The sequence below is a fragment of the Rhinatrema bivittatum genome, chromosome 3 (assembly GCF_901001135.1).
Source record: "Rhinatrema bivittatum chromosome 3, aRhiBiv1.1, whole genome shotgun sequence".
Classification (NCBI taxonomy): domain Eukaryota; kingdom Metazoa; phylum Chordata; class Amphibia; order Gymnophiona; family Rhinatrematidae; genus Rhinatrema; species Rhinatrema bivittatum.
In genome coordinates, this window is record NC_042617.1 from 138,845,776 (window position 1) to 138,917,864 (window position 72,089).

General features: G+C 42.3%; 1 protein-coding gene across 1 annotated transcript; it reads right to left on the reverse strand.

Annotated features, from left to right (window-relative positions):
- Positions 1-6,960: 6,960 nt before the first annotated feature.
- Positions 6,961-44,568, reverse strand: PAX1 (paired box 1). Its single transcript, XM_029596785.1, has 5 exons — positions 44,490-44,568; positions 16,133-16,798; positions 14,391-14,533; positions 13,565-13,784; positions 6,961-7,555 (listed from the first exon to the last, which is right to left on the reverse strand). Exons 1-5 carry the CDS (start codon positions 44,566-44,568, stop codon positions 7,464-7,466), a joined length of 1,200 nt encoding a protein of 399 aa, XP_029452645.1. The 3' UTR covers positions 6,961-7,463.
- Between the last annotated feature and the right edge of the window lie 27,521 nt (positions 44,569-72,089).

The following is a 72,089-nucleotide window of genomic DNA, read 5'->3' on the forward strand; positions in this document are numbered from 1 at the left end:
CCCGGCACGTTCAAATCCGGGCAGATAAACATGTGGTCAGGCCGAACACACCGAGCACATTTTCTAAACGGCCCAGACTCAAGCATATCTGCCGGTATATGCGGAAGAGATGGGGTTTAGAAAGAGGATGGGCCAGGGGCTGGGGCTGGGTCTGGGCGGGGAAAGGGGTAGGCCGGGAGTCGGCCTGTCAGCACCATTTTACGCTGTCCCAGGAAAGCATGCACCGGCAGCTGGCCAGCGCATGGAACTTACCACTGCTCCAAAGGAGCAGGTAAGTTCTTTAACAAGAAAAATGAGGCAGGATAGGTAGGGTTTAGGGGTTGGGGAGGAAAGGGCAGGGGAGAAGGGAGGAAGATTAGGTAGGGGGTTAGGGAACTGGGGATGACCCAATTTTAAGAAAATCCCCCCTTATGTGCCACCCGCTTGCACATGTGTGCACTGAAATAAAATCAGGTGCACATGTGCTCACGGGTATAGGGCTCAGGCTCATCTTGCTCCAGTGACCAGACCTGATCCCCTGGCATGGCAATCGCAGTGCATACATATCATTATCTTCTACCCTCCCGGTAAATCAATCAGTTGCTAAAGTTAGCATCTCAGTGCTGCATGGTATGATTTCACGGCTAACTTTGTAAACGCCTTTGAGCCTTCTAACATATATATATACCCTGCAAACTACTCTATATATACAACCTACAAAGACTATAAAAGTCTCTCATATGAATGGTTTTGTAAGGCAACGGTCAAACTCAGAAAAAAAAAAGACTTTTTCAAAATCTAGAAATGTTTGCAAATGTTGCAAGCAAGGTTTCCCCTGCTTTTCCCTGTCAGGGTCTAAGCAGAACGACTAGGCAGGTGCCCTTTTTGCACTCAGTCTGCACGTGCAGCCTGCCTGCCAGCTACCCCATGATTTCAGTTTCAGAATGGGGGTGCACTGCTAAGAGATGTTATCGGGTCACCAACCGGGACCTCTTCTAAATAAAACTTGACTACCAGCACCAACAATGTTAGCACTGGGTTGCAAATCCCTGTGCTATGGCTGTGGGACCAGTGCCAACGAGTTGTAAAGTTCTCATTTATCCAACCTGAGTACTGTCTGTGGTCCACAGTGAGATTGTGTTAGCAGTGACATTGCCCAGTTCAACACTGAATGATAAATTCATTCCTCCAGCACAGGGAAGGTAATTTTCAAAGTGACTTCTATGAATAAAGCAGGGTTTTATGCTCAAAAATGAATTTTTACACAATTTTTCTCCTGCTCTGTGAGTAAAGGTATGCTCATATGTCATGTTACTTGGATTAAGGGCAGATATTTCTGTGAAGAGGCATGACAGGGGGCAACGCTGGGAAGGGATGTGGACTTACGTGTACGCGTCTTGATATTTTAAAAGTCTGCATGTAAATTTTCAGGAAAAATGTTGGGTTCACATTTTAACAAGTGCATCTTGCACAGGTAGATTTGGTGGGATAATTTTCAAAGTAGACTTGTGCGGGTAAGCTCGGTTTGAAAGCAGGAGTAACTTGTACCCGTTTCTGCTTATTTTCTTACATGGGCTGTTTGAGATTTGTCCCCAAAATGGTTTCCTGCGGGCACAGTGCTGGATTCCTTTTTCCCCAAACGCTAGTATTCTGAAACCCTGGCCATGTCAGGCAAGCGAGGAGCGGAAACACTTCACAGGAGAGATATGTTTTGACAATTGAGTTTTCCATAAGTATATTTTTTATCTATAAGTTTTTTGATAATTTTCTGACACGTTTTTGAGCTGTCTTTTGTTAACTTATTCCAGAGATAATAAAATTAAAAGTTAAGTTAAGTGAGATAATTAATAGAACTGCTAAATGATCTGATCTTTTGTGTTCCTTTATGATTCTGTCTGCAGCCAATCGGGAGCAAGAGACAGTGGATCATCATGCAGAGCACCAATTGATACCAAGCTCCTATTAATTTCTGATTTTGCACCTTTTGTCTTGGATTTTGGTTTGAAATTGAAGGTGTCTGCTTTTTAGTATTTTGGGGTGTTTTTATAAAACTGAGACTATCATAATGCCTCTGTATCCATCCATGGCACAACCACATCTTAGGTACTGTGCGCAGTTCTGGTCGCTTCATTTCAAAATAGATGAAATAGCAGCGGAACTTGAAAAGTACAGAAGAGGGCAACGAAAATAATAAAAGGGATAGAGCAATGCTTTTATTAAAAAAAAAAAAAAAAGGCAAAATAGGTTAAGGCTTTTAAGCTGGGAGAAGAGGCAACTGAGAGTAGATATAATTATAGGTTTATGAAACATATGAGTGAGATGGAACAGGGAATGGCTCTTTCTTGACCCTTTCAAATATGTCTAAAACTATTCGACATGCCATCAAAATAGGTCGCAGATTTTTTTTTGTTTTAAATGGAATTTGTTGGCAAAGAACATGGTCAAAGCATATAGCATACTTGGGTTTAAAAGGGATTTTTCAAGGTCCTGGAGGAAAAGTCCATAAACCATTATTAGCCAGGTAGACTTGGTAGAACCATTACTCATCCCAGGGAATCAGCAACATGGAATGGATCTGTTCCCTGGGATCTGCTGGGTTCTTGTAATCCGGATTGACCACTGTCAAGGACAGAATGATGGGCTCCACAATCTTTGGTTTCTCGGCATGCCATGTCTTATGTTTTTATGTTCTTATGCTCTTAAGCCTTTAAAGAAAGTTTAATTTAGAGTAGGCTAGAAACAGAAACCAAAATGCCTGTCCTAAATGAGTGCCTTGATTTACTATTCAAATTAGAGGTTCTGCTTTTCTGATTTAACTGATAAACACCAATACAACTCCACCACTGCAAAAACAAAGAAAAAATGAAAGCGGTATTTATCAGTTAATTGCCCAATGGGAATAATTTACAAAGTCAGACGCTTAATTTGTGGGGGAGCGAGGTGGAGCCCAGTTCCAGCATGACTTTTCATGCTTAAGATGCAGAGCAGAAGGCGCGCTCTCCTCCAGGCTGTCCCAACTGGAAGACAGCCTGCAGGAAAGAGAAGAAGAGGGAGTGAACATGGAGTAAACAGAGCAGAGAACAGGCCACTCTGCTCCCTAATCCAGACCCTCTCCTCCTGTCGTCCCCCACCTTCACCCCCTTCTCCTCCTGTATTGCAGGGAACAGGAGACTGGGAGAGGTGAGGGGGGGGGGGAATTCATGGGGGTCTGAAGATGGAGTTCAGAATTACCAGGGTAGAGAGGAGGAGGAGGAGATTACAGAAAAAGCGGCCAATTCTTTCTACACGCCTTCTCCTCCTTACCCCAGTGAATCCTCCAGTCCCAGTTCCCACGTGCAGATCCCCAAGCTGTCCTTCACCCACCAGTGCTCATCAAGCATGCGAAGTGTGCATTTAGGTATGTGTGCATGATTGAGAGAGACTGCCTGTGTTTTGGAGACAGTTTTCACATCCAGCCCTGGTCCTGCCCCTTTGCATCAGTCAAATCTAGACTCACTCCACCTCTCTCCCGCCCACCACCACCATCACCACCACCACCACAGTTCCACTTCCTTTTTGTCTACAAATTAAGCCCTGGATGTAAATTGAGGTGCTAAATTTGGCATTCAAGCAATTTACTAGGAGGCTAAAAATGAAATAGAGCGCAATGAAGGTGGAAATTACAAGGCCGATGCAATGCAGTGCGCTCAGCCGAGTTCACTGTTTAACCCATGGTTGGACGCAGGTTTTGGATGCGTGTCCACAACCCCTTATTCTCTAAGGGGATTAGCGTGTCCAACATGTGCGTCCAACCCCCTTGTCCAGTTAACGAGCATCCATTTTCCTAACCCCTGACTGTGCACAGGTTAAGAAAATGGATGCTTGTAAAATTGAGCGTCTGCTGTCCAAACCCGCTGACAGCCACCTCTCCTGGGTGCCCACTGCCAGGGAGGCACTAGGGGCGCACATTTGTCCCTAAAGCCTCCTTGGCAGCGCAATCCCTCTTTTAAGTATGCAGTGGTGTGCCCAGGAGAGATGTCTGGGTGCCCACTGCCCATTAGGAAAGCGGGTGCTCAACACTGAGTACCCAGATTCCACGCAGATTTATTGGATCGGCCCCATTTTGGCACCAGCATCGGCTTCAGCTTCGGTCATTTCAGATCAGTGGAAAAATCGTTTTTATTTTCAATTTCTGAAAAAATAATAATAATAAGCTTGCAAAGCTGTTCCAAATGATGGATTTTGTAGGGCAAACCTCACACTTTGGACAATTTTTTTTATTCAAAAGATGAGAATTTAAAACAAAAATCTTTTACCTGCTAGTTTGCCCCTACTTTTCTCCCTAGAGTGGGTGAGTAAAGAAGGCTAGACCAGTACGTTGGGCAGGAGGGAGAGTGGGTGTGGATGTAGGTGCTGTGGGGGGTGGTCGTAAATCATGGAGCACGTCAAAGCGCACCAGGAAGATTAATTATTAGGTAGAAAATTACAACCTCTGCCTAATTCTCTTTTGCTCCTAGTTCTAACAGCAATAAGGTTAGGCTATAAATTGTGCCTTTTCATTATAACTTACAGATTCACAGGCTTACAAGCTATTAAGTGAGCGCCACTGGGTATTTTTTAATTCAACAATTTTGAAATTATGTTTTGTTTTTTTAAGTTAAAGACTTATTAAAACTGTTTGCATTGGGAGAGTTTTGTACACTTCCTAGCTAGTGGAGCTATTTTCTTATCGATCTCTTTCTACTGGATTGAGACTTTATATCATAAGCATGGGACTCGACTCTTTTCAAACAGTGCCTGCCTAAAATGATGTTTTGGGTTTTGTTTTTTGGTTTTTAAATATCCCCAGGCTAATGTCAGACCTCAGTACACACTCTGTACTGCCATTGGGTGTATCTGCACACAGAGTTGTAGATGAAACCCATCTTTTTTGTAGTAATCCCCGCTCTTTACACTGAGCAGAGTTAAAACGAATATGCAATTCTATATTAGATGCCTAAGTGATATATTTAATTTAAACAACTATGCTTGTTTAAAATAATAATAAGGCAAAAACCTAAGATGTAGCATCCTCTCAAATATCAAAGCATTGTTAATAATGGTCCTTTATTCAGGACAACAGTTGTACTGCAAAGAGCGCAAATGCTCTCTACCCAATAGCAGGATCTTTTCCTGCTTTGTCACGGTTGCGTAAACATGGTCGCGATTACATCATAGCACCCCTAATTACTAAAGTAGTAGCGCTGAGGAGAAAAACATTCCTTAGAATGCTTAGCTATGCTAGGGTCAGAGAGGTCCAGCTCTTTAGAAAGAATGTATAAAACTAAGAAATTCGCCCATCTTGGGTTTGTTTGTTTGTTTTTTTGGTTTTGTTTTTTTTGTTTTGTGGATGGCGACATCCTCTTGAGAAGACCACATACGGCTAAATGTAGCCATGTCAAGGGAAACATAATTTCATATGCTTGATGGCTATAGCGATGTTTCATGAATAAGAATATAGAGAAGAGCAGTACAATTGTATATTGAATATTATATTGTTTTCTAATGTAAAAGATACTAAATTTAATATTGGTTGTAGAAATTCTGATGTTTATTTTATATTGTAAGTGTGTTTTCTTCACAGTAAAATTAGTATTAAATTTGTTTACTATTGTATTAGATGTAGTATAATATATCTGATTAGTATAGATAAACATATTTGGTTGTTAACAATAGTAAGGTACGTTTTTTTCCTGATTGCTATTCCTTTGTGATTCCAATATTTTGGTTCGGTATCCTTTTTTTCTCATGTACCCACTAATTATTACCATGGTCTAAACGTCATGATAATACTTCCAGGAATTACAGCAGGCGTCTGAAAACTGTTTTTCTTCTAGTGGATAAACGTTCATAATAAGAGTTCGTCAGGAAGAAGGGGGAAATTCTGCAAGAAAACTCACGGTAACTGAAGTGTATTACATTGGAAAAATATAAAAGCTGTAGTATTACTACTCGATATCTCTCTTTGGATTACTGTTAATTTGAAATGACGCTTAACAAATTCACCTCTTTAATTGTGACTCTTAAAGCCTTTTTCTTTTTCTTTTTTTCTTTTACTGTTCCCCTCTTGAAAACTGGCTTTGCTTTTTTATCATACATTTTAACTTTTTTTTTTACATTTATCTGGTAAGAAGGAAACAGCAACCGCATATTCCACTGCAGCATAGTGTAAATGAAAGCTCAGTAAGGAAAAGTGAAATCAAAACTCGTTTGCCGATAAATTCCGCACACAACTAAATAGGACGTAAACATTTGGCACAAAGAGTCTAAAACATCTTTTCACTATTCAAAGATTTTTCCCACGGAGGATGAAAAATACTCTTTTGAAAATAGAACCCAGTGGCACTGTACTTTTTTTTCTCTTATGCTTGGGGAAATCCTTGGAACAAACCACGGTGTGAATCGGTCACGGATCCTAAGTGGAATAAAACCATTTTGGACCGGATTCGGGGTTCACTACCAATCCGTGCCTAAAGGAAAATCCACTCCTTACTCAGGAAAATCAACTCCTTATTCAGGAAAGCTTGTATATTGTCTACTCTAGAAGTTTAATTTCTGACATAAAATAATAAAAAAAAAAAAAAACAAAACTGTTTTCATTTTGAAAGTTCTCACATTAAAACCTGCTGCGCCTCTCTGAGAGATACAGCCTTGAATAGTTTGTGAGCACTTTTGAGACTCAACAGGATAGTGGCTACAGTGCTATAATTTAGAACATCATCTTAAGTATCTGCCAAATGAAAACACGGATACAGAAAATAATTTTTTTAAAAACTTAATAGATGTTATATCTTTTTATTTAGGATATTTGTGCTTATAAAAATATAAAGTAAAATGTTGCTTATTTGAACATTTACAATCTCGGCTGTATTTTACACTCTCGGAGACTGTTTCACATGACGGATTTTTGTGCCTTAGTATAAATTTTCTGACTTGCCAAAAAAAAAAAAAAAGCTCTCGAATTCCCTACAAAGCCCTTAAAGAGCAACTGTACACACACTGTAGGAGAATAAAGACTCCTATTTACTATATAAGCAATATATGCGAAATTAAACCGTTGCCCATATGTCCCGAGTCCTGTTTAGTGTGTAGATTGTTTCTAAAGAGAAAAAGAAAGAAAAAAAAATAAAGAGAGCGAGAGAATTCCTGTCACCACCTTCAGAACGACTGGCGGATACTTTAATCAAGGAACTGGGAGAAGGAATTCCTAGATAGGTTTTTCCATGTATTCTCTTCTCTGCTAATCTACCGTGAAAGAATGTTTCTTATTGCATGGACTTGTTTCAAATGCAGTCTTCCTTCCTCCCCACCTCGTCCAACCCCAAGGAAGACCCACCATGAGTTTGAGTGCTTGAATGAACTGTTAACTTTCTGAACAGGAAGTGTTGTATCAGCTTTTTTAATTTAAAAAAAATTGTTTTTTTGATCTGTTTTGAACGACATTCATTAGGTCTGTTTGTGAAGTTTTAGGAAGACGAAGCTGGAATCGAAAGTCCGTGCACACTATTTAGAACTTCTTGGGGCTTGTCAACTGGACTGGCAGCTTTTCTGTTCACCACTATAAAAAAAAAACAAAAAAAAACGAGAGAGAAATTAAATTTTTCGATTACGTGTTTTTAACAGATCAAACGGAATCTGGAATGTAACGCTTTCATAGTTTGATTGCGAAATAATTAGGACATATTTAGTTGGGGCTTTATTTCCAAAGGTTTTTCCCCATTCTTTGTCCATAGATAAACCTTAGGGAACGATGGAAGGCCCTAAGAATTTCCTTCCGTGTGTGATTATGGGAAATATTATTTGGACTTTACTCCCCAAAGTCTTCTCCCGTGGGAGACAGTCTTTAAAAGGTAAGGTTCACGGGGCAGCTAATACTTGATTCTCATACAGGAAATCTTTATTTTCCAAGGATTTTTCACCTATAGACAAAGCAATGGTCTTTGGGAAAATAGCGCCTTTTCTAAATAGATCCCTTATCCTTACAGTTTATACTTGTAGATTATAAACTGACGAAGACTGAATGATTGCATTTATTCATCAAAACCAATATACAGGAGAAAGGAAGATCGTTTTCTCTGCATACCTGGTATTCCCCCAGCTTGAAAAAAGCATTTATACTCCCACCCCCTTTTTAAATGGACATAATTGGATACACTAAAGGTTACACACGATCACTTTTGCATTGACCAAAGAGAAATATAAATGACTTATAAAGCAAATCCTGAATTCCAGTAGGTAGATATATAGATCGATACTAACAAGGGATTCAACTGTAATTGTAGTACAAATAATGACAGATGTAATTCCTGGGTTTTGAAACATGCCAAATGACCGTCACTTATCGCCTGTCAATCCCACAGGCAGAATATCAGACTGGCTGACCTAGGAAAAGCCTCCTAGAGTGCAGGTGAAATGAAGAGATCTCCGTCAGAAGTCGAATACTGCAGCTTTTGCCAGAATCTCTGGTGAAGGCAGGAAGCCTAGACGCCAATTGCACATAATCTCAAAACAAAATATAACAGACCGCTGAAAAGAATTGCATAGGGGTTCCAGTGCCTATGGACATTAAACAGTAGATCCTAGTTATCTTGGGGGGGGGGGGGGGGGAATGGTAAATGCTGTTAGCCCTTTTACAATTCGTGCTTTGCCTGTGAATGCGTGCGGCCTTTTGCTATTGTTCCTCGCTATTCTTTTACGTAAGAGTTACCTTCTTCGTCTATACAATGGTTTATGGTATTGATGAAAGGGTTTTCAAAGTGTATTGAGGAATGAGGCACAAACTGTTGCAATTTTCGGTGAGCCGGCGGCAGCTACGCGCTTACCTGCGTTCCACCGCCAGGGCTGCTTTCTTTGAAGAGGCCCTTGCGGTATTTCACACAGATCTGGGGCGCAGGCGCACAGAGCACAGCAGCTCCTTTATTGATAGAGCACGGAGTCTTTTCTTATCTGTCCTGCTCAACCGGAGGGGAAGCCCCAGACAGGATTGTTTGCTAACTTCAGGTCGGAATGTTTATCTTCCGGTGTCTCCCTCTCCATGAAAAGTATTGCCAGCAGAAAAGTGCTTTGCCTTTTTTTTAAACATTGACACCTGGCTGGGTCTCCTAGGTAATTGTTCAAGCTTTCCTTTGGTAGAATTTATTTTTTATCATCGTTATTTATTTATTTAGATTTGTGTTCCGGCTTTCAGCCACTTCAAAGCAGCTTACATTCAGGTAACTGTAGGTATTTTTTGGGAAACAGGTTTGGTTTGTTTCCTAATTTTCAGCTCACTGTGCTCACAGATCTGTGAACACATACATTTCGATGTTTAGGTATGAGTTTAGCTTTGCTGAAAACTCGGACACAGCTTATGCTTCGGTTAAGGATTAAAAAAAAAAAAAGTCCGAGCATTTCAGATGTACATCAACTTTCCTTGCACTTTAAATGATACCAGACGGCTTAGTACATTTTACTTCCGTGCAAATTTTGTTCCATATTCATGAAAATACGCCAATATGTTCAATGGAAAAAATGACAAAGCAAAACAGGGGCAGAACATTTATCTATATCTGCAGCTGTCTATCTGCCTATCTATGTGTGTATATGTGTGTGTGTGTGAGAGAGAGAGAGAGAATTCCCTCAGAATTTTCTGCATCTCGGTTACCGCATTTTTTATTATTTTAAACTTCCAATCTTCCCATTGAGCATACTGGAACATTTTTCATTGATACAACAGAAAACATGTTTGCACTGCGGTACAACCAGAGAAAAGCATAGCTCGATCATTGCTAGTTGTGCTTCTTGTTGTCATTCTTGCTGCAGCCAGCAGTAATTTCCAGATTCCGAAAATATTTCCCATTATGATCTGCCCCCTTCCCCTCCCCCAGACAGACACAAAGTGACAAACTTACATGCACTTACTGTGTTACAGGAGTAGACTATAGGAATAACTTTTAATGTGTTATTTGCTCAGGAATTTAATATTATCATGAGCAAGGGTGTTACGACTTCCCTGATTTCGTTCCCAGATGCTGCTTTTAAAACCAGCTTACCACAGACTTTATTTTCCAAAGACCGTGTTCACAGCAGCAGAATAAAAGATAAACTTTGGAATATTAGGTCTTTCTTTTCCCCATAGGTACAGAACAGTTGTAAACCCATAATAGCCCTTTGCCTTGTCACTTTCAAATCGGTTATTTTATTTTTAAAGGACCATTGTCTTAGAAAATATGGTTTAACTTGGCACACAAGTCTCTCAAGTGGTAGAGAAATGTGTAATTACCGTTATGGGAAGCAAGACGCTTTGATGCAATTCAGATGGATATGAAAAAGAAAAATATATCATTCAAAAGATCACTTTTAGAAAGTATAATCATGATGGGGAACTGTTTAGAAATTTCTGAAGATTTTTCCAGTTCAACATGACCCCAGCTGAAACATGAGAAGCCATTTTCCTTTTACTAAACAAAAAGTTTAAAAGTAAATTAACCATAGCACCCAGTTTTCCAGAGACATTCTCCCAATCGGTTCTTACAGAAATAAACTTTGTAAAACAGGGTTCAATCAAATCCTAGCAAATTAATGTGTCATTGAAACCTTACTCATAAATATTTCACGGACTATATCCCATGAAACATTGTTGTGTTATTTGTTTAACTGTTTTTGTATATCAAACTTCAATGAAGAAACTGACACAAAAAGAAAATAAACAGCTATAGATATAGGAGTATATTTTTCTGACTTCCTTATAGAGTCTTTTTACTCATATTTTATATTTGCATTTTGGTTTAATTGTAATACTGAATAGCCTGTTTATTGGTATCTTCTATGCTATGCTTATGGTTATTGTGTATTTTAGGCTTAGCTGTTGTATATTCTGCTGTTGTACATGCTTGGCACCTGTCCGGGCAGGAGATAAATTAATTTAAAATGAAATAAATAAATAGATAGATATCATTTTTGCATGTTAAACATTATAGCATAATGTTTGAAAATATTGTTAACTAATGTGAGGGCCCAACAAAAAATGAAGGAATAAAGAGACACATACACCTGTACATTCACGCCTCTGACATTCCCCTTCCTCTACAATATCAATTGATAGATCTGTGCCAAGTTAGTGCACCCACTTCTCCCAGTGAATAAAAGTCCCTACCTTGTTACACATCATGGACACTTTTATCTGCACAGAGGTTGGACAATGACTAGAACACCATTTGACATGGGTAAACACTTTTTTTACAGCCTGAAATTCATAGAAAATTGCTCTCTGCTTCCCACAAGAAAATCGTCTTTATTGTATTTCATCTTCAATTTATATTATTAAGGCACGATATTTAATGGGACACTTGAAAAGTTCTCCCTAAGGAAATGAAATCAATCATTAAGCGTCCAAAAAGGCAGTGCAAATATGTTTTTTTGGGGAGTGTGACTGGGAAAATGACAGCTTACAAAGTTAGCAAATTATATAGAGATTACAGGAATGTATGAACCAATATTGCAATTCTCATAGAAGATAGTCTTTACAATCTTTTATTTAGAGAGACTGTAATCTCTCTCTCTCTCTCTCTCTCATCAGTTTACAGCATGAGAGGAAGGGGTGCACAGTAAATATTTGTATATAGACCTAAGGTGAATGTAGTAATAGACATGTACTAGATGACAAAATGTATGACATCATTTATATGTCTAGTGCTTAACATATAGGGTTAGAGAAAAAAAAAAGTAGGAGAGCAGGGAACCATACAGTCTTTGTAAGTGAGTGTCCATTACTAACAGTTCCCAGTAAAAACAACTAAAACGTTAAAAAAATGGAAATTGTTAAGAGATGTGTCCAGAACAGGAAGATGAGCTTACAATATTATTATACTTCCAAGATTCTGTTGTATGATCTCTAATTCTCTGACAAGAAAAGTCTAGTTTACACAAAAGAACATTTAGGAACAGCAGGTGCTAAGGATTATTTTATTAATTTTGATTTTCTGTTTGGTATTTTGATTAAAATATAAACAGAATTGTATTGGTAATTGACTTAGCAAGTTTTTCTTATTGTTCTGACAAGAATCGTTTCTCTGTCGAGAGCTTTTCACCCATTTTAAATCACTGTATAATCGTCTGTGCAGGACAGTGATTGCTTAAACGGGAAACTTTTGTACGAAAAATCAAAGTTCAAAGCAAGCCCCTGGAAGTCAATCCTTTTATTTGAGATTTATGCCTAGCGGGTATTTAAAGAGGCCTTTCTACATTTAAGAAAGATTTAATCGCAATTAACTAAACAATATAGAAAGAAATTTTCAGAACCAATTTATTGCAATTCGTATGTTTGTACTAGGAAAAAGATTTGACTACACTCAGATCACTGTTTCTTTTCTATAGCTCAGACCCTGAAATCATGTCATCCTGTTGTCTTACTTCATATTTTGTCTACTTATATTTTGCAAATGTATTCGATATTTTTTGTATATTATAGTCGCATACTTTCTACACCAGGCCTAGGTAAACTTGGCGTTGCTTTCCTTGCTTTTTCTACAATTGACTAGCGAACTTTTATAGCGTTTCCTGTCCATCCATTAGATGTGCCCTGCTTTACTACCAGGGATACCGTTTACAATCAGAATTCCGAATAGAAATTTTAAAGCCTCATAAAATGTCCATTATATCCTTTATATTCACGGTATGTGCGATCATAACCGTTGCCAAAGAAAACAGAGAACAAAATAAGTGCAAAAATTATTTAAAAAAAAACAACCTACATCTGCAATCGTGACAAATATTCGTCTGTAGCAATTTAAAAGTAGCTTTTTTAGTAATAAGTAATGCATAGATATCGGAAGCTAGGAAAGCACATTTTTGTAATGAACAGGTTAATTCTAACAGTTGTTCAAAAGAGAAATCATTTTAGTGTAGTGTGTAAGGGAATTCCAAGAACTACAGGATTACTGCTTGTTTTAAGTACACCACTTAATGTTCTTTTTCCAGCAGTACCTTTAAGGAAAAAAATAAAGGATTCTTAGTGTTGCTGCACCTGTAAGTACTGGGAAAAAAAAAGTACACAAAACTTGAAGGAAAAATAAATGGCTTTGTTCATTCTAAAGGAGCTGCAACTTAATTTATACTTTAAACAGACAAGTGAAGAAGACGTCATATTAACAATATACACATCCGGACAAATCTGCTGAAAAGTCCATTTTTTACAGTCTAGAGCGATCTGAACCAAGCCAGGTTAACACTTTCATTAAAGTTATACATTTTTCTGCTCATTAAAACAACGTATGCAAAAAGTGTCCTGTTTAACAGATGTCCTCTTTTCTGATGGATTTGTCTCATGTTGTGCCGGGGCACAAAATCTGCACAAATTCCCAAGACTGTTAATTTTTACCCAGGCAGAGAAATCAAATAAGAAAACCCTGGATGGGTGCAGTACAACAACGAGTCTTCCTTTTTATTCCCTCTCTCTACCTCCTGCTTCTTCAAATTCAATTACGTTTGTGCTAGGAAAAAAAAAAAAAGATGTACTAACTACACCCAAATCACAGTTTCTTTTCTATAGCTCAGACCCTGAAAACCATTCGTCATCCTGTTGCCATACCTTCTCTGGAGGGATGCTTGAATGTCATGGGGGCAGCTATGTCTCCCCCACGCACCGTCACGCTAGGCCCGTGATGAGCAAGGGGGCCGCCTTGTGTCTGCCAGTGATGTCCGGGGGTTACGTACGCGCCTCCTGGACCCCCATAAACTCCATATTGGTTGGAAGAGGGATAGGCACAAGCTGGAACAAAACCACTCACCGATGACAGGCTTGAAGCAGGCTGCAAGGATCGAGGGAGATATTTCAAAACACTCAGTGGCTTGTCACCTGTCTCCCAGGTGAATTTGCTTAAAATCAGAGCAGATAAGAAGGTTTACTCTGCAGAGAACTTTATAGCTGTGCCTGTGTGCGTTAGAGCTGCTTTGTCTAAACAAATCCGGAGCCATACAATTTAAGGAGAGCTAATTTTAAAAAGTATACAGTTTCAGGACTTCATTTTCTTCCATTGAGTTTATGGCAATCTGTGTGCTTAGATTGTATTTTTCAATTATTGTTTCAAAGTCTTAAACAATATATATATATTTTTTTTTTGGTTAACAAAATAAAACATCCCGCATATTTTCAAAGCTTTGGCTCATGCGCCAATATAAAAATAATGATTGGAAATCGAGCCTTTCAGTTATTATTATTATTATTATTATTATTATTATTAATGTTAATCATCGGTTGTATAGTATCTGTAGGGCACCATACTTGCCTGTGCACTATATTTGTGATACCTAAGGTGCCCCATCCACTCTTATCAACCTGCGCTCCCCCCCCCCCCCCTCACAATCTGTGTATTAATGTTCAGTCTTAAATATAATTGAATGCCTGTACAATTTACCTGCGAATACTTAATGTCCGGATCCACGGTAGCTTTTTCGATTCCATTCATGTTCTGTGTGGCAGAGAAACCAGCCCTATTAACATTTGCCCAATCTTCCATTTTGGGGGCATAGGCAGAGCTATCGTTTCCAGCTATTGCGCCTGTATTAAAATTGTCACAGGTGTTAAGAGAGAGCATGGATGATGTACATCCTGAAGTAGTCAGGTTAAATGCTTTCCGACGCTACTTTTCTGCATGCGAACATCGCTATGTTATGTTGTAACTTTATAAAAATTCATTTGTACTATTGCTGTAAAGCAAAGTTCTGCTGTACCGCCAAAGTCAGTGAATTCATGCCGACACATTCAGTACTTATAATACCTAACTGGTAATCTGCCTCTTAATGTGTAACATTATTCAGGGTATGAAGCATATACCACAAAAGCAGAAAGAAGGGCTTTCATGAGCAAATTCAAATCAACCTGCTCTGATTGTCCGCATAATTCTGAAAAGGCCTACACAAGACAGGTAAGGCCTTATTTCCCGAAGATTTTGTCCATGAACAAAATCTCTGCAAAACAGAACCTTTAGCCCACCCACATCTCTTTCCAAAATATCACATATTTCTATCATAATTTTTTATAAACATTCTTCATCATTTAAGTAACATACTCTGTCTAATTAGTGACTGCGCTATATAACAATAATACTTTAAAAAAAAAACCCATAAAATCCCCTTAATTCTTCCCCCAAATGGCCCTACTGCCGTTATAGCAGAGCATAGCTAAAAACCGAAGAGCGATTACAGAACTAAAGCACGTTTTCTAAATGTATTTAATAACAGGAATGTACAAGGCGCATTTTCTAAAATTATGTCCTCCGGGAAAATTTTGCTGAAGAGTATCGGGATCTCTGACAAGATTTCATTACCTGGATTTTGCATGTACATTAAATAATATAATCATAGGCTGTCCCAAGCCAACCTTCCTATGACAGGTGAAACTCTCCTCAAGTAGTTGTGCCTTTAAACACAAATTGTACCTGTTATGTTTACAGGGATCACGAAAATGGCATCAGAACTGAAAAGATAGTCAAAGTAATGTAGAAAAAAAAATAATACCCAAAGTAGATTAACAGACTTAACAAGTAATTTTTGAAATGTGTCACCTAACCTGTAAAGGTTAACTAAATGAATATATTTTAAATTGTGGGAATGTTTACATGAAAATATATATATATATACACTGAAAAAAACTGAATTGGCAAGGAACTGAGTTTGCGGGTAAATACTTATTCTCCATAGTTTACAAAACATTATTTTTAGCCTTAAAAGCTGCGTGTCTTGAATCTACATCGCTAACACGCCATTGTATTATTAATGCAATTTATTGTGCTGCTTTTCTAAATCCTAAATGGATAGCTTCTATATTGGAAGAAAATAAAGTCTTGGGAGGAGAACCCTAAATAGATATTTTACAAACGTAGATTTTAAATTGAGCGAAAAATGAAATCCAGTGCGCCGTGAGACTGATTGAACGGCAAATATAAAAGAAAGATACTCCGTATCCGCTAGGCTGGGGGTGGAAGATTTCCCATCCATAATGTAAGCATTTTAATAGTTTTTTTTCTGAATAGCTACTAAGGTGCCCAGGTAAGCTACAAATGCATCTGAACTGCATTATATATATATATCCACCGACACTTACAAGGCCGGTTTTGTGCTGTGCAGCCTGGAGCCGGCCCTGCTGCAGCTCACTAACCTGTCTGCTCCATGAAAGTGCGGATGCCCAGGATGTTGCTGACGGAGTGGGCCGACGGCCAGGACCTGGAGATGCTGACGTGCCCCGCCGGGACCGCCACCCCGCCCGGGTGGTGGTGGTGGTGGTGGTGGTGATGGTGGTGGCCGCCGCCCATTTTGGTGCCGCTCGGTGACACGGCCCCCGGGTACGGGTACTGGTAGATGTGATTGCAGGGCAGGGCGGGCTGCGGCGGCTGCTGCTTGCTGCCTTCGTACGGGTGCGGCTGGGAGAGGCTGCCGATCTTGTTCCTCAGGATGCGGCTGATGGAGCTGACGGAGGGCACGTTGTACTTGTCGCAGACGCTGTCGGCCAGCAGCCGGTCCCGGATCTCCCAGGCGAAGATGCCCGGGTCGCCGCTCTTGTAGTCCCTGATGTGCTTGACGACGTTGGGGGTGGTGACCCTGGGCTTGCTGCCGCCGATGGCTCCCGGTAAGATGGAGCCCGTCTCGTTGTAGCGCGCCAGGATCTTGCTCACGCAGCCGTGCGACACCCTCAGCTGCCTGCTGATGTCACAGGGTCTAATCCCCAGCTGGGCCAGTTCCACGATCCGGAGCCTGATGGCATTGGGAAGGGGTCTTCCGTTAACGAAAACGCCCCCCAGCTGGTTCACTTCCCCGTAGGCTTGCTCTATGTCAGGAAGAAGGAAAAAAAATAAATTACAAAGCATTAAAAAAAAACAAAAACACCCCACTGGAGGGCTTAAGAAGAGGGAAAAGAGCTGTCAAACGTGTATGTTTCAGAAAGTTGTTGCACTTCTAGGCATGGTGAATAGCTGTTCTGAAACATCGTATGTATTATATTATATAACATATATATCGTATGCCTTATATTATATTATATATATATAATGACAAGCAAGATACACAGCGACCTAAGCGGGAAGAAACAGGGCAGGACAAGCATCTGTCATTAAAATGGACGGCGAAGAATTCGTCTGCATCCTTCTCTGGATACTTTTGTGATGCGTTTCCTAACTTTCCACGTTTCCGCGCGGCTCTGCCGAAGAAGCTGCTCCCCGGCTCCGGAGCTCCCACCAACCCGAAGCCATTTCTCCCATTAAACCACCCAACTCCGTTTCCCGCTGAAACCGTCACTTCATACACATGCAGGGGTGGTCGTGCGCTCTCTTAGACTTTTATCTTACCCATTGGCCGAGGAACTGCTTTCTTTTCAAACAGCTGCGATCCCTCCTTCTCCAAGGCAGCCAGAGATACATAGGAGAGGGATAGCCGAGTGCACCGGCGCAAACTGAACCCGAGGAGCCCAAGGCATAAGAAAAAAAAAAAAAAAACAGGAAAGTACTTCCTTTTCCGATCTCCCTCGCTGTTTGTAGAACAATTTCAAATGAAGGCAACAAAAGCCCAAGGTGATCTTCCTCCGATGAGAGTAAATTAGTCTAAGCAGGAGGGTGCAGTTTGCTCAGATCAATCTGACGTGTCTCCCACGTCAATCTCGGCGCTCAGGCTGCAGAAGCCTTCCTTGCCCTCTCATTGGTTCCCGTCACTTGTAACAGGACGGCGGCTGCTTCTTCTGCACGACTTCTCCATTCCTCGCTGTTGTAATCTTACCTTCCTCTCCTCTTTTTTTCTTTTTTTTTTTTAAATAAAATCCAGTAAATTAACTCTACGCCGACGCAAATAGCGGCTGAAGATTGCAAAAAAACCCAAACCAAAACCAAAAAACAACCTAGGAGAATGTTATGCAAAATCCTAGCCTACCCTGTTTTTCTGCCTGAGCTTTCCCCCTCCCTCCCTCCCCCCCCACATGCACACTTTTTGTATTCCTTTTTGTATTCATTAATAGTTGATGGGGGGGGGGGGGTATTGCAATCTAATGTGACGAGAATGCCATTATTGGGGCTCACCGATTCGTTCTTAGTGCCACAAAAAATAAATAAATAAATAAAAACAAAAAATCGCGGATGTCCTTTGGAAACTCAAATGTTAGTGCAGTCTGTTTGCATGGCTGATTCGTTTTAGAAATTAAACTACACCGATTTTCAGATTTTACCTGAAAATCTTTGCTGATAATGTGTCTGTGTTGTGATACAGATAAATGCAGCAGTAATTTAACTACGTCCGACGGCAGGTGACAATATCTATTGATAAAATTAAAATTTTGAAAACTACCTACAGTAATCTAGAAAAATCATCTCCAGTTTAAAGCATAATTTGAGGATAAAGCAATGACATGTAAATGTTTTTTTTTTTCTCTGTAACTGGAAACTAGTAAGATTTACAAAACTAATAAGCGTTCTCTGCAGATTCTTTCTTATTTTCTTCCTTACACTGACATTCAATTTTGAACAATTTATTTTATAAACTAGACCTGGAAGTGTCAGAGGAACACCTTTTCTTCAGGAATGATTGCGACAGTACCATAACACAAAAGGATCAGATACCGAGGGAGAGGAGAGAGGGATTTCCCTAGTATCTAGCAAATCGTCAAATGTGCAAGCCCATTTCTGTAAAGGGAATATGAAAAGGATAAACCTTGTGTTAGCATAAACCAAATTTAAATCAAAAAGTTGCTTTAACCTATCAGGACAATTTAATTTAAAACACAACAGTAAGCGAGGCAATAAGGACACAATATAGGTTATTTTAAAAAAGTGATATTTCAAGAATTCAAAATGAAATCTTTTTATAAGATATGCCATCACGATGTAAAATACGCCTATAACTACTCTTCTCGCCTGTACATTTAATAATTCTTCAATAAGACCCTTCAATAAAAACAAAATGTCATTTGTCATGAACTGGTAATGGATGCCAATGCCGTCTCAGTTATTCCTCCTGCAAAGGCACACAGATGGAAAAGATCAACACGGGGCGAGATAACAGCCTTTGCCTGACCTTTTACCTTGACTGGATGACCAAAAGAATCGTTAGCTACTCTACAACATATAACATGTCAATTAGGGCGAGCAAAATAATAACTTTACAGCAGTCTCGGCTAATTCGAATTGATGTGTGCAATCATTCTATATAAGTAGAAAAAATTGTAGGAAAGAAATGAAGTTAAGGATAACGCACTCGCTACAGCAATGAAACACAATCAACTGTCTATACAATGCTAAACATATTATTTAGACTAGAAAAGAGGAAGCAGTAAAAATAACATTTTTGAGACTATGCCGCATTACAATATTCTTGTATTTGAGAAAAAATACAAACTTTCGTATGTATATTATTTAAGATTATAACACTTACTGTCGAAATGGCTTGGGGATAACTGTACGGAGCGGCAGTTGCTTACCCTTAAGAGAAACATGAGGGTAACCTGACCGGCGCGGCAATTACTACCATTTAAAAGCTTGCTGGGCAGACTAGATGGACCTTTCCTGCCGTCATTTCTACCTTATCTTATATATATACTAATACTACGGTGATGTAATGCCTTGGAATCAGGGAATCGAAACCTACAAAGTAAAATTGTGAAATAATTTACTGCTACTGGCCTTTGTACATATAAAGTTCTTTTCTAGATACATTAATTTCAGGGCATTAAGCTGAAACACCTCCTGTTTGGGCTTCCTTCTTTGATTCGTATTCTTCACTCTTTTGCGATTCTTGCTTGGGTTCCTTCGTTTTCCAATATACGAGTGCTTTTCAGACTCATAGCCTCAACCAGAATTCACCGCAACCACTACTGAAAGGTTTTGAGTAAAAATTGTGAAATGCTTTTAAACAAATCGGCCAGATGAAATGTGGCCATTTTCTCTCTCGCTCTCTACAGCGCCCCTCCTTTACAGATATATAGATAATAGAGAGAGATGTAAAATACGTGTTTGTAATGTGTCACTATCAAAATATTTTAAACAAGATCAAGTTGAAATGTGGAAATAATTTTTTTTTCATTAACAATGACATTACGCTTTCTAAAAGCTAATGTTGAAAAGGAAGTAGCTTACACTTATGGTGATATTTTGTTTGCAGAATATTCGTGGCATGTAATATATATGCTGAAGACACCGACACCAAACAACCACCAAAGATTTGCAGATTCGGTTGTAGTGCTGCTGGTCTGGAAGGATAGATATGACAACGGCTTGTCGCCCTCTGTTGGAAATCCAACAGCTCAGCATACTGAAGGGTTATTCTGCCTCCAGTTAACGTTACATTGCGTCTTTCAAGAACACCTAGGTATAGGTAAATCAGAAATGAGCAGCTGAAGTTAACATCCAAATAAAGGATCTTACGGAGATGAAATCACCGGAGGACAAACTGGAGTAAAGGAGCATCCAGGTAACCTCTGTTTGTATGGCTGCTCATGTTTACTGCAAAGAACAATTCGTGTTCTCCCTCCGTCATGCCTTTGGTGAATGATCGGAAAATGGATACCTTTTTTATTTAATTGACACTTAAAAAAAATACGGGGTGCAATGTCGAGCCGTTCTTACAAAAGATAAGCGTTCAAAACTGGAATCACTTCACGCGAACATTCACGGAAGATTAAGACGATTTGAATCGTTCTATCAAGCTCTTTTGATGTGGACTGTGCAGAGGATGACTCCTGGAGTTAACCTTAGAAACGGGGTGATGTTAGCTTAACCACTGTCCAGAGAACAGCAGGGATGCTTTTTGCATGTTATAAGATCCAGTCTCAGATAACATTTTACAGCTGTAAATTTCGAAGGGATACCCGGCTATAGAAATAAGAGCACGTCTATGTAAAAATGCAAAAAAAGATGCCAAGAAATCTTTATTATTGTTTTGCTTTCTCATTGCCGATAATTATCACTTTCATATAGGAAGACAATTTTCATCAGCATCAGGGGAAGAAATGGTACCGCGCTGTCGGTATCGTTCATCGCAGCGAGTGAGATTGCCGAAAACGCGACAACCCGCAGGTTTTTGTCTGCTTTTCATTCGGGATCATTGCGGACTCGAGAACCTGAACTTAAGGCGAAGAAGCACTTGCTCCCCGCGAGCCTTTCCACGGGGACCAAACGAGACCGTGGAGTGGAATGGGACCCGAAGCGAGGCCCTAGTCAATAACTCAGGCAGGGGCAGTTACCGCTGCGGCTGCCCCCGACCCCGAGTCTCTCGCGCAGGACTTTCCAACAGGTCTTCCCGCTGAGCTCAGCCATCGGAGGGGGGGGGGGGGGGGGAAGCAGCAGCCCTGTTTGTCTTCTGCTTAGCCAAAGACAATGGGGGCCCTTGGAGCGTCGCCCTGGGTCAACCGATCTCCCCCACCCCAAGGGGGGGATGAGAAAGCGCGTGAGAGGCATAATCCCCTATGCAAACTGCGGAGGAGGCTGCACCTCCAGCCATGCATGCGCTTTACCTCTGCAGACTCGGCCTGATTTCGCTCCCATCTCGAATATCGTGGCTTATGTTAAGCAAGAACAACAACAACAACAAAAAAGAATTCAAGGAGGAGACGTTTTTCTTCTTTTACATTTCTCATCTGGAGGTTGTCATATTATGCGAAATTGTGTTTTTATATAAACCTAAAAAGAAGGCTTCCCTTAAGGGATTTTTTTTTTTTTTGACAGCTGCTGAAGTGGAGGACCCCGGATTTATCCCATTCTGCACCTTCCGACCTTAATCTTACGAAACTAGAAAAGGTCCTTCCTATAACTTATCTAGTGGGATTTGTACAAGAGCTCCAATGGCGGCTTGGAGCTAATTATCCGTTTCCTCACTATCGGTGGACGTTTCATTGTTACCTGATGGACGGTCAAAGCTGGGACTGGGGATCACAGATAGCAATACAATCTCTAAAAAAGGGACGTGGCTAGCCAGCCATCTCCGGGAAAGAAGGTCTGTACTTAAAGCTAAAAGTATCAACGCTTCCTGACCATAATGGGAGAAATGGAAATCAGATGCAACTGTTCTAAGAACAGGAAGGCTACACATTATTTTGTGATAAACTGGAATTACAGATATCGATACTGCGCGCTTAGCAGCACAAATAGCATTCGCGGGGTATAAGAATGATCTATGGGTTGCAATACTCTGTGTGTGTGTGTGTGTGTGTCAGACGTTGGTTGTCCTTTGTAGACTTTTTGTTTCTCTTATAATTATAAAGAAGGTGCCTCAGAGTGGCACCTGCTAATGAGAAGTTAAACTGAAAGGCGAAGCATCCTATTCTGAAGATAAGCAAAGTTTCAACAACGTTCTTAGAAATATTTCTACTGTACAATGGATACTGTAGACGGCCACCCAGATTATTTTGTTAGGCCTACTGTGAACTGTTTGTTTTTTTTTTTACCTAATACATGGCCGTCATTCTGTAGTCTAAAGAGCTCTCCTTAAAACCGTCTAGTCTTTTCTTTGTCTAAAGGCACAGCCTCTGCCTGCCTTGCTGTTTTACAAAGGCTATTTGCCAAGAAGGTAAAGCGATAATAAGGATAAGGAAGACACAAAATGAACCATGCACGCTATTCCAAGCATTTTCTCAGCAGCTGAGGCAGGTTTACTAAAGGTTCGCGCCAGTTTCCCATCAGTGTTTACTCCCTCTGAAAATGGTCTTTTTATATAAATTCGGCGCGAGGCTTGCACCAGAACAATACTGACGCAAGCCTTTAAGAAATCAGCTCCCCCCCAAAATGTAACTGCCGTGTTGATGGTTGACAAGTACAGGCTGGAGTCCCGAACAAATGCAGGGACTCGTTGCAAACTTCACAGGGCAGCGTTGGCTGGTGTGGGCCTCGGGGATACATAGGCGCCTAGCATCGTCAGAGCGGAGGCAGGGAATATTTAGGGGGCACCAGAAGGAGCTGTCAGATCCCGGAGCTGTTTGTGAGCTAACACAAGCCTCGGCACTGCAGCTTAGAGATCGAGGGAAGAGCATGTTTTATCCCATCAATTAACAAAACAATAGGGGGGCCTGCAAAACCGTCTACGTTTTCAGAATGGAGGACATTTTTTAAAAATTTGGAAGCAAATTTGCCTCTGCTTTTTCAGCAGTGAACTTGGCGCACCAGAAGAAAGCCAGAGGAGGGGGATGCAGTATCTTGTCGGGAATGCCATTGTGCAATGTGCAGCCTGTCTGCTTAGTTTATGGGGACACCAGTTAGAGGCTACTAGGTCTCAATTTGCCAAATAACCTTTTAAACCAGGCGCAAAGTGCGCTGTCCTAAATGCTATTTAACTTTCTGTGCTTGCCTTATCCATCACACATGCACAAAATCTATTGGGCATGAGCCGCTCAGGGACACTGTCAACAGTTTCTCCATAGGTACCTCCTAAAACCATTAAAAATACTACAAAATGCCTCAGCAAGGCTCTTGTTAGGATCCAGGAAATTCCATCACATTACACCCTGGCTGATTTCACTACACTGCCTCCCAGTATAATCCTGAATCTATTTCAAAGTATTAATGCTAATATTCAAAATCATTCTGTCTAGTAACTGGGGTATGATAGGTGTGACTTTACAACCATACCCACAGCAGAGAACACTAAGATCCCAAAATAAAGGACTACCTGATCCAGGTAAGAGATGGGGTGTTTTCCATTACAAAACTTTGGAATTCTCTACCTGAAATGCTAGGTTTGATACCAGATAGAAAGAGGTTTAAATTGCGAATTAAAAACATGGCTATTCAAAAATGCATACAACCTAACTTAAAACATCAGAATGTAGAGATCTACAATAACAAGAAGGAAAAGGGATACTAATGATGCATGAGAAACAAATTTAGGAGAGATTGTAAGAATCTCCATTCAACCTACAGAATAATGTGACATTTATTTTATTTTATTTTTGTAGTTCACATCTTATATGTCCTTGATATTTGAACAGTGCATTTGATAGTTGTGTTAATGCCTTTTTATGAATCTTCCTACCTATGGTCCTTATTCACTGATTTATAACTATGAATGTCATTATTGTAAACTGTTGTGATCTTTTCTTGGAGCCATGGCACATAAAATGTCTAAATAAATAAATATAGAATTGGGGGGTTGGGGATAGGGATACATACATGGGTAAAAGTATTATTATCACCGATCCTCTTACAAAACAAATTATTTTAAAATTGCATTAGGCAACTTTAATTCTAATGCAGTTGATTAGTCTTCATTAACTCCTAATACAAGATTGTCTCCACATATACCTAGCAAAACTTTGATCTCTTTCTTATTTAAAACAACAGAGCAGATTAGTAAAAAGTAAGCACAGGTACTATATGTAAGTAGAAACCCATCATATTTTGATGCATAATCAATTCCATAATTTAATGGCATTGAGTATTATTACTAGTCCTTTGTCTATGGGAAATGTTTGCAGTGAATCAGGTCCTTGAAAGGATTTATTATCATCCTCTTATCAAAAGAGCAACCTCTGAGCAAACAAAAACCCTAGGTATTATGATAGTTTTACATTTTGTCGAGAATAAGATTGTGTCAAAAAATAAAGAAAAGAAAAGCAGACATTGTTTCAGTTACTGAATCTTTCCAGTATCTCAGAAAAGATATTTAGGAGAAAAGTGAAATGGAATGTGGAATGTGTGGATTAATGCAATATCTTATTGGAAATTCGTCATCATTTTCTATACTGAAAGTTTGCTGATAAATGGTAACTAGAAACTCTTTAAATATTTATTGCAATTGCCTTATACCCAATTCTTTTAGATTCTTGTTTGGAGAGAGTGAGAAGTAAAAGCTGAGAGGAATTAATTCAGTTACATTACTCCTCCCCTCCCTCTCCCAGTAACCTAATATTCAATAGGAACATTGATTACAACTTTATAACCTACAGAAGTATAATAGAGAGTCAAATCATTTCCAGTGCATTCAGGCATTTAACTGGCATAGGCAGCCTGTTCGATTTACCGAAAGGTTTAGCACCTATTTGTAATTTTATGGTTAATAAACATGTATTGAACAGCCAAATGATGGGTCAGGGTTAAATAGTCCATGCCTGCATAAAATATCAAAATTCTGCTTGTGAACTCATTTTCACAATATAAATGTGATGTCTGTGGTTATAAAACAACTCCCTCAGGTTTCCACAGAAAGATGGATTTAATCTAGCTATCGTATTATGGTAACTAGGTTACTTTTTGATTCACATGCTATGCTTTGTTTTATTGGGTGGGGGCGAGTGCTGTCAATGATCCCATCATGACCATTATGGCATGTTGTTGTTGGCTCACTATTGTCCTGCCAAAATGGATTTACAATTGGCACGTTGATGTGATACTTGGAGCAATAAAACACTCATTATCTCTAACCTTTCGCTATCTGCATTCACCTAATGTTCTTTCTCTTTCTTTCTTCTCTGTCCCCCTTCTCTCTCTGGTTTTAATTTCCATTTTTTCTCTCTATGATCCTGGTGCTGTTTTACTGAGCACCAATTGTGCCACGGTTTTGATTTAGTCTTTGTGATCTCATTGCCCAGTATGGAAAATATTAGACAGGGTTTAAATTGCGAGCATTTAAGAGGCCAGTTTTGGGTGGGGGCTCCACTAAAATGACATGCTGGCCTATCAAACTTGTCTGAACACACCTGCAGAATCAGTGATGTTCCCCAGAGACTTATCTCAGCACCTGGGTCCCTGAAGATTTACCCAGTAAATGCAGATTGGAAAACTGCATCTTTGAATCAAGCCCAGACAGGTTGTGTGCAAAACGGATTTCTCCCTGGCTTGCGATTCCTTATTAAAAATGTTGCTGAATTCCGGGAGTCTTGAAGAGATGCTACTCTTTCCTCATCCAGTTGGTAAAGATAGCAATCAAACAAGACTAAAATACATCCATGAAAGTCAGACTGAGCACAATACCCTTTAAATAACATGCACATAAGGACTGCGCTTTACGTCAGATCACAGATTAACATATATTGGAAGGCCACAACACTGTGCTTATTCATGAAATGAAGCTAAAACAAAGTGATTGAAACTGGGATTTCTATTTTTCTGTAGTGCATACCCTTCCTCTCGTTTCTAGTGTAGAAAAAATTGTTTCTTTCTCCCTTTATTCATGTAGGTGACCAGAGCCCAAGAGTTAAATGCAAACATCTGCAGATATGGAACAAACTGTGGAGAGAAAAACCCATAGCCCAGCTGTTAATGTTTGAGAGAGAAAGATGGACGGGCATCAGATTGGAGAAAAAAACATTTCCCTGAATCTTAAAAAACAATGGAACATCGGTTTATTTTCATTACCTCCAGCTCCTAAATGTCATAAGCTTAACTTTAATTTAATTGACTTCAACCCCCTAGTAACTTTGAATTACTTCTATTTCTTTTTACCTGAGGTCAGTCCAGATGACCAAGGATTGATAAATTGTTCCTTAGTTTCTGGTTTGTGCCTATGGGATATCAGATTAATCTTTGGTTTGACATGTATCTGGACTTTTATTGTATAATCATGTACAGTAAAATGTGCCATGGCAAAATGATGGATTTGTAGCACAAAAGTACTGCTTAGGTAGTTGGATGAATTAGGGGCTTAACCCTAAAACCCTCTTTTTATGAAATAAGTAGGCCAGAAAAGTTATCCTCTGTGGGAAGAAAAAAAAAAGTCTCTTAAATCTGTGATATTCATAAATTCTAGTTGCCCTACTGGTCCAGAAGCAAATGGGAATCTTTGACGATTGTGACACCTTTTATTGCTTCAATATAAGAATAAGAAGTAGTACCTTGAGCTTTGTGGATCACTTGAGTGAAGGTGACGAGGGAAATTAGGGGACCTGGAAACGATGTTGCACATCGACATTTTTTTTAAATAATTTTTTTCCTGTTGGCCAAATAAAAGGTTATCCCAAACTGTAAAGTGATCTTTTGGAACACATCCCACACAATATTTAGAAAGTTACAAGCTGGACAAAAGTGCAGGGAAGGTAATTTTTTTTTTTTAACAGCCTGCAGAGTCTACATTGCACATGCAGAATTTACCAAGTATTTTGAAAGCAAACTTACACGCATAAGTTTGTTTGGAAAATCATCGGGTAAATGGCTAAGTATGCACCCAAATTACCTTGTGAAAGCAGGATGTAACGTGTGCAGTGTAACTTATATGCTCAAAGGCAAATTTTAAAAGCCCTGCATGCCAATGCCTGGAGATATGTGAGTTTCTCGGGCCGGCGTGCACTACATGTATTTTAAGAAGCAACCACAATCGCACATATCTCCTGGAATACGCACACATGGGAAAGGCAAAAAAAGAGGAAGGGAATGGGCGGCATATGGGTGGTCTGGATATGAACCATGAAATGTGCTCATAAGTATTTAAGTGCATAAGCCCGCCCCGGGATCCCCTACCATGTAACTTTACTTCTGTTATGGATGACATGTAAGTAACGAAACAAAAAAACAAGGCTAGTTAACAGGCTTTTAAGGGTTGAGGCTAAAAGTGTATAAGGGAGGCAGATTAACTAAGGGGTTAGGAAGTCGTACCCTTTCCCTGGGTGAACTAGGAAAGGACTGGGGAAAATGGTAATTGCGTCGGTGTGCATATCTAATAAAATCTCCCCACTTACATGGTAGAGTTGGCATCTGCGCGCACATGCATGCATCCATATAACATTGCACGCATATGTATACACGTACAGCTGATTTTTATAATCATACATGCTTGTATGTGCGTATATTATAAAATGGCTGCATCTCTGGATGTGAGCCAGCGTACACGTGTACATACATGCCCGCGCCGGCTGTTAAAAAGTTACTGTCTCTCTCCATCCCCAATTTTGCCCCGAGAATGCTTCTCCTCAGTAAGCATAAAAATATGCAGAAAATGAGGTTACCTGCATACCTTTACATGCATTGGTCCTGAGTCAATTTCAGAAAAGCCACTTATGCACATAAAACTTGGTTTTATACATGTAAATGGATTTGACAATGTACCCCTTTAAAGTATAACTCTTGCAAATGGCAGAGGAGGCTCACTGTAAACAAGAAAAAGAAATCTTAGTTTATCCAGACTAATGAGGTAGGTATAGGAAGGAATCCTAATACATCATATATTTTAATCAATATAATCACGTCCACCAGAATGATGAAACCACATCAGCAAAAAAAAAAAAAAAAAAAAATAGTTAAGCAAAAGCAAGTAATAGAATATTTATAAACTGGTCATAGCAAGAGAGATGATTTAACTCAGTGAAATCACAATGACTAAAACATAAATACTTAGAAATCACAGTAAGTAATAAGACTCTAACCTAGATTTTTCTTAAATGTTTCTCCCATTTGGTGCCAATAGGAAAAATTTCAAGATTTTCATTTTATTTCATATTTATAAAGTGGGAACTTGGGAAAAAGTAGTTTAAATAATCATAAACAATGCAACAGAATAAAATGATAACAATTTTCCATAATATGAACCAAGTCCATCCCACATTCTCATTTGGGAATGACCAGGTTGTGGCGGATGGATGAGATATGTCTGGGGAACTGGGATGAATGTGATGTTGGATGTATGCGGGGCATGGAATGCATGGTAGTATATTGACTGAAATGATGTGGGGGGGGGGCACAGGGGAGATAGAAAATACGAGTAGCGGGAATTGCTGTGTTCTCACTTTGCTGTTTCCAATTATCAGGGTAATGTGAACATAAATTATTTCTGTAATATCATGCCTGTAGGCATTGGTTGTACACTTATTGTTTTGTAAAATATGACTGCACATTCTTGCTACAAATAAAAACTATTTTGAAAAAAAATATTATCATTCACTGCCAATACAATTGCCCCCACCCCCAAGATATGTAAAATATAGTTTAAATATATCATAATAAGTAACATTATCCTAAAAAAATACAAAGCTAAAAATACTAAATTGTAGTTCCCCAATCACCAGAAACTTTAACTCTTGCATGTATTCTAGCTTGTTAGGCCCAGTCCTCCCAGTAATTTCTAAAGTTGTTCAATTTTTAATGGCTATTGGGAAACTCTTTATAATTAGGTTCTTAAATATATATAATCCTTGCTACATAATATAGTCAAATTACAAGAAGAAACAGGCCGGTAACTATTGCAGCAAATTCTTACCTGTGCAAACTCAGGGCCTCATTTTCTAAAATATCGCAGGCGATACTTTAGGGAATGAGGAGCGGGCCTGTGCTAGCCGGCAGCAATCCCACCATCACAGTGCGATCGCTGCCGGTTTCGCACCAATAGTGCCACCATATAAGGTGTAGCTATTGGGCCCGAACTCGGACGCAAAAAGGGCCTTACCTTTTCGTCGTCCGCGGCATCTTTGCGGAGTCGGCCCCGGTGACGCCCCGACTCCTCCTCTTCTGGGGCTTACTCTGCCCCCATTTTGGTATCACGTGCGATCCGGATGGAAAATGAGGCCCTCAGTGCCTTGTCAGAGCTGAGGTAGGACATGTTGGCATGGTGACCACACAGAGGACAAATCACTATGCAGCAGCTGCTGTTTGGATCAAGTGATGCTGAGCTATTCCAACTATAAAGTCTGAGCATATGCATGAAACAGTTGGTATTTCTTCTCTAGCTTGAAGTTCTCACAGAGTTTTAAAAAAAAGCTAAGAAACGTTTAGATTTTACACTGGTAAAGAGCGGTTTCTGATCTTTTCTCATTGTAGCAGAAAGACAGAGGCAGTGTACTGCAGCTGATTTTGATTTTACTTTTCACTGGAGGAGGGTCAGAGAAGGAGACAGTGTGAAGATTGTAGCAGGGCTAGTGAATTTTTTGTCTCTGGACAGTGAGGTGAGCACTGCACACTGACAGACTGAAGAGATGAAGAGTCTTACAGGGCTGCCAGTCTTTTTGGTTCTGTTTAACTAATAGTTTTTTTCTTTTTTCTGTGTGAAGTCAGTCAGTAGTGCAGGTACACAACACTATACACATACACTGTGTGTGTGTGTGTGATGTGACACACAGTTCTCCATACAGTGAATAGTACTATGAGTGGAGGCATAGCTACGTTAATCCATCAGTGGCCTGGTCTTCATTTGAAGCGGTATCGTCCTTAGAAGTATGCAATTTGATAAAAAAGATCAACCCAGTCAATCATCCATTGGATGTTATTTCGACAAAGGTTCTTAAATTAGTTCCAGACATTATAGCTAAACCTTTGGCAGATATTATTAATTTGTCACTAGAAGAGGGAATATTTCCGGATCGTTTAAAATGTGCATTAGTAAAACCCTTGCTGAAGAAAAAAACAACTTGACCCAGAAGTTATGGCCAACTATCGCCCTATTTCAATATTGCCCTTGGTGGCCAAATTATTAGAGAAAGTGGTAAATCGACAGATGATGGAGTATCTTGAGGAAAATCATTTGTTGTTTCCCTCACAGTTTGGATTCCAGAAATTCCACAATACAGAGACTCTACTAATCTCCTTGACGGAGTAGATTCTCGTCGCCATAAATCGTACTTATTAATCCTATTGGATATATCAGCGGCATTTGATACGATTAATCATGAAATTTTAATAACTAGACTACAAGAAATTGGGTTGAAAGATACACTTGCCTGGGTTAGATCTTTTTTAACCAAGAGATCTTTTAAGGTAAAATTGGGCACAGCAGAATCAGAACCAGTGGAGACACAGACGGGGGTCCCTCAGGGTTCTTCTTTGTCGCCAACCCTTTTTAATGTATATATGGCCCCACTCTGTAGATTTTTAGCTGGACTAGGATTGACTCATCATATATTTGCGGACGATGTCCAAATTTTACTTCCCATAAATGATACAATTCAGGCCACTCTGAAGGAATGGGAAGGTTATTTTATATCATTAAAACAGTTGTTGACTCATATGTCATTATCTCTAAACAGCCTAAAAACAGAAATACTATATTTAAGCAGTAACGTAACGGAAAAAACAGAAATAGAAATTAAGTTATTGTCACCAACTTATGATATCAAGTATGAAGTTAGAGACCTAGGCCCTATACTTGACACTGAATTAAGTATGAAAGCCACAATTAAAGCCATAAACAGAGATGGCTTTTATAAATTGCAAATCTTAAAAAGATTAAAACCATTGCTACATACAGGAGATTTTCGTACAGTGTTACAGGCCATTATTTCACCAAAATTGGATTACTGCAATGCCCTGCTGTTGGGAGTTCCAAACTCAACGTTAAGACCTTTGCAGCTATTGCAGAATGCAGCAGCACGGGTATTGACCAACAAGAGAAAATATGATCATATTTCACCCGTTCTGAGAGAGAGCTGCATTGGTTACCAATACATGCAAGGATTCAGTATAAATGCCTAATGCTAATACATAAAATAGTATACGGCAATAATACGGATTGGTCAAGTGCTTCAATACGTATACACACTCCAGCACGTAATTTAAGATCTTCCGGGAAAGCACTACTTACGACCCCTTCCCCGAAATTAGTACCCTTGAGTTCAGTAAGAGAGAGGACTCTCTCTCTGGCTGGCCCAAAAATATGGAACACTTTGCCGTTAGATATTAGATCAGAACCATGCATTCAGAAGTTTAAAAAATGTATCAAGACATGGTTATTTGAACAGGCATTTAATGAAACAATGGAAGCCAGTAGCTAACCATGAGTCTAGAGAACAAGATATTTATCTCTACTAGAATACTTGAATTTAGGAGATGAAATTTTTTTTAGATAGGAATAATGTGATTGAGTGGTCAACTTTTAGGATGCTTTTATTAGTGTATTGTTTTATATTAGTTTTAATTTTTAGAATATTTTATGATTGTATTGTAATTATGTTATATTGTAACTATTGATTTTTAGTCATTATACTGTTAACCGACCTGATATCTAGTGAGGAATGCTGGTATACAAAAAAATGTTTAAATAAATACATATATACATACATTTGTTAAATCCAAACCTCCAGAAGGCAGTGTACTTTTTCAAATTCCATCATGTCACAAGAAAAGGAGAAAAGGGAATAGCAACCTTACCAAGGGCAAAGGAATTGGTGTAGATCCAGCCCAGTCTAGTAGCAGTGATGAAAAAAAAAGGCATTAGTCCTGCCCCCAAATGAAAAAGAGATATTTTTTTAGCAGGAGTGAAAAATACTGGCAGAAGCAGTTGAAATTTGGAGAGCAAATGCCACTACCTGTTCCTCTCCCTCTTCTTTTGGAGGAGAGGGAAATGGTGGAAGAGCAATCCAGGGTTGGCAATGGCAGGAAAAGAGCAGCGGAAGTGCAACACCTAAAGCCAGCAGCATGAGTTTAGTCTTTTATGGTTACTGTTTCTGAAGCAGTGAAGGTAATTTTTTCACCAACTAATTCTGAGGAAAGATCTTGTTTAGGATTTTCTGAATCAGAACTAGAAGCTGAAGAAAATTTAGGAGGATTAGTTAATAGTGTCTTAACCTCCAGTGGGGTGAGGAAGGAGATAGATTATACTGACAGTGGTAATGAAGAGCAGGCAGTGCAGGTAGAGAGCTTGTGTCATGCCCCTGGTATTTTTCCTCAGGGTCCACCTTCAACCTTAATTCCAGTGCCAGAATCAGTCCCCAAGAGTGTAGAGAAGTGATTGTGGAAGACGTCCCTGATCTGGAGGCACTTTAAAATTGATGGAGGACTAGAGCTCTGCTCAGTGTATTAACTTCTATACCATGGGCCCTGTGGTAAACACCTCTCCTGCTGAAATTGTGGCTGTGCGAGATGTAAAATGAGGTCATGACCCAGTGTTCCAAGATCTTCTGTTGCTGACTTGCAGGATACACAGTCCAATGCCCCTTTCCCAGCTGGTCTCCCACAAGGGGCAGCAGTCCATAATCAATCCAGCAATGTCCACAGGTTTAAGGGAAGAAACAAATTCTTCTTCTGAGTTAACAAGTTCTCAGACAATGTTATTCAGAGATAATTTCTGCTAGCAATTATTTTCAGATGTTATAGAACAACTTTTAAGAAAAATAAGTGCACCTTTTAAAAAATACAATCTCTCTTGTTTCTCTAGAATTCTGTATCTATGGAACTGATTCCTCTGAAAGACAACAGGATGACTTTCAGATAAATATAACTCTAGGAAGTCTTTTTGTCATGTTTCTCTGTGTTCTCTACACTGTACTATTAACTTAAGAATTGATTCTTTGTGGTATTCTCTTGTTACAGGAATATGAATACCAAAGAAACATTATTTCAGGTATTTATGCCTTATTTCAATGTTTTTTTTTCTTTACTTTCCTTAAAAGTTAGCTGTTTCTTTCTTTGTATTTTATTCTGTTCTCCTCTCTATGTCTGTTTCTGTGTTTCCAATGGGAGGGAGAAAAGGGTAAGGCAGAGCAGTCGCAGCCGTCTGCAACCGACGGACACAAGAGTAATAACAAAAGGATCAAAGATTGTAATTAAAAGGACGTGTCTGGACTGAATGGATCCTATAACTTCTTTGACCTAATAGAAGAAGTGGGAAAATTCACATGGTTTGGGATTTTGGTATCGAATAAGATAGGTGAAATTTTTGGACTTTTGAAATGTTTTTATTTGTATATAAAAACATACTTAACAAATTGCACAGAATCTGAGAGTATCACTAATGTCTTAACAAGTGTGGTAGTGGTGGGCCAGTAAATGATTAGACCAGTCCTTATAAAATAAAGATCTTTACAAACTGGACCGTCATCCAATGAGAAAGTGGTTCCTTTGTGTCTATTTTTCTATTTAGTTTTTGGAACACTATTGTGGCATCTAGAATCCCCTTGGTCTGCTAGAAAATATACCACATTTCAGCACCTCCTCCAGAGGCTGCCTGAGTGGGTGGATCCTTTTTATAAGTAGGGTTTGAGATAAGAGTAGGTGTGGCATTTGAGTTCAGCCTTTGAGGAATGAGGAGTTCCTGCTATTGATTCTTTGAGAGTGTGGCCTATTACCCTCCTTGCTCTATATTTTTTAGAGGCTATTCCTCCTAGTTACTACCTGCCTATCTGGAGGTTGGTCTCTTAGAAGAAGATAATTTTGTTGAGATTTTTGCTCATTTTGAGAGAACATCACTGGAGTGGAAGCCTGGTCATTTTGGTAAAAGCAGTTCCCCTGATCTGGATGCCAGGGCACTGAAGCCCTGACAGAACCCTATCTAGGAGAGAGGGAGAGAGAGATCTGCAGGACAGTGACTCCACTTCAGAGAAGACTTTTGGGCTGTGAGAGACTTATACTATTTTTGGTTTGGCAGAAGTATTTTTGTTCTCTCCTCCGTGCCTGGAGCTGGGCTGGAAGAGCACAGTTCTGAACTTTACCATCAGACCCCTCCTTTTTACATATAGGCAATCGACTACATTTGCTTTTATTGGAACCTCTCTGTTGAGCTGCCCTAACTCTCCTGTTTCATTAGTATCCTTCAAGGATACATTCCTCCGAACCATGCACTGCTGAGTGACTGTTGGTTTTCCCCCTTGCTCTAGTAAATTCAATTTATTCATAATTGTACATTGATTTAACTTTTTGGAAGAATCAGGAAACTATTATTTGTACACAGAGTTCTATGTCCAGTGAATTTTGTCCCTGTATCACTACAGCATCACGGGCTATGGAGGGAATTATACACAAGGTGTAGAGGAAAAGCACATCACCGCCTAGAACATAAGGATCAGCTTCCCCCCCCCCCCCCCCCCACAGAAAGGACCCACACTTTGGGAAATGAAGAAAACCAGTGTAGACAGCCCCTAAAATATAAATTACTTTGTGTGCCCTTGAAGAAATATATCACTTCAAAGAAAAGGGTTACATAAAAATAGCTTGAAGGTAGTGGAAGTGAGCAAATGTGTAATTTCTATGAGCTATGTCATGTTTTGCGACCATGCTATACTGAAAAATATTCTATAAAATAACTGAAAAACTTACAAAAATGACACTCTTTCCCACGCTCGAGAATTGGCAGGAAGGGGTGTGCTTAAAAGAAGATGGAGCTTGCGACATATGTTTCTGATGTCACCAGAAATGCATGCAGTGCACAGCCAATGGAAAGGATAAAAGCGGCACAGGCGTGTGGAAGGAGCATCTACCAATGAGATCAGCGACCTGTAGGCAGTGATGCTCCAATCCAGTGGTTCAGCAGCCAAAGCAAGAGATCGCATCGAACAATGTTGCGGACAGCCAAGCAAATCAAAGGAAAATCATCTGGTGCTCTATTTATTTATTTTATTTAAAGCTTTTCTATACCGACTTTCATGATACAGATCAAATCAAATTGGTTTACAGGGAACAGAAGCATTATAACGTTAACCATAACCAGAAGGAGCGGAAAGTTACAATAAAACAGGGGGATGTAACTGGGAGGTGATAAGCAGAGGGGGAAAGAAAAACTCAATAACTAATTACAACTAAAGAGATGGCAGGTACTAGAGCCTACATCTGATCTGTGGCATGGCAAGATGCTGGCCTAGATTAGGGGAAAGCTTGTCTGAATAACCATGTCTTAAGTTTTTTTTTGAAAGACAGTATGATGTCTTTCAAAAAAAAAATCTTCTATGATCAAGAAGTATATGCCTTGGGCGAGGCAAACTGACAAAAGCATTGCTGATGAACAAAAACAGCATTGCTGACAAGCCAGCAGAAAATACGGCAAGTTCCAGCGAGGGCAGCCCTCCAAAATCTGCTGATGAAGGAACTTACACCATGCAGGTGATGGGTAGTGGATGGGTGAGTAAACCTGTGGTACCCATCTGTGGGCCTCGCCATGTTTTCAGACTAACAGAAATTGCAAGGCTGGTGCAGTACAGGCTGGGACCTTGGATGTCCTTCACAGGGACTGGCACTATTCTGGCAGTAGAATGTTTAGACTGTCACGCATGTCAATGCCTGGAGCACATTCATACAAATTGCTATTATTGTAATGGGCTGCTATTCCAAGATGTCGGTGAGGATCCTGGTTTTGCTGTGGCGTGGTGAGGAGGCCCCTTCACATCCAGCAAGTTCCAAAGAGTTTTGATTGAGTGGCAGGACAAGCAAACCTCACCAGTAGGAAAAGAAGATAGCAGTAGCCGGGCTGAGCAAACATCCACAATTGGATTTGAAGTAGCGGTGGCAGCACGAACCAAGCCAAAGATAAAGCAGCTGGCCCAACCAAGGAGGAAGATGAAGAGCAGGCCCAACAGTGAGGGGGGCTATCGATAACTGTTCTTGAGTCCATGGAAAAAGAAGGACTCAATGTTTCTCTTTATGCATTGTGAGTCTGTGGTTTTGGGGTTTTTTTTGTTTGTTTTTTGTTTTGCAGACCCAGTTCCCAGTTAGCTTATTGAGGCTCCAGCTAAAGACTGTTAGCTTTCCCTCCGAGAATACAGTGAACTTTGATTTCACTGAGGATTCTTCCATCAAGGGAATGACTTGGCCTGGACCAGAGGCCAAGAAAAACAGAAGATGGGTGTTTATATTTTGTTTATAGCTTGTGTTTACCTTAAAAGAGTTGTTGTGTTTGTGGCATTGTGGACCCTTGGTCGCTGTGGAGATGACTCCGCCCATGGGGATGGGCCCTGTGGGGAACCACATAGATAGGCTTGAACTCAGATAGCAGACACGGAATGAATGGAAGGCTTAATTGTACTGCTGTAGATAGATGGTATGAAGCAGGAAGGTAAGGCACTGAGGTCCGCGAAGTGCCAATTTGTTCAATAGTCTCAGATGTAGATTCTCACCCAGTTGTTCAAGAGATGTGGGGACCCACGGTGCGGGCAACACCGAGCCTGGTGGGTGGAGTTGGCGCACCAGATCGTAGAGGTACTCACAGGAGTGTAGGCTTCTTCCTGGTAGTGATGGTGGGACTGAAGGTCCATGGTACAGGATACTTAGACTGGCAGACCCTCGAGGAGCGAGTACCTGATAGTCCAGAGATCCTGAAATGAAGAAGAGAGAAAGACCCGAGGAGTGGTTGTCTAGTTAGTAGAGGCCCCGAAGGGTGATTGAAGTGAGAGACCCCCCGAGGAGCGGGTGTCCAGAGCTTCTGAAGGAGCGAGGCCCTTGGAGAGTAGTGGCGTCTAAGTGTGCAGCTTAGGTATTGATGTCATGTGGTGGGGACGCCCCGAGGTTCCCGCCATGACGTGTATTTGAGCGAAGTAGATGTGCGCGCCCGCACCCTGGGCAGCCACGGGAGTGAGCATGGCAGACTGGGATGCCCATGCTAAGCTGGAGACGCCGAGGCCCTCGGCACCAGAGGCAGCCATCTTGCCCAAGGAGGGAGAAAAGGGTAAGGCAGAGCAGTCGCAGCCGTCTGCAACCGACGGACACAAGAGTAATAACAAAAGGATCAAAGATTGTAATTAAAAGGACGTGTCTGGACTGAATGGATCCTATAACTTCTTTGACCTAATAGAAGAAGTGGGAAAATTCACATGGTTTGGGATTTTGGTATCGAATAAGATAGGTGAAACTTTTGGACTTTTGAAATGTTTTTATTTGTATATAAAAACATCCTTAACAAATTGCACAGAATCTGAGAGTATCACTAATGTCTTAACAAGTGTGGTAGTGGTGGGCCAGTAAATGATTAGACCAGTCCTTATAAAATAAAGATCTTTACAAACTGGAGGGTCATCCAGTGAGAAAGTGGTTCCTTTGTGTCTATTTTTCTATTTAGTTTTTGGAACACTATTGTGGCTTTTAGTCATTAGCCAAGTCTTTAATGACTCATTTACTACCCAAAAAACCTGTTCAAACAGCCAGGCTTCAGCCTCTTCCATAAGAACAGGCATTGGAGTTCTGATTGAATGTCCAATGCAAGGGCGTTCCATAAAGCTGGGGTAAAGTAAACAAATACAGTACAAAGGGTGGTTTCTAGCTTGGGGTTCCCCTGGTGTGGACCCTGCTGTGACAACTGTAATGATCTAGCTGGTGAACAGTGCAACAAGAAGTCACTAAGGTATCTTGGGCCAGTTTGGTTGAGACATTGATAAATGATAAACAGACCCTAATCCTCCATTGGATATGTAGCCATTGCAGCCTCTCCAGAACTGGTGTGATATGGTTTCTTGTTTGAATCCAATCAGTAATCTTGCCACCAAGATCTGAATAAGTTTTATTTTTATTTTAAATATTTAGATTTAGCTCATGCCGATTCATTGATAACTCAAGATGGAGTGGCATTCACGGAGCGGGATGCCAATGGCCAATGGTATACCACCTTCACGGAGCGGAAGGATGGAGGGCTGCCATCTCCAAAAAAAAAAACAAACCAGGGATGGGTAAGAGTATGTAAAATTACCAGTGAGGTCATAGGCTATAGGTATTGCCAATTATTAGGCTTGTTCAATATTTGTTGATTGTTAATGTGGCTTGCGGAAATGGGGGCTACTACCTGGAGATAATACCCTTGTTCAGTGTACATACACACGGTTGATGAGACTCCATCATTGCTCTGGGCTTCAACGGCAAGAGGTAATGTGGAAGAAAAAAAAATGTGTATTCACAGGGAAGCGAGGTGTAGCTGGGCCGATACTTTACTTTCAATGCATGTCCAGCGTAGCTCTCTGCTTCAACGGCAGGGGAGAGAGTCTGATACTTCTCTTTCAACGCGTGGCTCTCTGCTTCAATGGCAGGGGAAATGGGGAAGGGAGGATCTATATGTGGATTGCATGGTCTGGGTGAACAGGGGCGGGGGTGTGGCCTGCTTGTTGTGGCAGTTACTACCCCTAATTGAGCTGGATATTCACTTGGATGCAGTTCCGGTGCTGCTCTCTGCATTGATGGTGGGGTGGAGGGGAAATAGAATTAGAGGGTACTGGAAGCCAGGTGTAGCAAGTATGGGAGAGAGAAAGAGAGAAAAAAGAAAAAAAGAGGAGTGCATAGCTTGCTGGGCAGACTGGATGGGCTGTCATTTCTGTTTCTATAAGTTACATTCAAGTACAGTAGGTCTTTCCCTGTCCCCAGAGGGCTTACAATCTAAATTTTTATCTGAAGTAATGGAGGATGAAATGACTTGCCAAAGGTCAGAAAGAGCAGCAACAAGATTTCTAACATGGCTTCCTTGGTTTGCAGCCCACCACTAGGCTACTCCAACTTTGAAGTGGAGGAGTATTTGCAAAAGGTTGAGTGGGAGACCTTGATGTTGTGAATTCCACTCACTACCAGAGCCTGAACAGCATTGGTCAAGTTTCTTTTGGCTACATAAAGATGGAACCTTCTGTATGACAACAGAAGAGATCTGGAGCACCATCAGCAGCTTGGAGTCCAGTTGGATTATACAATATGTAAATGATTTGAGCTCCTGTGATTGTCATTTGGTGGAACACTGTAATGGAGAGATGCCTGATCTTGGAGCAGTATGATGGAATCTGAAGGCAAGTCTGTGTATTCTGGGTAGGAGGATTAAAGTTCTAGAGCTTCTACAGCTTTAAGAGGTTAGAATGCCTTTAAGATTAGCATGCTTTGGTTCTGCCTGATACCCCCTAGATAGGTGTTGTGGAACTTGTGTACTGTGGGAGCATGGAACATAAAGGCTAATGTTAGCCTATAGTGTACTAGAGACCTCCTTTATATCCAAAAAGCAGGGTCCTATCAACTAGCCACATGAAAGGCCAGGTCATACCTTCTTTGTTCCCCTTCAGCCCCAATAAGTTTCACTGACTCACCATTTAGAGTTTAAACACTTTTTTATTACATAATTTTAGGCTGCTTTCCAGGAACTTCAAAAAATGACCAGTTTTCCCAAAACAAATCACACCAGTCACCTCTGTCAAATTCTATTACATAACAGTTTTCTTTGAATCCTAGTTCCAGCCTTCCTCACCAGCATTTAAATGCTCAGTTTCCTTTTGTTATAAGGCACAGCTCTAGTCTTGATTAACATTTGCACAAATCACTAGGGTTTTAATCAAGAGTCTCCTCTAAACATAAGGCTCTGATTCTCATAGTATAATTTTAACACTACAATAACATTTTTTTAAACCTAGCAGTCAAAGTACTGTTCCTTTCGGCTCCACTGAAATTAATTAGGAATTAAACACTGGAGATTTAAAAATGCTTAGTTTCCCCATTTGCACAGCCCAGCTTTACCTTAATTAACAAACACACTGAGTTTAATGCTGTAGCTTTCACTGGAGCACTGCTGCATTTGCATAGACAAACTTAACCCTAATTAACAAACACTGGTTTTAATTCTTTAGCTTCCAGAGGAGCACCACTGCATTTGCACAGCCAAGCTTAACCCTAATTAACAAATACACTGGGTTTAATTCTTTAACTTTCACAGTAACAGTGGTGCTTTTTCTGCCTACTAGAATCACCCTTATTTAATATATAGAGCCTTATGTTGTTAATTTTCCCCAATTCTCAAGGCTCACAATATATTCAGATCCCTTCTGCTAGTTGTGTTTAATAATGGTCTTGAAAAGGTTCAGTGGCACATTACACTTCCTTTACTTCTTAAAGTTTAGCCTCCCCCAGAACTTGTGCAAGCATTTCAACTCTACAGCCTGTTTCAATATAGACACCACTTGTTCCCTCAGTAATTCCAAGCATGACTTAGCTTAACAGTTGAATAGCTGCTCAGGCTCCTCATCCTTTAAGACCTGTTCCATGGCAGGCTAGGCTGGTCTCTTTATTCTCTCTTTGCTGCCCTTTAATGGCATCTGGCAGCCTATGGCTGCAAGAAGTTGACTCCTACCTGATCAGCTGATCCTGGGAATCCTGGGAAATGTAGTTCCCTAGGAGTGGCCATCTTAATTTCAGACTGACCTGCTTCAATACAAATCCTGCCTCTGAGTTTTAAATTGTATCTTTTGCACAGAGACCAATATCAAAATCATCACATACCCTCCCCTTAAAAGTCTCTATGCAGGGTATGTCATGGTCTTTTCCTTTAAATTCAGGTGTAACCCTTTTCTCAAAGGGGTTTAATGCTTCAGGGCACACAAAAGAATTTCTCACTCTCAGGGCTGTGTCTCCTGCCTTTCAACCCCTCCTGAAGCCAATATCCTAAGGGTGAGTCCTTTCTATGGGGGAAGCTATTGCTTGTGGCCCAGGCAGTGAGGTAAATCCCTTTAAGTGTGTAGTTGCTTAGTGTGATACTGATACTTGGCAAGGATAAATGAACAGAGGAACACAAACTTGGATGTTCAAATAATAAACCTTTACTGATTTCCTCAAACTAATCAATGTCCGAGTGAAATGAGCAATTTTACAGCTGTGTCCTTTTCCCTCTGTGTATTTTTTGGTTGCTCATGATTCCTGGGGAATTCTTGACTCTCCAGAATTTGAGAGCTTCAGTATTCCAAACTCTGGAGGGATCTTATGCTGTGAGGGAGTCCTCTTAGAGATTTAAACAATCCTACCTGAGTTTCAGTAGACTTCAATTATCCAGCCTGTGCCCTGGGGGAAGATCCTGTCTTCCCCCAGGGAAGGTCTTCAAGATTATTTTTCCTTCTACTGTCTACTTTACAGGACCTTCAGTGGAAGAGGCCTGAGATGGAACTTCAGGACTGGGCAAATACTGCTCCAGCCCAAAATGAGGAGGGATGGCAAAAGAACCTACTCAAATCAAAAGTGGGATTAAAGTTATTTACCAGCAAAAATCTCCTCTGGAGTGAGCATTGTCACTGTAGCCCTTTTTCCTTTGGATAGGAGATTACAGATCTTCGGTTCCCAAGTTCCAGGATCTGGAAGGGTGACCTTTTCCAAGGAATCTCCAGGTTCTCACTTCCACTCTCAAAAAATACTCAATTTAGTGAAATCTGGCATAAAGTCTCTATAACTCTCAGGAATTTCCCTTAACAAACAGTACACCTAATGAGCGATATAGGCCTCACTTTGGCAGAAACTAAAAAGAGCTCCTTCCTCTCCAAGAGCTAAAATAAAAAAACACACCTACTCTTCTCTCATACCCCTAGTTATTAACCAGGTCCACCCACTCAGGCTGCCTAAAGGAGAAGCTGAAAAATGATAGTTCTTATAGATAATTCGTGTGTTACTAGGGACATTTAGTGGCCAATCTGTAGGGATGCCAAACAGGCGAGCGAGAGAGAGAGAGAAAAAATCCTCTCTTTCAGACTTTTCCTAATAGGAATGCGTAGAAATGCTTTATAAGCTGTGGCCTCATCTGTATTCCTTTGGTTTGCTCTGAGTCTCTGATATTTATTTATTATTTTATTTATTTATTTAACAGCAAATTAACGATCTCTTATCCAGCTTAAATTTAATTCTAAACCAATCAAAAAGCGAATTCATGCTAATCTCTCCAGACAATTGCAAAATCACTACAAACCCGCCAGCCAACTTGCAAACCTCAAAAGTAAGAGATTTAGGAGTTTCTATAGACAACCGGCTAAATTTAAAATCATTTATCAACCAAACAACCAAAGACTGCTTCCACAAACTGCACGTATTAAAAAGAATAAAACCCCTATTTCACTTCCATGATTATAGAACAGTGCTCCAAGCAATAATATTTGCGAAAATTGATTACTGCAACTCAATTCTTCTAGGCCTCCCATCAGCACATACTAAACCTCTCCAATTGATACAGAACACGGCAGCAAGAATTCTAACAAACAAAAGGAGAAGAGATCACATTACACCAGTCCTTAAAGACCTTCACTGGTTACCAATCCATTATAGAATAATTCATAAGTCCCTCACCACAATTTACAAGAATATCCATGGACTGGCTCCACTCCATCTACAAATAGCTCTCAAAAAACACTCCTCCAACAGACCCATCAGAGAAGCATATAGAGAATATCTACAGGTACCACACAACAATACCACCCAACATATAACATTGAGAGATCGGGCCTTCTCCACAGCAGGTCCCCCACTATGGAACTCAATCCCCTTAGAATTAAGACAGGAACCATGTCTCCTAACCTTCAGAAAGAGACTGAAAACATGGCTGTTCATGAAAGCATTTCCAGACCCTTAATGATTCACTTCCATCAAATGCAGCAAAATCAAATGCAGCAATACTGAACATTTTCTATCAAATAGAATATTTATTTAATAGAACATTTATTTAATAGAACATTCTCTACTAAACTGAATCAGACACTACCAACCAATCACTACAATGTTTTACTTCTTGTTAAACTTTTTATCTTTCCTTTAACTCTAATCCCAGTTAGAATAACCCCTGTTTTATTGTAACTTTTTTCTTCCGTGCACTTGTTATACTCCTGTAATGTATACTCTTATGTTTTAGTTATGTACGTTATAATGTATTGATCACCCCTTGTTTTATGTAAACCGACATGATACGAACTCCCGTGAATGCCGGTATAGAAAAACACAAATAAATAAATAAATAAAAATAAATACCGGTGTTCGTGCAAGCACATCACGCCGGTTTACAATAAACTTGAGAAAGGAGGAAATTACAAAAAACAGGGAATGGGGGATGGAGCAGGAGTGAGAAAGGGGGGGGGGGAGAGAGAGGGAGAAAGGTAAAAGGAGGAAAGACAGCAGCTGAGAAAGGTAAAAGGAACGTAGCAGTATTTACATGAGAGGTTGATTAACGGTTAAACATTGTTGCTTAATTACAGCGGTTAAAAGAAGGATCTATAGATTAAATAGAGGATATATATGGAAGCTTAATTACAAAAATTATGGTAGGTTATATTGATAACTTATTTAAACAATTAAAACATATGTATAAAATATTTGCTTATTTACATCAATTATAGCAGGTAATAAAAGGTAGCTTAATTTAGGTTTTTAACACAGGTTGAGTGTTTTAACTTGAGTTACAGTGGAGCACAGAAACTAGGTAGCGAATAAGTGAGTGGTGGGCGGGGGGGTATAGGAAAGGGTGAGTGGAGGGAGGGTGGGAGGGTAAGAGGGGGTATGGGTGGGTTGCAGGGGGTGAGACTAGGGTGGTTAGGGGGTTGCAGGGGCTATTAGGAGCTTTTCTGACATTTTGAGGTCAAACACCCTCTGTTTTTTCTATTCCTATTAGAGGGTGTTTCAGAGTCAACTACTGGGCCCTTCCTGTTACATATACATTCAGGTAGAAGAGTATAGCTTTTGTACTGGATGGATTCTGTAGATCCCTTTTGTCGCCACTAGCTCACTCTCTCTAATGCCATCTTTTTCTGTGGGGATTTCCCTAGCACTTGCTGAGAAGGGCATCTTTTAGCATTAAGTTTTCTGGCTCCAGTTTGTAAGGGTTTGAATCTATGCCGGTAGTTTATGGAGGTATTGGTTCCGCTGTGGGATCTTTGAACAGTTGATTCTGGTCATACCCCTTTTAACTCATCATGAGTCCAGGTCTTCTCTTTTGGTGCAAGCATGGGAAGTTCTTGCAAGTCAGCCTTTAACAAAACAATCTCCCTAGTCAAGTGTTTGACATTGCTCTCTACTAAGCTACTTCCATACCAATCTGCTATAATTCTGCTATAAGGAATCTCATCCTTTCCTTGCAATGAACATCTTGTTCTTTAACATATCTTAATGGCATTTCCACTGCAATACTTTGTTCCACATCCATTTGCAAATTATTCCCCTCCTGGAGCTGCAACTTTTCCTTACCTACTGGTTGAGGAAGCTTAGATACCCTTGTCTGTAACTCCGCTTTCAATATTGTGGTATCTTTAGCTAGTTGTGCCATTTCATCCTCCACTTGCAACAACTTCACTGCAATTTCCTGTAATTCTCCAACAAGCTGATTTATCCTTTTTCTACACTCTGGATTGCCTCAGCAATGTCCAGTCTTTCTCAGCGCATCATCCTGGACAACAGGAATGTTCATCATCCTGGATCTCCAAAGACTTCCTGCCTGTTGCCGAAAGTAACTCACCCTTCTCCCTAGGGTAAGGCTCAGTCTCTAGACCCACTAGTTGACTCTGCAACTCATGGACTTGAGCTTCAGATTTCTCAGTTGCTTCTGGTCCACATGTTGTCCATATCTCACACTGAATCTCACTGCACTCAAGCAATCTCTTTGTTCCCCCTTCAACATCTCCAGTTCTTGATTCAAGTCGATCTTCTGCTTCTCTCCCTGCAACATCCTCTCTATATCTAGAGCCCCTTGTAGTTTGGTACTCTGGATTTGCAGTTCTTGAACAAATGTAAGAGAATTGTGCTTTTTCACTGCTTCTTCATCCTTCCTAGCTTTTACTTCTTGCAACTCCTCTTCCTTCTGGCCTAGTTGCATAGTGTAGTCCTTCATTTGCACTATCATTAGTTTCCTCTCCTCTAGCACTTCAAAATTGTACTTCTGCAGAAGTAGAACTCCATCTTCCATTTGCTTCTGACCGCATGTGCCTCTACCTCCTGGTTCAGTGCCTGTTTCCACTCTGCAGCTTTCTGCTCTTGTCCAAACGGAGGTTCTGTTTTACATTGTTTTAACCAATCATCACTGGGCTCCTCTTTTGGACTTCATAGCCCCTCCTATTGGCTGTCCACATTCTTCTTCTTCCTTACATGGTTCTTGTTCAGGAATTCCTACAGGCTCATTCAAAACCTTTTTAGAGTCTCCCTTGCTATCATGGCTCACTTCTACACTCAGTAGGCCACTCTGTGCTACCTTGAGCACACCTGCCCACTGATAGCTTATTTTGTAATGCTGGGAGAGAGGAATCCTCTGCCCCACTCCTGGCACCTCCAGCACTATGCTAAGAGAGGCAGCACTGGAAGCTTAAGTTTACGTTAAGCTTACACTTCCAGAGCTGCCTCTAATCATAAAAGAAGGGAAGCTAGAAGCAGTGCTGGAAGTGTAAGCTTAATGTAAGCTTATGCTTCCAGCGCTGTCTCTTTTAGAGCTGCACTGAAGGTGCCGGGAGTGGGACAGAAGGTTCTTCATTCCCAGCAGTTAACCTGGATTGACCACTGTTGGCAACAGGATGCTGGGCTTGATGGACTGGAGGAAGGGGGGATGGAGGGAATGGGGAAGAGGCCGGCACCTCATAGCTTCCCTGCAAGTAGGTAAGTGGGTGGAAGAGATGTGGGGACAAGCCTATCTTTTTATTGTGCAAAGATCGAAAAAGGGAACCCGGCCTGCAATGCCAGCACTTCTCTCTTTTTTTTTTTTTTAAACTTTTTATTTAAACTGTTGGTAGACAATTGAAGAAGAAAAATCATTGATCAGTTTACCAATGAACAATATAGTCCTTGGGCTTCATAAATCAGAAGGATACATACATAGATGACATTTAAAGCTGACATGTTCCTTTCCCCACTAAGAATAAACCAGCAGATCTTTACCCCATTGAACCCAGACCTCTGATATTTAAATATTATCAGTATGACTCTGGCTGTTGAACTTAAAACTCATAATCTCTGTATCAGATTGAATTGTCTTGGCCAGTACCTCTATAGATAGGTCAAACAACAACAGTGAGAGTGTGCACCCCTGCCCCATCTGCTATTGAATTTGAAATGTACTAGACAATGACCCATTCATCAGCACCCATGCTATGAGATGCGCATATAATGCCCGGATCCACCCCACAAAAACAGGGTCCAAGTTGAAAATGCACAGCATCACAAAAAGAAAGAACTAGTGTGACCTATCAAAGGCTTTTCAGCATCTATTACCACTAGTAAGCCCTGGGTATTATGCCGATGAACCATGGAAATAATATGGAGTGCCCTTCTTGAATTTGTGGAAGAAATGCACCCCTTGAAAACCCCGCTGAACCAGCTGGGAGATAATATTTTCCAACTTCATCTGCAACACGTTTGCCAATCTTTTGATATCCGCGTTCAATAAGAACCTGGTTCCACCTCCTCTCGGCCTAATAGTGGCATTAACTAACCTATGTGGACAATGCAGGTTATCTTTCAAATGCTCAAAAGCACTTTCCAGTGGTAGAATGATTTCCAGAAAGAACTTCTTATGGAAGTCTAGTGGAAGTCCATCAGGCCTGGGCTCTTACTGGCCAGGAGCAATTTTACAGCTCTCTCCAATTCTGCCAACGTGATTGGTATCCTCAAGGTTTCATTTTGTTCAGCAGTAACTTGGGCAATTGCACCTTTCCAAATATGCCACAATGTCATCCAAGGAGCAAGATTCCCTTCCTGCATACAGATCCTCATAATAAGATCGAAAAGTATCATTTATTACCTGGAGGTTACCAGACAAACTCCCATCCGCCGCACATATGGCCATGATCACTGAACCTCTGGCCCTCCTTTTCAACAATTTACACGCTTTCTTCCCATGCTGATAGAATTTTTGATGCATGAAGCGCATGGATTTCTCTATTAAGTCCATATGTAACTGTTCTAGCTCTCACCTCCGTGCCACCAGTTGCCGCCAGATCTTTTTGAAACAGTCTTGTTTATGGATCTGCTATAGCCTTGCAATATTTCTTTCCAGTGATTTTTCCTTTGCTTCTCAAATCCGTTTGCCCGGTAAGACAGCCTTCAGGGTCTCCCAAAGAATGACTGGATTATACTTCTTTTTGGTGTGTATGTCCTTAAATGCTTTAATCTCCTTCATGAACATGTCTAGGAAATCTTCCTGTTCCAATACCGATAGATTAAGCCGCCAATACCAATCCAATACTGATAGATTAAGCAGATAGCTTAAGCAGAATCTGCAAGTTATTCATGGCTAGTTCAATGGGACTATGGTCTAACAAATAACTGGGCAATATATCCACCCCCATAATTTTGCCCATTAGGCTTTTGGAACAGAGGAAAAAGTCCAGATGGCTATATATATATATATATTTATTTATTTATTTATTTATTTTTAGCTTTTATATACCGATCTTCTTGTATAGAATACAAATCAAACCGGTTTACAGTGGAACAATAACTTCGCATGAGAGCGTTACTTAGAACCTTAAACATAGAATATACTTTGCATAGATAACATTAAATAGGATGGGCTTTGATTGCACCAAAGACGAACCAATTTAATAAATAAATGAGGTACAAAGCCTTAATAAATGAGATACAAAAGGCATGGAATTAGTCTGAAGAGTAAGTGAGCATAGATCAAGAGGGATTAACAGATGTAGAGTTAACTTAATACAATATACAATGCTTGCTGGGTGCCATGGGACAAGCCACGGTGAGTTGGTAGGCTACCCTGGCGGTTCTGGAAATGCTGATTTAAATAACCACATTTTGAGGGTTTTTTTTGAAGGAAATTGGGCAGGGGTCTTGTCGGAGGTCTGGTGGGAGAGCGTTCCATTGCGTGGGGCCTGCTGGGGATAGGGCTCTTTTCCTTAGGGATGATTTTACTTGGGGGGTGTATAGAGTGCCTTGGTAGGCTCTTCTAATCGGTCTGACCGAGGTGTGAGGGCGCAGCTGGATGGTGAGATCAATAGAGGAAAGATTGTGTATGGATTTGTGCAAGATGGACAGAACTTTATAAAGTATTCTGAATTTGATAGGGAGCCAGTGGAGATTGTAGAGGATAGGCATGATGTGGTCACTCTTTTTTGAGATCGTCAGGATCCTGGCAGCCGAGTTTTGTAACATCTGCAGGGGCTTGATGGTGTTGGCCGGAAGGCCAAGAAGCAGGGAGTTACAGTAGTTGATTTTTGTGAGGATGATCGATTGTAGAACCAAGCGGAATATATATATATATATATATATATATATATATATATATATATATATATATATATATCATGAACTGCTGAGTAATGAGTATAATCCCTGCTGTTAGGGAAGCTGGCCCTCCGGATATCTACTAGGTCCACCCCTTTTATCAGGAGTCAGAGCCCCTTATTGTATTCCACTCCCTCCTGACAGGACCTATCCAGGACTGGGTTCAGGCAGGCATTCCAGTCTCCTGCAGCAAGGATAGGGTGAGAGGAAAACTCCGCCACTGTTGCCCACAGTTGGGTATAAAAAACATACTGATTTTTATTAGGTACATAGATATTCACCACTACCACCATCATATAAGGTTCCTTCTATGAAGACAAACCTACTCTCTGGATCCTTTTGTACTTTATGAACCTTTAGAGAAAGTCTTTGCATATGAAAATGCATACCCTTCTGCTTTTGGAGTTATAGGATGCGTAGGAAACCTGCCCAATCCATTCTCTTTTAAGCTTCTCATGTTTTTTGTCTGTTAAGTGAGTCTCCTGCAACAATGCTACAGGTGAGATAATGCCTCTGACATTCCAGGACATCAGATTTACTTTGTAGTTAGCCATCATTAAGTGATGCAGAAAATAACCCAAGTCTCAAGCTTCTGAACCTGAAGCACCAAGCTGCACAGCTCTGAGGCATATATATAAGAAAAATAAAGTGTCTGTCCTTTTTACTTTTTAACATAATCCCTACACCCAATAAACATCCCCTCACAACTCCCCAAGTGCCGTCCCCAACAATCTCACCTTGCTCCTTCCTATTTATCACTACCCTTCCATACCCCCTGCAACTCTCCCCACCTTCTCTTTCTCCCTGTATAGCAGCACCATTCTCCAGCAGAAGCATCCTTGGGGCCAAAGATGTGCCACATCAATCCAACCATACCCTCTCCTCTGTCTATCCTTCTCCCCTCTCCTCCCTTTCCCACCATCTGTATCCCATCCCTTCACATCCCTCCCTTGAGCTCCCAACATGGGCTTCCTAACCCAACCCCCTATCCCTTCCCAGTTCTCCCTATCACCTATACCCTCCTGCTCTCCCCATCCCCCTCAACCCATTTCACACTGTCCAATTACAGTGGAGTCCCCCCCAAAGAAGAAAGACAGGAGACAAAAATAAGAGAACTGGAACAGTGATTCCCATAGTAACATTCTGGCTGATGCAGTCATTCTCAGGAAGAGACAAAAATCAAATATCGTGGCAAGCACATAGTCACATATGATGGCTGCTGCAGATGCATTAATAGAACAGTATTCAGGCAACGGTGAGCCACAATACCAAACATAAAGTTCCATGTATTTTGATCACTTCAGTGGGGAGGATCACAGTTCCTCTGCTCGAGCCACACATTTCCTCCTCAGACCATGCCTAGGTTCATCAGATCCACTGTCCGCCATATGTGTATGATGCAAAAGGTGCTTCACTCCACAAAGCCACACCACTAATCCCACATGAGTCCCCCATGATAAGAAGATCATGGACCATGGAAACCTATGTCCAATATTGTCTAAGCATACCCTCCCTCCCTCTGGTTCCCCTTTTACCCACCTTACAATCCCAGTCCCTGATACCAACATCCATCAGGCCTCCCCAGCCAGAAAAGAAGCAAAGAAAAAAATACCCAGGGAGATCACAGCCATGCTTACTAAACATGCCTGTTTTTGCTTCGGCAATTTGTCGCTTCTGGCCCCGGCAATGAAACACACTCACTCAGTCACATGCAGGCAAGGAGACCTCTGCAGAGGCAGCAGCATCTCTCCTTCTCTGCACTGGAAATGCCTTTCTAACTTGGTTGAAGTACCATTGCACCTCCGCAGGAGTATCGAAGATCTTTGGTTTGTTATTGATGACAATTTTGTGGTGGGAATAAGGAAGGCCTTTTTGTTGCAGCACTTTTTAAATTTTGGCCTACCCAGCAAGTTTCTTTTGCACGGGCACTGAAAATTTTAAAAAAACATCACCTTCCAATTTTTATAAAGGATCTTCCCCTTTGCTCTCACTGCATCAAGGTTGTGAACCCGATTTCAGGAAACTATGTGCTTTCATAATGATCATGCATGGTTGTCCGCCTGGGCCCAGCACCAATGTGAGTGCATGATGAGCTATTTCCAGCTTAATACACCCGCCATTTACAGTCAGTCCCAGCAGCTCCGGAAGCCATCATTCAAAACACACAAGCAGCTCTGAACCCTCTTCATCCTCTGAGAAGTCCACCAAATGAATATTATGGTGGTGACTCCGATTCTCCAAGTTGTCAATTTTCTCAATCACTTCAGTAAACCGCCATTCCATAGATTCGACTTTATGTCTGGCCTTTGTCAGGAACATCTCAAGGTTCTCTCTCCAGGTCTCTACTACCTTGATGCGTGCTGAATTGTTCTGCACCAAGGTTACTAATTCAGTCACTTTTCCTACAATCACTGCCAGCTCCCAATTAATCATTGCAGTAAGCTTTGAAGTGAAAGACTCGAGCAGAGTTTCAAGCTGTTTTGAGTTATCTATGGGTGTAATGACAGCAGGCCATTCTTCATCTTAGGCCTGCTCTTCAGCCTGTTCCCTGTTGCCAGCTATCAATTTTGCACCTGCTTTTCGTGTTTTACCTGGCTTTTCTGCTCACAGGAGGCAAGGATTTAGAGGGCACATCCCGGGACATCAATTGAGCTCGATGTGCAGGAGTGTTTAGGATGCTGAAGGATTTTATACCGGAGACTCAGGAGCCCCAACCATGCATGACCTCATCCCTCTTGTTGGCACTTCTCTACATTTTAAACAAGTTTGGGGGTAAGTACAGCACGGTATGACAGGTCATTTGTATTAAGTTTTAGGGGGAGGAAGGGATTGGCCCACAAGTCCTTTTCTTTTTTGTTATGTCAGGACTACTTAGCTATTATAAAGATATCTGGTTAAGTAGCATGTTATCTGGCCATACAAAGCCAGATAACTAAATAACCTACCCATCTACATTCAGATATAGCCAGTTAGGTTTTATGTTATCTGGCTACATGTAACTGGATAACTTTAGGCTAATATATTCAGTGGGATATTTATCCCACTAAATACATGCGACAAGCTATCTGGCTGACCCAGACCCCTTACCCAAAATCCACCCTCGGGAATGCTTCCTATAAATATTGCTAAAGTAAATGCATTGTGGAGTATTGAGGGACGGTAATTTTCAGATAACCAGTCTAGGCAGGTAAATCATTAATGCATAAATGACTTTGAAAATTGTCCTTTTTCTTGATGTATTTTCAAAAGCTATATGCCCCTCATCAGGTCAAAACAAAAGGAGTAGGTCAAAACAAAAGACAGTCTTGCCACACTATCCAAAATGGAAGATACTGTATACATGTAGATTGGTATTGCAGGATATGTAAAGCTGGATTGCTTTTCCAAACAACATGTAAGTCCAATATAAAGGAAAGAAAGAAATGTTATCCCATATTTTCCTATGAAAGTCTATTTTGGGTCTGGTGGCAATCTATAATTGAATGTTGATTTGGTGATCACCTTACTAAAGCTCTGGAGTCACAGAACTATGGGATCCCAGGCACCTCACATGTCAGATCCCAAATGAACAGCTTTGATGGCTAGCAATTGAGTATAATGATAGAGAAGAAGAGTAACATTTTTTGTTGCTCTTTGGCCTGCAGGCTTTTACTCCAGATTGTGTGGCTCAAGCCTCTGGTTTCTGGTTCAGCTGTGCACTTCTTTCCTGGTGCCTGGCTTAGGTATTATGGAAGGTAGCAAAGCAATGTGACAAGACGATGGCTAAGGTCAAAGGGCTGCATAGAACGAGGTATAACCTGTAGGACAAAGGAGGTGATAATACCCCTATACAGATCATTGGAGAGGCCTCACCTAAAGTACTGTGTTCAGTTCTGGAGACTATTTCATAAAAGATGAGAATAGGATGGAAGCAGTCCAGAGAAAGGTAATCAAAATATGGTTGCACCAGAAGACTTAAAAGAGGAGACTGGAGGATCAATATATATATATACCATGGAGGAGAGGAGAAACAGAGGAGATATGATGCACACTTTCAAATACTTCAAAGGAATTAATCATGCACAATAATAATACCTTTTCTAATGGAAAGAAAGTTGTAAAACTAGGGGTCATGATATAAAACTCCAAGGAAGGAAGACTCAGGAACAACATCAGAAGTTGATGGTTACAGGCACCGAGGCAGGGAGAGCAGGCCCTCGAGGAGCAAGTACCTGATCCCAGTAAGGCACCTGAAAGAAAGCAAAGGGCCCCTGAGGAGCGGGTACCCAGGTTAGAGAATACCCCAAAGGGCAGAGAGGGCTTCCAGCGGCAGCACGGAAGTGGCAGAGTAGCTTAGACTGGACAAATCCAATCCTTCCTAACTCAAAGAGCTAGCAAACAAACGAAGGCTAAATACCCGGATGGTGTGACGTCACTCGAGGGGGACGCCCCCGAGGTTCCTGCCAGGACGTGGAAAAAGACATTGGTGGGGTGCGCGTGCACACCCTAGGAGACCCTTAGGAGAAACATGGTGTGAGGCTTTGCCATAGCCGTTCGGGGGACGCCGGAGAATGTGGCTTGCAGACGCGGCAATAGCCATCTTCCCAAGGCTAGCAGGGAGAGCAAAGAAAAAGGTGAGGCACAAGGGTCTAAGCCGTCTGAGACCGACGGATGCAACAGTTATCTCACCCTAGCTTGATGAACTCTATAACAGGGCACCATCTAGCTAGGGTGAGATAACATAGTACAAAATTATAGAGATATAAATACTTAACTACTGTGAGGGCCTTGTAGATAGGTTCTCTCTCTTTCTCTCTCAAAAATTGCCATAAACATGCCCCTTTTTGTTATCAATGCATTATTAACACTTTTTGATGAATCTAGCTATTAGATAGTAAGCCCTCTGGAGACAGGGAAATACCTACACCTGAATGTAATCCATCTTGAAGCGTCGAAAAGCAGAACATAAGTGCATTTCTGTATGGGAGAATCTGCATGAAACAGCAGTTATTACTTTTAATAGAAGGCATTGGGGTAGCCTGCATTGAGTGGCAGTTATTTCCCTAAGCAAATTGTTGGGCAGACTAGATATATCATTTGGGTCTTTCTCCATTGTCATTAACTGTGATACTGTGTTACTAGATGCAAATATCCCAAGGCAAATTTCAAAGCGAAAGTGCAAATATACTTTTACTTTGTTGATGAGTTCATAGGTACTAACGATGTGCATTCATTTAAAACTAATGTGTAAAATGCAATGAATGTGGCCAATTTTGGTTCATTCTGAATGAAAGGAACCAAAAATAGTCTCTTACAAAAATAACCACAAATTTTGGGGATTTTCGTGTTTATGCATTTTTTAAAAAAGTGACTCTGGAGGAACCAGCCTTGGCCTAGTCCCATCTCCGAGGACTGGCCCGAGACTGGGTCCAGTCACAACACTTAGGCCCAATGCTGGGGTCCTGCCTGAGGTCTGGTCCCAGCACTGAAGCCTAAGCCTGCTGCTGGGGTCTGACCCAAGGCCTGGTCCCAGCGCTGAGATCTAGTCCCATTACCAGGGTCCACCTGAGTTCTAATCCCAGCAACAGGGCTCAGCCTAAGGCTTAGTCCTGGCACCAAGGCTTAGGCCTAGCACCAAGGCCTAGGCCCAGTACTAGGGTCACATCTGAGATCTGGTCCCATTGTTGAGGCCTAAGCATGGTGCCAGTGCATGGCTCAAGGCTTAGGTCCAGTGCTGGGATCTAGCTTGAGGCCTGGACCCAGCACCAAAGCTCAATCCGAGATCTGGTTCTGTCCTTAAAGCCTAGGCTCAGCACCAAGGCCAAGGTCCAATGCTAGGGCCTGGCTTGAAGCTGGGACCCAAAACCAAGCCTAGACCTAGGCTGAGTCCCATTGCCGAGGCCTAAGACTAGGTCAATGCTGGGTCCCAGCCTATCACCAAGGCCTAGGTTCAAATCCCACTGTGCTCCTTGTGACTTAGGAAGTCACTTTACCCTCTATTGCCTTAGGTAGAAACTTACACCTGGATTCAAGCCATAATGTTTTTTCATGGGAGATCCCATTATTATTGGGGCCACAGTAGCGACAGTGGGCCCCTCCTCTGAAAATAATATTGTGGCTATATTGCCACATTGTTTTATCTTGTGGCAAAACACAGTGATGGAAAACAATGTGGCATCATCCCTTTAAATGCGATGTCAGCTCTGAAAGCATGGGACCGTGATCACTTTAAAGGTCAGACCTATATCTAAAAAACAGTGCCCAAAAGTGTATAAATTGTGCGGGGATCAAGCTTGACCCCTTCAGCCAGAGGCCATCACTTGAGGCAGCCCCAACATCCTAACTCCAAAAATATAAGTTTGCACGATGACAGAGCCTCCCCTCCCCCCCCCCCCAAGATAAAATGCAAAAAAATATGGGCCTAAGCCCCTAACCCATCCCCCTTTTCATACAAACAGAGCTGTAAGGTCACCTTGTTGGTATATAGTGGTGCCTCTCCCGGACCCTCCAAGTTGTAATAATCTTTGTGTTCAAGTGAGAACACCCTCCTTGGCCCCCCACACCCCCTCCCACACCCCCTTACCTCAAAAATAAGAAAGCCTACTTTGGAAGAGGCCCGGCCACTTCCTAGCCCTGGTCCTTGCTGGTGTCATTTTCCAAAATGACGTCAACCTGACATTTGGTGGTTATATTACCAGGGGGATGGGACCTACCAATCCTGTGTTATATGGAAAAGGGGAGTCGGAGAACCTTTATGCCTGTAAATGTTTGCATTTTACTTGTGGGGGAGGTGAACTGTGTCGTCATCTGAACTTGTACTTATATTTATGGGGTTTGGATGTTGAGACTGTCTCGAGTGGTGGCCCCAGGTTGAAGGGAGATCAGGTTTGATCCCCTGACAATTTTTACACTTTTGCGCACTTTTTAAAATGTAGGTCAGACCTTTAAATCTAATGCGGGATTATCAGGACCTGCAATAGGGTCTCAATGCTCCCATTTCAGACTACCACTTTTCAAGGAGCTGTAGCAAATTAACATGGCTGACAACTTTGGTAATGGGACCGAGCATCAGGCCAAGCCCTAGTACCGAGCCTAGGCTTTGGCACCAGGATCAGTCCTCAGGCTGGGTCCCATACTGGACCTAGTTCATGTTTCTGGGACCTAGCCTTGGGCCAAGCCACAGATTGGTGCCCTGTACCAAGCATAGGCCTTAGTTCCAAGACTCTGCCTCAGGGCCTGGCCCTGGACTGATCATCTAGGCTGAGCCCCAGCCTTGGCCCATTTTTTATTTTCCATTTAAATCAATGGTGCTTAGGGATTGATTCCCCCATTAACCCATAATGTCCCAGTGCCCTATTTAGAGGATAGCCTCTTTAAAAATTTGGGACATCATGGGTTAACCTCAATGAAAAACAAATAGACCAAATAAACAAAAAAAAAAAAAGGTTTTCATTTATTAGGACCAAATGAAGGGAGGTAACCTATAGAATGAATGGATGAACCAAAACAAAAATGTTGCCTCTGCACATGCTTAATGGAAATATCTACTAAGGGGCCAATCCCCATTCAGTATTTTACCTAAGAACTATCAGGTAACTAACAGGCCGATACAGTAAGGAGCGGTAGGAAGAGCTGCGTTAGTCCCGGGTGCACCCGCGGTTGCCGCATATACAGTCCGGCTCACCTACCGCTCGATATTGTATTTAAATAGCTTGCAAATGCAAGCCACGTCCAAGAAGCGTCCGTGAAGCGTTAGGCCCGCGCAACCCATTTTACTGTATAGGCGCTTTATACACCGCCTATACAGTATCCTGGGTGCGCTGGTACCTGTCATTTCAAATGACATTTGAAATGACAGGCACCAGGAAGTGGATCCCAACTTTAAGCAAAGAAAACCTAAAAACCTAAAATCCCCTCCTCCCGAAGCGACTCGACATGTAAAATATGTAAAACCTAAAAACCTAAAATCCCCTCCTCCCGAAGCGACTCGACATGTAAAATATGTAAAACCTAAAAACCTAAAATCCCCTCCTCCCGAAGCGACTCGACATGTAAAATATGTGAATAAGTGTAACCAACTTACTTTTTGTTTCTTTTTCAGCCCTTTCAGCCTTCTCTGCCATCCTCCGGAGGGGTAGCCGGCAGGGGCAGCTGGCGGCGAAAGCGGCTTCCAGTGGCCCCGCCAGCGAAGACGGACGAACGCACGCCCATAGTGCACGGGCGCTCAAGCCAATGAAAGCACATGGATGGGTGTGTGTGACGTACGCCGTGACGTCACGCTCGTGCGTTCATGTGCTTTCATTGGCTTGAGCGCCCGTCAATTTGGGCGCTCAAGCCAATGGCTAGAGCCAGCGAAGCGCATGACGTCACAGCGTACGCTTCGCAGGCTAGAGCGAGCGAAGCGTACGCCGTGACGTCACGCACGTGCGTTCATGTGCTTTCATTGGCTTGAGCGCCCGTCAATTTGGGCGCTCAAGCCAATGGCTAGAGCCAGCGAAGCGCATGACGTCATGGCATACGCTTCTCTGGCTCTAGCCATTGGTCTAGCATGCACGCCCGTCCATGTGCTTTCATTGGCTTGAGCGCCCGTGCACTACGGGCGTGCGTTCGTCCATCTTCGCCGGCGGGGCTGCTGGAAGCCGCTTTTTCCGCCGGCTGCCCCCACCGGCTGCCCCCTCCAGAGGACGGCAGAGAAGGCTGAAAGGGCTGAAAAAGAAACAAAAAGTAAGTTGGTTACACTTATTCACATATTTTACATGTCGAGTCGCTTCGGGAGGAGGGGATTTTAGGTTTTCAATATTTTACATGTCCAGTCGCTTCGGGAGGAGGGGATTTTAGGTTTTTAGGTTTTCTTTTGGGGGAAAGTTTGCCGTCTACCCTTACCCCTGCCTCTAATGCAGGGGTAGGGGCAGGCGGTAAATTAGCAGGTTAAACGCGCAGCTAAACTGCAGGTTAGAAAGGCGATAGTCGGGGCACGCGTTACTGAATGGGGGGAATAGCTAATCCGATCGTTTACATCTCATATACATGCCGCGGGCGGAAGGGGTTACTCGTTGATTTAAAGAGGCGATAAGAATGGGTTAAAGGGGATAGTGAATCGCGGGTTGGACTAACGCGGCCAAATTGTGAGTAGAAGGCGGGTTAGAAGCAGGGTAACCGCGGCCGCACTTTACTGTATTGACCTGTAAGTATGCAAGAGTGTGGTATATTGATGGCGGCGTCATGTTGCTGTGGATGAAGATGTTAAATGCCAGAGATGTGAATTCATTTTATTCCATTTTCTACATATAACAAATGAAAAACCATTTTATTTTGAATATAAGCTGAGAAAGAAACCCTCTGTCACCAGTCTGGGCTCAGTGGGCCCTCCCCAGGACTTCCCTGAGGGCTTCCTTGAGAACTCCCCTAGGCCTCCTCGAAGCTCCTAGAGGGTTCCTGAGGCCATTCTGGGGATCCCCCCAAAGAACCTGTCCCTTATCCCCTCCAAAAAAAAAATAGTTACAGGGGCCTGAGCCACTCCAGTTCCCCATTCTATTCCTGAAAAAGGGACTGGGTCCGCACTTACTCTTTCCATGGGGGTCTTATTAGTGAAACAGGCAGGAAGAGCGCCCACTCACCTCCTGCCTCTTGGACATGCCTGTAAAAATGGCACTGGCAGGACCTGAGACTGGCACCATAATGTCTTCAAAATGATACCAATCTCAGGGCCAGCCCACACCATTTTATTGTATGATTGTACAAACATAGGGCAATAAAACAAAATGGTACTGGCTGGCCCAGAGACCGGCATCCTTTTAATGTCACTATATGGCACTGCTGCCCGGGCTGGCCGAAGCCATTTTTGAGTGACATCTGAGGGGCAGAAGGTGAGTAGGTAGTCCTCTTACTCCACTAATAGGAACCCCACAAAAGATGTAAATAGGGGCCAGGTGGCTCTGGGAATTTTTTCATGGGAGGGATGAAGAGGCCTGGGAAGGTCCTGCTTCATTTTCTTTTTGTTTGTTTGTTTTTTTAATGCTTGTTTCTGTTTGGCAAATAACCTGAACCAAAATCAACATTAAAGGAACTGAAACCAGAACCCCCCCCCCCAAAAAAAAAGAAAAACCTTTGGGGAACAGCACACCTCTATTAACAGGAGGTGTTCTGTTAAAGATGCCCCATGGCATGGCAGATAGGGCACCTTCTCAAACTGCCCCTAAATTTCTGATGATATGTTGACCTGGTTTAAGTCTATATGAGCTGTTAGGGCAGCCGAGCATTGAGAAAGTGAAATGCACTTTCTTCAAAATAAGCAAAAGGTGTGCTTTGCTGAGGAGCCAATTAAGAAGGGAAAATACAGACATGGCAAATTTTTTATGTGCATTATTTTTTGTTTTGGATATATAAACTTCTAATTCAGAACTGAAGTTTATCCTGCTTTGAGTCTGGTTTATCTGTTTGTGGGAGTGTTTCTGCCTTAAGAAAGCATTTTCTATGTGGCAAGAATCAAGCATGCATGGGACAGACACAAAGGGACCCTTGTGACGGATGGCGGGAGAAGACCACAGGCTTAGACCTGTGCCAGTAGAATAAGCAAGAGAAAATGGGCAGAGTGGGTGAACCAAGTGGCCTTTTTCTGCTGACATCATCTATACTTTTGTTTGTTTTGCTGATTTTTTTTTCCTCCATTATATCCTGTTTAATCTGACTGAATACATATGCAAATAAGTTGGGATGGTGATTGAATTGTGGGTATGTGTTGTTGACGTCTCAGTTTTTGCTGATGTCATTCACCAAGCATGCTTCACATACTTCCTTTGATGTTACTGATATGAGAGAAGTAACTTTGCAGGTCTAAAACAGGATAAAGAAGCTCATGTATATTTTTTTAATGAGGCTGATAAGCCATTTTGCAGCTTGGAGCCAGGTTAGCCACAGATGCCTTTGTAAGCAGCCATTAATAGCCTATTCACCACAATTTCACCTCCAAGCTGAAACGTTTCAAACACAGGATAGTGATCAGTTTGTTCTCCTGACCCACCTTAAACATTGTTCTTTTTTTGCCTCAGACTGGGGTGAATCAACCCCACGTTACTATCAATGAAATCCAAAACCAAGGAAAATTGGGATAGAGTACAGATGTTCAGGGAGGTATGCAGGACAACACTGCAAACTATGGCTTCAATAATGCATTAAAATGAAACTATATCAGCAGCAGTAAAGAGAATTTGGCATTCACTTGTAAATCATAACACATATAAGGTTTATAAATAGCATTTATGTCAAAGCAAGGAGATGTGTTAACATTACAGAGAGGGTAGTAGTAGGTGCATGGAACGGCCTCCCAGTAGAGATGGTAGAGGCACAAACAGCATCTGAATTCGGGAAAGCATGGGATAAATACAGGGGATCTCTAAGGAAGTGATGAGAATATAATGTTCAGTTAATTGGATGGATGGGCAGACTGGATGGCCATACAGTCTTTTTTCTGCTGTCATGCTTCTATGTTTCCAGTCTTGATACAGAAATTTGCACATAGTTATTAAAATGTTCAGTATGTGAATTTCTGTATAATAAGTGCATCATTAACATTAGAGACCATTTTTCCCTACTGGAAACAAGGTAAGAAATGGAATCAGCTGGTGACCACTAGCACTAACCAATGGCAGGGCAGGTTTGAAAATGAAAGATGACATCACAATGTTCTCTTACCTACAATTTCAACTTAACTGAACTGGCTTGTTTCCCCATAGGAAAGAAAAGGGGATTGTAAATGTTGGGAGCATAAAGAACAGGTGAAACATGTGAACCTGATACTTTACTATGTGTGGCAGAAACCTGAAAGAAATTGGATGAAGAGTTAAAAAGTTATAAGGTGAATAACAGACACACTTAGGGAAAACAGAAGCTATAGAGCCATAATGATCTTATACTTCCAGTTTCCCTATAGGAAACTAGACTAAAAAATGATGTTTAACATATCACAGTGAGAATATCACCTGCGCAGACTAGATTGGTCAATCTGACCTTTTTCTGGTGTCATTTACAATAATTTGAATTGTTCTGTGGTCTCATGGGTCAGTGGTGCCAGCTGTGGATTATTATCTTTAATTTTTGGATGCTTTATTGCAATGGAATACTTCAACACGATTACATTAAAACACGTTATTAGCAGGTTCGGCAAAGCTTCAATAAAGTTTGAAATAATTTCAGGTGTTTAATCCCATGTTGTCCCATATTGACAGAACTTCTTATATTTGTGTATTGTGCTCTCACCCAGTGGTTGAAGTGAGAAAGTGCTTTAGTATTAGTATGCCCTAGCGCCCCTCTGTGGCAGTAACCAGGATATCTCAGAAGGTAGGGGTTGGTGTTGCGATCCTGCTCGCGGCAAGGCCGCAAGAAGGCTCTTACATTCTTCAGGCCAGCTGGCACGACCCCCGACGTCATCCTACCGGCATGGCAGGAGCAGTGCCGGGGTTCCCTACAGCAGCAGGAGGCCGCCATCGTGCGGTGCGGCAGGAGCCGTGCCGGGGCACTCCCTCGCAGATGTAGCTGCATTGCGGCATCCCACGCGACCCGGAGGCCGCCGACGCACTTCCCACGTGGCCCAGAGGCCACCGAAGTTTCCTTGTCCCCTCCATGGGGAGGGGCCTCCACCTCCAGGGGTTCCTGGCGGCTGGAGCCACCCTTGATCCATCCTTCGTGGCAGGGAAGCCGTCGTTCACCTTGAGGCTTGCTCAGAGGCCTAGTTCCTGCTCCAGCCCTGCCTCAGCGTCTTCAGCGCTATAGTAATAGAAATCCTGTATACTGTGTAGTGGGAAAGTAATTTAGGTAAAGACTCAGAGTGACCTCATATAAGGTGCCCGAAGGGCTACAGGCTTAAAAAAGCTTTCAGCGGCAAGGGCCTTTTTTTAATCCTTGGTCACAGTGAGGCATTTTTTGAAACGCTTCCATGACTGAAGCTGAATCGATATACACTTATCTTATAAAGCTCTCCAGTCCAAATTTTACAGGTGAGGGCACAAGTGCAGCAACCCAAATGTCATCCGGCTGAGTAAGGAAAATCCGACACTGTCCGACACGCAGTGTTTCGGAGAAAACCTCCTTCTTCAGGGAGTCGGATATTAAATCTTGCCGGCATAGAAGCTGTAATGATGGAATTGCATTTAAATAAGAAGTGTATGTCTAAAAGTCCCACTAACAATTTTTAAAGAAAAGCGGCGCCTCTGGTAGGAGAAACTTAAGTATTATGAGTCAATCTTGTCTGGCTGTGATGAAGCATCTCAGCGTGGCTCTGCAATTGAACAGTGGTGCATAAAACATGAAAAAAAGGCCCAAATTTAATGAACCCATGCCAAAAAATACCTGAACCGCATGAACACAAACTTATGCGATGCTGGTAAACAGTCTGTCGCCTTGCCATGAATCATCTATCAGCAGTGATACTGAAGTGGAGATGCTGACATTTTAAAGCTTCAAACACCCGCCAAAATCGCGGGTGTATCCATATTTGGGTACCTACGTCATCCGGACGCCATCTTAATTGTAGATGGTCTAAATAAGGGCATATGCGTCAGACGCCATCTTGGTTATTTGCACATAGGGAACGACTTGTAGATAGTCCAAATAAGGGCATGTGCATCATCAGAAGCTATCTTGAATATTTCCGCATCAGCCCTTGCCACTGAAAGCTTTTTTAAGCCTGTAGCCCTTTGGGCACCTTATATGAGGTCACTCTGAGTCTTTATCTAAATTTCTTTCCCACTACACAGTATATAGGATTTGTATTACAATAGTGTTCATCAGTGATTTCCTGATTATCGTGGATCCCAGATTTGTTGTATTGATCAGCGTCTTCAGCGGCAGGGACACCACACTCTGTGGTCCTGCAGTCCTGCTTGCTCTTCCTTAGGCGCGAGGCCATGCCTCTCTTCCCATCTTAAAGGGCCAGGGTAGGTGTGGTTCTCTTCTGACTCCTCCCTGGGTGTTCCTGCTTCACCCTACAAAAGGGCTCCGCCGTCATTCCTTCACCGCCTTCGCAAGGAGTATGTTCCTCCCTGGAACTTGTCCTCTTCAGGACTCCTGCTCTCTGCTCCTGCTGGCATTCTTGTTGTTCGTCTTGGGATCCCTCATCATCATTGTTCCTGGTCTCTTGTCTTCGTCGTGATGTCCATCCACTCCTGATGTCTTCAGTGTCTTCACCATCCTGATGTTCCGGTCCAGCCCTGATGTCTTCACCTTCCTGATGTATCCAGTGTTCCAGATTTCCTTGATGTTCCAATGTCTTCGTCCAGATGTCCTCAGCTCCACTCTGATCCATCCCTCTTGGTCCGCGACCAGCCCAGCTGGGTTGAATAGGGTGCATAGTGGTCCAGTGGTCCGCGACCACCCCTGCTGGGGTGTGTAGGGCACTGGTGGGTCTTTCCATCTGACGGCGCCAAAGACCTTTCTCTAGCTTCTGGTTCCAGCCTCAGTTCTGGTCTGTCTCCGAGTCTGTTCCGAGTTCTGCATGCCGAGCCTTAGAGCCTGGGGTTCTGCTTTGGATTCTGATCCTGTCCGGGTCTTCGGAGTCCTTGTCCCTGCTTCGACCCTTGCCTCTGTCCTTGAATGAACTCTCCTTTACCTGTCCATGGCATGGTCCATGCCTGGCCTCAGCTGGCTGTGGAGGCACAAGTTCTAGAGTTTTCGTCACTTGTGTTCAAGTTCCTAGTTTGTATCTCAATGCCTGAGTCTTCATCTTCCTCAAAGCCTGAGTCTTGTTCTGTGTCAGATGTCTCCGTCTGCCCTTGACCTCTGTCCAGCCTGCCGCTTCTTGCCGTTACCCAGCGGCAGGTCCGAAAGGGCTTGGAGTGGTCGGAGGACCACTCAGAGACCACCATTGCATTGGTGGCCTCACGGAAGCGTGCAGGTTTGGTGGAGGTCCCCAGTTCTCCAGTTCCCAGACAGGGACAGTCTCTCCGCAAGGACACACATCTCTCGTCCCGCGCTGGAGAGCGCCCCTTGGTGCTCTCTCCCATCTCAGCACAACAGTTGGCATTCCACACTTCATACTTCTGGGCTCATGTTGAGCAGGGTAAAAGGCTTGTGGTGTAGTCTTCTCACTCCTCCAAGTGTTCAGCTACAATCACTTTTAACAAAGGCCAATGTCCAGTCTGTATTGACTGTAAAAATAGGAATACTTTACTGAAGAAAGAATAGAAAAAAAATCAGCTCACAGGGGTATAGAAATATCCAAGCTAAATCCAGAGTGTACTTCAAGGATAAACACGCAGAAAGTTTCAGACATTGTGGTAAAATCCTGGGATCTCTCAGTTCTTCCATCTCCACTCTCCAAATCTCTGTTCTAGACAGTGGCTAGCAGTGCTCCAGCCAGGCTTCTTTTCCACTGATTTGTGATGCTTCAAAGAACCTCTTCAAGGAATCTATTGACAGAGCATTCCACTAACTGTGCCTTCTTCAAACCCCAGGCTCCCTGGCTCAAGGACACCAATCCCCGGAGTTCAGCTACTTCTCAAGATGCTCTCAAGAATGGGGAAAGAATAAAGACCCAATCCCCTTCCACACAAGGGTTTTATATTAAGTGCTTACATAAAAAATCCCTCCCATCTATGGCAGCGAAATCTGCATACTCACACCCACTACTTCCTATTGCTGTCAGAGACTGTTAACCACAAGCTAGTAAGGGGAATTTTGTGATCACCTTACATTAGTTTTGTTTATGAGGTCAATGTACTAACCTGCATTAGTTTCTGTGGGTTACAGACCTATTTTTGTGAAATTTTGCTTTTTATGCTGATTAGCCTGGAGCTCACTGGCATCCATAGCAAACTTTCACAAGAAACATTTTGGGGCGGATTTTAAGAGCCCTGCTCGCGTAAATTCGCCCGGATTTACGCGAGCAGGGCCCTGCGCGCCGGTGCGCCTATGTTCAATAGGCCTACCGGCGCGCGCAGAGCCCCGGGACTCGCGTAAGTCCCGGGGTTTTCCAAGGGGGGCGTGTCGGGGGCGTGTCAGGGGTGGGGCCGAGCGGCGCACCGTTTTCGGGGCGGGACACGGCGTTTCGGGGGCGGGCCCGGGGGCGTGGTTTCGGCCCGGGGCAGTCCGGGGGCATGGCCACGCCCTCCGGAACCGCCCCCGGGTTGCGTCTAGGCGCGCCAGCAGCCCGCTGGCGCGCGGGGATTTACTTCTCCCTCTGGGAGGCGTAAATCCCCCAACAAAGGTAGGGGGGGGGTTTAGACAGGGCCGGGGGGGTGGGTTAGGTAGAGGAAGGGAGGGGAAGGTGAGGGGAGGGCGTTAGCGAATTCCCTCCGAGGCCGCTCCGATTTCGGAGCGGCCTTGGAGGGAATGGCGGCAGGCTGCGCGGCTCGGCGCGCGCCAGCTACACGGAATAGGCAGCCTTGCGCGCGCCGATCCAGGATTTTAGCGGATACGCGCGGCTACGCGCGTATCTACTAAAATCCCGCATACTTTTGTTTGCGCCTGGAGCGCCAACAAAAGTACACGAACGCGCCATTTTTGAAAATCTACCCCTTTGTGCATTCCCAGCCATGGCAATATGCAATGCTGGGCTGACATCCCTTGGAACTACTGTGATGTTAAAAGAGCTGCGTGGCCTGTCTGAAGCTCCCTCCCCATGTTTCCAAAATCTCTGGTGGTCCATGTGGACAATCCACTTCTACCTTGACCCCTGCCCCTTCGCTGGACATAAATGTAAAATGCAGGGGACCATAAATCCTGCCTGTTAAAGCCTCCTTGTCCCCCCAAAATAAGTCATAGTTCCAACTTGGGGTCCCTCATTCTCCCCCCTAGCTACCCCATAGATGGGAGTGATCTGGAGGCAGAAGTGAGCCATACTTGCACCTGCCCTTTTGGTGTCATCTTGAAAAATAGTGCCTGCTAACTGTATGCTCTCCTTTTCTGTAGCATAGGCCAACTGCAAAGATAACTGTACATCACTGAGCTGTACTTATCTTGTTTTGTGAAAATGAGGCTGCAAAGCCTTTTTTGTGAATCCATTTTTGAAAAAAATCACATATTAATGAGTTGATTAGCATAATTTTGCATCAGAGCATCTCATTGATATGAGATATGGTAAACTGCATCAGAGCATCTCATTGATATGGTAAACTGTGCAGAAGTTTACCATTATAAAGCCCACTTTTGCTAAAATTTTTTCACGAAAGGAGCTTTGTGTGAAAAACAGCGCAACACACCAAACATTTGATGTTTTTGTGTGAGTCTGAGTATTCTGTGCAATTTTTCATGCAAAGCACCCTTTTGTGAATACATTTCACAGATTAGTACACTGGTCTTTAAATGTCTTCACACACAATGTAACCTTTGTTCTAACTGCAGGAAGTTGTATATTTTGGGAATTCTGATTTTAAAGTCATCAACTTTCATTTAAGCTTGCAGCTTCTTGTTACCTCTTGTCTCTTTGAGAACCCATAGAAAGCATTGCTTTTTCACCTGGTTCAATCAAGCATTAAAAGAAGACTTTATTCTAGCTGTGGGCATAATTTAGAGACTTTTTTTTCAGGCACTCTTGTTTTCATTTCATCCTTCAGTAAGTTCTGTGTTCCCATTTTGTATTTTTAATAAATGTTTGGAGTTTAAGAATCGACCTATCTTTGTGCGTGAAAATAAATGAGAATTGTTATCTGTATAAACATGCAGTGTGATGTGCAACAAGGATGGAATACAAGTATTCTGCTTCTGCACAACAGAAATACAAAAATATTCCATAATAACATTAGCAGCAATAAGCAATAATTCCATAAGGAAAAATGTCTTTGACAAGTGTACTTGTTTCAATAACTATGTACAGGTCTTCATATTAAGCTTCATCAATGAAGTATTGTTCTAACTTGTGAGAATAAATGTAATTTTATATTTCTATTTTATGCTCCATTAGGAATCATGACAGAAAACAGTGCATCTTTCCAAATGCTTTCTTATATTGCAGTCTAACTGCAAACCACAATTTATTCCCAGTCTGGTTCCATATTCTTTTGATTGTTCCTGGCAGAGAAACTGGGTACCGCAACTTGCATCTATCTCTTCTGTGTTACAGGACACCACAGTCCCAAGAAAATATAGAATTAAAAAAAATTTCATCAGCTTCAGATGATTTTGCTCATGTCCAGTGATGCTGTTCCCATGTTCCGTTTCATTTGAGTGAACACAATGGATGGGCAGGCAGGTCTCTGATGGGGACTGGATTTTCCAGTCCATTAGGTCGGGGCTAGGGATTTGGGAACAGATTGGTTCCCGGGCTTGGAAATGGTCGGGTAGTGGGAGGAGTTTGGAGTTTTGAGGATTATGCGTGGCCGTGTGAGGTGCACTTGCCTGCCGATGCTGCCCGCCCGCCCGCCCTTATTTTAGTTTCTGTTTGTTGCTGGGTATTGTTCTATCATTGCAGCTTGGGGCAGGGGGGAGGGGGGCAGATAGCCCAAGCTGATTGGGTGTTCAGCCTGGTGGTGAATGGTTGGCTGACTTGACGGTGGTCATGTCTGGATTTCCTGTGAGAACAAGTGGGTGCAGTTGTCCCACGCATGGCTCCTTTCTGCACGGTGGCGGGGGTCTACATGTACGGCTCCTTGCTGGGCAGTGGCAGGGGTTGTAGGTACGGTTAATGTTAATGCCAGTAATCTACAGGCTGGGTGGCCTGGTAGTGTTCATTTTGCTGGTCGGTGGTGGATGTACACTGTGAGTTGGTTGTTTTCTTACGTATGGCTCGGGCACCTGGTTATTACTTATAATAAAGCTGCGGCCTGTTTATTTCCGACTAACCCTTTTTAGGAGGGGAATAAGAGGTATGTACTTTTTCATTCTGGTCTTTACACCTGTTTCTATACATTTTTCTTCTTGAATCCACCCCTGTTTTGCATGTTATTAGAGGTACATGAAACCTTTTTCAGTAACAGTGAAAAGTTAGAGAAAAGGACTTTTAATCACTCATGAATATTCATGAAAATAATTACTTTTTGACTTTTATTTTTCTCACCTTCATCACCAAAACAAATTGTAAATTGCATTCAGATTTCTAATTATGTCATACAGGTCTAAGCTGCATAGAATGTTCCTTTTCTCCTAGACATGATGAATAGAGGAGAGTTTCTGCCTATTGTTCAAGTGTATTGTTGAGAATATAAAGAAGCAAAAAGAATGAGATTATTACTCCTAGTTATATCATTACTATTAGAACATAAGCACGTAAGAACATAAAATATGCCATACTGGGTCAGACCAAGGGTCCATCAAGCCCAGTATCCTGTTTCCAACAGAGGCCAAACCAGGCCACAAGAACCTGGCAAATACCCAAACATTAGATAGACCACAAGCTACTATTGCTTATTAAATACCGTTATAGCAGTTTATAGATTTATCTCCTAGGAACTTATCCAAACCTTTTTTAAACTCAGTTACACTAACTGCTATAACCACATCCTCTGGTAATAAATTCCACAACTTAACTATGCGCTGAGTGAAAAAGAATTTTCTTTGATTTGTTTTAAATGAGCTACTTGCTAGCTTCATGGAGTGCCCCCTGGTCCTTCTATTATCTGAGAGAGTAAATAAACAATTTACATTAACTTAAGAACATAAGAAAATGCCATACTGGGTCAGACCAATGGTCCATCAAGCCCAGCATCCTGTTTCCAACAGTGGCCAATCCAGGCCATAAGAACCTGGCAAGTACCCAAAAACTAAGTCTATTCCATGTTACCATTGCTAATGGCAATGTTCAAGTCTTCTCTGTTGCGCGCCCCGTCTGCGCCCGGCCCACGCACGGGCCTGCTCACCTCGCTAGCTCCTCTGCAGGTCATGGGTCGGCCTCCCCAGCGGCAGCCAATAGCTCCACCAGGCCTCGGCGTCCCGCGATGGCGGTCGCCGGGCCTTCCACTGCGCACCAGGCCTCACGCCAGAGTTCAGCGTCCTCAGTGGCGTTGGTCATGCACCTGCGCGCGCGGACCACCCGGCCTCTTGTAGGGCCAGGGGCGGGTCCTAGCTCCGCAGCGCACCCTGATTGAACGTATGATATAAGGAAGTCCCTGCCTGCACTTCCTTGCCTTGGCAATCGAGTCAGCCCTGTAAGTGTACTGGTTTGCCTCCGCATTCACAGTCTTGTTCCATTTTTGTTCCAGCCTTGTTCCAGCATCCTACTGTTCCAGTGTCCTACTGTTCCAGCCTTGTCCAGCGTTCTTCTGTTCCAGCATCCGTCTGTCCTGTCTCCCCAGGTAGTACCCTCAGACTGTCTCTCTGGTACTGACCTCAGCCTACTCCTTGACCATTCTGTTCGCTGCCTGGATCCTGACCTCTGCCTGCCTTGTGACCTCATCTGACCTCTGGAACCTGACCCCTGCTTTGTTGACTACTCCTCGGACTGATCCTTGGATTCTGACCCCGGCTGCCATCGACCACATTTCCTGATTCTGGCTTTGTCCCTTGCCTTGTCATCACCTACGCTGTACTGGCCTTCCTTGCTCCTCCAGACCTACAGCCTAGTGTCTGACTGCGCTCCTTTGCTGCTCGAGGGCATGCCTCTTTACTACCTCTCCGGGAGATCCTGCAAGGGTCACCTAGATCCAATCAGCTCGGGTCCCTACGGCTCCACGCAGGGGGACCGCAGGCTTCCAGTGGTGAAGCTCATCCTAGCCTCTGTCTCCTCCTGTGCTCCACCCCCTGGGGGCAGGTGCTTCCTGGCCCCTATCAGGGAGCCATTCTCCACTGCTCCAGGACAAGGGTTCACCTCCAAGCGCAACATTCTCATGATTTTGTAGACTTCTATTATATCCCGTTCCCCACCCCCTCAGTTGTCTCTTCTCCAAACCGAACAGCACTCACTTCTTTAGCCTTTCCTCATAGGGCAGCTGTTCCATTCCTCTTATCACGCTGGTCACCCTTCTCTGCAATTTCTCCAGTGCAGCTATATCCTTTTTGAGATGCGTTGACCTGAGCTGCACACAATATTCAAGGTGCGGACTTACCATGGAGCGATACAGAGGCATTATGACATCCTCCATTTTATTTTCCATTCCCTTCTTAATAATTCCTGACATTCTGTTTGCTTTTTTGATTGCCACAGCACACTGGGCCGACAATTTCAATGTATTATCCACTATGACGCCTAGATATCTTTCCTAAGATAAAACCTAAAATTGTGTTACTACAGCAAGGGTTATTTTTCTCTACATGCATCACTTTGTACTTGTCCACGTCAAATTTCATCTATCATTTGGAAGCCCAATCTTCCAGTCTCACAAGGTCCTCCTGCAATTCCCTTGAGATTTAATTACGCTGCATAATTTTGTGTCATCTGCAAATTTGATCACCTCACTCATTGTATCCCTTTCCAGATCATTTATAAATATATTAAAAAGCATCGGTCCAAGTACAGATCCCTGAGGCACTCCACTGTTTACCTTTTTCCACTGTGAAAACTGACCATTTAATCCTACTCTCTGTTTCCTGTCTTTTAACCAACTTGCAATCCACAAAAGGATATCACCGCCTATCCCATGACTTTTTAGTTTTCTTAGAAGCTTCTCATGTGGGACTTTGTCAAAAGCCTTCGGAAAATCCAAATACGCCATATCTACCGGTTCACCTTTGTCCTCATGTTTATTCACCACTTCAAAAAAATGTAGATTTGTGAGGCAAGACTTCCTTTGGGTAAATCCATGCTGGCTGTGTATCATCAAACCATGTCTATCTAGATGTTTTGTGATTTTATTCCTTAAACAATTTCCACGATTTTTCTCAGCACTGAAGTCAGGCTCACTGGTCTATAATTTCCTGGATCACTCCTGGATCCCTTTTTAAATATAGGATTTACATTGGCCATCTTCCAATCTTGAATATTTACTGTTATGCGTGCCGCTCACGGCAGACCCACAGCGCGGTCCTCTCACCTTCTCACATGGACTCCAGCTCCTTATTCCTCTTCACTGGCGGCAGTGGGCTGCCAGCTCTGACCTCAGGTCGCCTCCAGCTCTGCCATGGTCCACAGTGTTGCCAGCCAAGATGTCCTTGCTTGTCAGGCCTCTCTGTGTGGCCCACGGAGAGACTCCACCATCGGCGCCATGTCCCTTCCTAGGCGCGCGCGCATCGCTAGTTCTTTTAAAGGGCCCGTGGTGGGAACCTGGCCACTGCCCCGGATGCTCATGTCAGACTCTTCAGTGTATATAAGCTCAGGCCTCACTCCATAGCGTGGCCTTTGCAACAGGTCTCCGAGTACTCGTTGCTGATAGAGAATCCTCTCTACTTCGTGTTCCTGATTCCTGTGGCTCCCGGTTCCTGTCTTCCTCATTCCTGCCTCATCTATGTGTTGGACTGACTCTTTGGATTTCGACTCTGCTTTGTTTGACTACTCCAGCCTATCTTCAGCCCTGGACCTCCGCTACGCCTGACTACTCTTCAACCCATCTCCAGCCCCGGACCTCAGCCACGCTTGACTACGCTACAGACCTCTCCATGCCCAGAGTTCCACATCACTTGCCACAACCTCCGCTTGTCACCAGCTCTGATCCTAGCCTGTCAGTGACACCTCCTCTTGCCTATCCCCTGGGTGTGGACTTACAAGGCTCTGGCCTTTCTTTGCTTGAGAGCCTGAGTTCCTGTACCAAACCCAGTCCAGGGTCGGACTACGCCACCTATCGGCTGCTATTTCTTGGCTGAACCACTTCTCTTTACTAAATAACCTCGAGGCCCACCTAAGTCCTGCTGGCCCCGGCACCCAAAGGCTCAACCCAAGGGGAACGAGGGCTGGTACAGGTGAAACTCCAGTAGCCTCTAACTTAAGCCCACTCCACCTGCCGACGGTGGGGACCCATAGGTCCCTACCTATGGGTTGTGTCAACCCCACCTCATCCTCATCCAAGCGTCCACCTCCGATGTAGCATTTACTGTATTGCCATAGCCTAACATTGATGCTCAAATGCTAGGTTCCATACAGAATGTATAAAAAGTGACTTCATGGCTCTGAGAGAGAGGGTAAAGCAGAGAGGTGCACAGGAGGTATTCCTCTCCATCTTCCCAGTTAAGGATAAAGACCCAGGCAGGGAAGATCACATGCTAGAGAAACATAAATGGCTATGTAGATGGTGTTAGCAAGAGCGTTTTGGCTTCCTGGACCATGGGATGATGTTTCAAGGACTGCTGAGCAGAAATGGGGTGCACCTGTCAAAGAAGGGGCACAACGTCTTCCAACACAAACTGACAAACTGTTAGAAGGCTTTAAACTAAAATCATCAGGTATGGGTAACAAAAACATTAAATGCTTGTATAGAAATGAGAAGAAAGGGCAATATCTGGAAAACTATGTACACTAATGCTCATAGTATGGGAAAAAAAGTTCCACATGTAGAAGAAATTTTGGAAGAAACTGATTTAGATGTAGTGGTACATGGAAAACCATGACTGAGGCATAGTTATACTGGGCTACATTCTATTCAGGACGGACCGGGTGTTATGAGCCTGGACCCTTCGGCCGAGGCGGAGTTGATGCCACCTGCTGGTTGGAGGCCTTCAGGTCCCCGCCATTAGCAGGTGGACCCAGACGAGGCAGAAGTCCAATTGGAGCTTCTCCTTTACCAGCTCATG

Excerpts from the sequence above, each read along its gene's own strand:
- PAX1 (XM_029596785.1), bottom strand. The coding sequence starts at position 44,568 with ATGGCACAACTAGCTAAAGATACCACAATATTGAAAGCGGAGTTACAG. Across the intron at positions 14,534-16,132 it reads CACTTTCATGGAGCAGACAG|GCGCAATAGCTGGAAACGAT; the intron begins GTTAGTGAGCTG and ends ATTTTAATACAG. Across the intron at positions 13,785-14,390 it reads CGGACATTAAGTATTCGCAG|CCTGCTTCAAGCCTGTCATC; the intron begins GTAAATTGTACA and ends CGATCCTTGCAG.